Consider the following 71,716-nt stretch of genomic DNA (forward strand, 5'->3'; position numbering starts at 1 on the left):
CATGGTATTTTGGACTGATAGTAGAAGAAACTGAAGAAATCCTAGCACTTTGGGACCTGTCTTGGGTTGTTCACTTTACTGGCTGTTGTGTAGCATGTGCAGGACTTTGTGTGATGTGCAGGCAAAAGCTGGACAGAAGGAGCATGTGTCAGTGCATGTCTGCAAAAAAATAATTGTGTGAATGAAGTTTTTTGCAGTGCCAGCCAGGATGCGTAGGCGTTTGAACTCCAATGACCTTGAGTATTTGGATGAGTGATCCTCAGTGGCTTCTTTTTCTCTGCAGGTCAGCACCTATTTGCATGTGAAGGAGGAGAGAGGTAAAGGTGCAGCCTGTAGAAGCTCAACCATGGCACAACTTGCTAAGCAAATGACTACCAGAACTCAGTTTTCCCTGCTTCCCAGTACAGGGTGGGGCACCGCCACCCACCACACTTTGCCAAAGATCAGCTCCAGCTCCCTCTTGAGGAGCCTCACCAGAAAAGGAAAAGGAACAATAGAAGATGCCCAGCTGCTCACCTTGCAAGGGATCATGGAAGCAGGTCCAAGTGATGTGCAGCCTGTCCAGGAGAAGCACAGTAGCACCTGGCCCCCTAAGTGCAGCAGAAGGGCACAGACCTTGCACTCACATAGCCCACCAGGCAGACAGCCAATGGACTATGTGAAGAACCCATTGGCACGGGCTATTGATGCTGAATGTGACTCAGTTGGGAAAGGATCTGGGTGGTGCATGTTCGTGAGAGACAGCAGACGTCTCAATAGCTCCCAGGCACTCCCAGAGAGGATGGATGTGTGCCAGCATCTTTCTCTGGGTTCTGTCCTGAGCCTGGAGCTCCCTAAGGATCCTACTGCCTTGAGGAACATCCATGATACCATCAGCGTAGCACAGGAGGGACTAGCGGATAGACAGGAAGCCAGCCAGGCCAGTGGAGTGGCTCAGTGGAACAGCAGTGGAGCAAAGGTGCAGGAGAATGATACCAGCCTGCAAAAGAGAACACGAGGCGTGCAGCCAGCCATGTGCCAAAAGCCACTTGGGACAGGGGACGTTTACCATAAGTTTCCCAAGAAAGAGAGGGGCACCTGGTTTGAAGAGGTGAGTTGCAACCCAAGCTACAGCCGGCAGAAGGTGAATTGCGTCGCAACTGGCAAAGAGAACAGGCAGAGTCCCAAGAGCCGGAGCAGTTTCAGCGACGAGTGTCTGGATTTCAAGCAGAACCAGCTGTCCTGTGTCGGTGTGCTACATGAGCAGTTGGGCTGGGAATGGGACAGGCTAGCTGCCGCGCTGAGTACAACCGGCAGCACCAGTGAGGGGTTGCAGGAAAAGGAACCAACTGAGTGCACAGCCAAAGTCGGAGAATCATGTAGAGTGAAATTCAAGCCCTCCCCTGCTGCCCAGAGAAGCCATGTTGATGCAGCTTCTAGTACAGCCAAAGTGAAGGACCCTACGGCAAAGGTGATGCCAAATAAGGAAACCAGTCAGGGTGGGATAGAAGGAAGCTGTGAACGAAGCCCACCTTCACTGCACCGCATAGGATTCAAATCCCCCACTAAGGTGTCTCTGTTTCGACGTGAACTAGACTACCAGGAAGGCATGCCAGCGTCTTCAGAGCTAGATGTTTTAGTCCAGGCTCCAGGAGGAAATGCAGCCAAAGGTCCAAAGCTGCCAGGCAGGGCAGACGTTTGCCACCCTGCCCACGAGTTGTTTGAAGAAGAAGAGGAGGAGCTGCAGGCCATATGGAGTAACGTGGAGAAGCACAAGAGGAGTGCAGGTGTCCACCCTGGCCCAGAGAGAAAGGTGGACAAGGGACAAAGCCCAGGTGGTTCCGGTGGGGAAATCATCCTGGCAGCAGCAGATAATGTGCTGGTGGCTAAGATCAAGCTTCCCACCTCTGTCCAGCCGCCTCAGGGCTCAGAAGAGGGGAAAGGGTCCAGTAACGGACTTGGTAGGAAGAGCTGTTCAAAGAGCTGGGCATCTTTGCCTTCTTGCCCAGAGCCACCTGAGAAGACAGAGGCTGCACCCATGGGAACGGCTCCGAGCATCTGCCCAGGGGACCAGTTGAAGCTCCAGGAAGAGAGCAGAGAGACCAACAAGGTCAGAACCCTTGTCTGTCCGGGTATGTTCTGACGGCATTTTCCTGTCTGAAAACCAAATGTTTTAATTCCCATCCCCAGACTGTATGGACAAAGGGGCTCAGAGACAGGTGGTACAGACTGAGATTTCCCTCCCTTAAAGAGGGACGGGGGGGGGGGGAGGGGAAACACCAACTTTTATCATAATCTTAACCAAATGTCTTTCTAGCAAGACTCTATAATGCAGGTCTGTTGGAGCTTCCATGGCTACTGTCCTTTTAAATGTTCCTTTTTTTTTCCTTTTGGCTTAAAGCAGTTTCTGCTCCTCACCCAATTAATTACTTCCTGTTCACTTGAGACCTATGAACAATTACTTGGGCTGTAATGGGAAAAGTAGTAATTAAAGCCTCCTTCCACCAAACAAAAAGGAATGATTAGAAGGAGGAGTAGGAGGAGTTGGTTTTTATATGCTGACTTTCTCTACCACTTAAGGCAAAATCAAACAGACTTACAATCACCTTCCCTTCCCCTCCCCACAACAGACACCCTGTGAGGTAGGTGGGGCTGAGAAAGCTCTAACAGAGCTGTGACTTACCCAAGGCCACCCAGCTGGCTTCATGTGGAGGAGTGGGGAAACCAACCCAGTTCACCAGAGTAGCCTCCGCTACTCATGTGGAGGAGTGGGGAATCAAAACCGGTTCTCCAGATCAGAGTCCACCACTCCAAACCACCGCTGTTAACCACTACACCACGCTAGATTAAAGATCTACTCTGGAGTATAAAGGTAAAAAGGTTCCCTGTGCAAGCACTGGGTCATTCCTGACCTGTGGGGTGACGTCACATCCCGACGTTTTCTAAGCAGACTTTGTTTGCGGGGTGGTTTGCCAGTGCCTTCCCCAGTCATCTTCCCTTTACCCCCAGCAAGCTGGGTGCTCATTTTACCGACCTTGGAAGGCTGGAAGGCTGAGTCAACCTTGAGCTGGCTACCTGAAACCAACTTCCATTGGGATCGAACTCAGGTCGTGAGCAGAGCTTTTGACTGCAGTACTGCCGCTCACCACTCTGCACCACAGGGCTCTTGTGCTCTGGAGTATACAGGCCACTGAATTAAGCAGAAGCAGTCACAACTGAACCACGAAACAAGCAGGAGGTACCAAAATGTAAAGGGACAACTGCAGAGAGAAGTGGAACCTTTGCTGAAATAAGATTTACTTACTGTAGTGTCAAGTGAACATGATAGGAGGATCTTGCCGTGGGGGACAGACCCTGCTGGATTCGTATGGGGAATATCGCTCTATATAAAGTCCTGTAGGGTACCACCATTTCAATCCCACTTGCTGCTAATTATGGAAAAGGAAATGCTACAGCTGCACAGCAGAGTGCTCCTATGAAAGTAAATATTAGACGGTGGCAGCACACAAAGAAGTAGCTCTATTAGTTGTCAGTGGTAAGTGTAGCTGAACAAGCAGAACGAATTGTTTGTTCAAGCATCAGGTATATTTGTTGAATCACACCTGAACAAATGCAGATATTATTGAACTGGCCAGGGATTATGCAAAAGGAAATTCAATTGAAGCCCGGTGCACACTGGCAGTTTGAGGAGAAATTTCACTCTTCCTTGTTCAGTATGTATGGAGGGGGAGGTTCAGATAAATCTTCATAATTGGGTCTCTGTTGTGGGAGGTCAGCATTTATGCTTTCCCTGGGATGGCTTTTGTTTATTGCTGTCTGTCTTTTTTTCAGCTTCTACCCAGTAAACTGGAGCTTCAGATGATGGAAGGAACTCTGGAGAGGAAGCACCTCTTGCAGGCAGGAGGAAGAAAGGTATTGCCGGCGTTCTGTCTGAGGATGGGGAAAAGCTGATTATCTTTCACTCTACACTAATGGGGTCCCCACGGGTTAACATAGGATGATGGACATCCAGCACATATCATTAGAAAGCAATTTCGTTTGTGTTTTCCTCTAACAGGTTAGCAGCACCTAACAACATGTGTTGACTCACATAGGTGTGTTTGTCAACGTGTGGGGAAAATGGCTCAAGGCCTTTCCAGTAAAAAACAAACAAACCCAACCCACATATTTTATTCTTAACATTATGCAACTGCTAACTCCTATCTGGCAGCTGTGGCTTCATATCCCATTCCTGCATAATACATCTGCTTTGTTGCTTTTTTAAAACAAGGACACTCCTTTTCTGGAGAGTTAGAAAACCTCTCCAGCAGTGGTTGCCTATTTTTGGTTTCTAGGAGGAACGTGTTCCCCCGACCTCCTTTCCAACCGAAAGAGGGCTTTACACATGAGAAGCTTTATGAGCAGTGGAATCTTCTCAAAGCTTTTCAGATTTGATCTTTAATTCTGTTCTCCTAGGCAAATTGTCGTTCCTGGAACACATTCCATACAGTGCTGATGAGACAAACTTTGTGTTTCTATCAAGACAAGAAAGACGCTCTCAAGGTAAGTGTGTGCAGTGGGGCATCCACAAAAGGGTGGGGATAAGAAGTGGAAACTGGTATAGTGTAGGGAGACCTTTGCCAGACACTTAGGCCATTTATGCAGGGTCAGTTTTGAAGCTCGCTCAAAGCTCTTTTTTTAAATGCGACCTTTAAAATGGCTATTCACGGTCCCGACACAAAAGGAGAAATTTCACACACACCCCACTCGCCTGTTCCTTTGTTCCTTCCATAAGCCAACCGCCGTTTGCATAGCTAGCACACGGCTGTCATTTAGCATGGTTCCTTCAGGGGATTCTTCAGTGTGGGGGCGGAGCAAACACAAAAGGGGTTTTAAGTAATGCAAAGCAGGTATACGCCGGCTTCGCAGTCACTTCCTGAACAACGGTTCACTGTGGAAAAACTCAAAAAAATATGCAGGGCAATTCAGCCTGGAATGCGTTTCTTCCAAGCATAAATGGCCTTACTCTCTCTTTCTCCTGCTGCTTTTCTACGAAGTCAATTTCATTCATGCCTCCAGCATTTTATGTCCTCTATCTGATGGCTTCTTCAGCCATCACTGTTAGCACTGACAGGATCATTGAGCACACATGTACATAATGTTAATGATTTTTTTTTTTTTTGGCTTTAAAACGTATTTATCACATTCTGCACCAAAAGAGATCTCGAACCAGTGTACAAAATAGTAAATGCTGAAATCAATAAAAACAATCCAAAATCGCGTTAAAACCATTCCTAGCAATAATTGGCAAACCTTAAACCCCACAGAGCGTCAGCAGAAGAAAAGTTCAATCAACCCACACAGGCCTTTCTGAATAAAGCCAAGTTCCCTGGGTAGCAAAACGAGCAGTGAGGCAGCTAAGTGGGGGAAGTACATTCCAGAGGGTGGGGGGCAGCCATTGAGACAGGCCTGCCCTGAAAATGATATCGTACTCATCAGCAGTTTCTTTCTTCTAGCTTCAAAGCTCTTTCAGATCTCAATACTCATGACCCGCCTTTCCGTGTCATTAAAACTGGTACCTAGTTTCAGTCCTTTGGGGATGATAGCTTATCTCCTGGCCGCTGTTCCCTTGTTACAAGCCAGAGGGGGATGCAGTACAAGATAGATAGATAGATAGATAATTTATTTACGGCCCTTAGCCAGAGAAAACAAGATAAAACAGAAAACATGGGCTAATAAATTCTTACAAACAAAGAATTACAGTCCGAGTCTTATAACACTTAAAAAGAAAATTACAGCTGGGACACATCTGTCAATTGCGCTAAGAGGCTGTTCTATGGCATCGAATTTTCATTGCTGCCATGCAAAATTTCGCAACCTGAAGAGTGATTGAAGGATTATCCCCTTGTAGGAGCATCTCAATTCTTTCTCCTGCCCTGTCAGGTCCCATTCGCGATAAGAGGGGCTCAATAAACTTCGAACGGGGTAATGTATACAAATTGCAGTTCAGGAGGGCATGCTCAACAGTTTCTAAGTCCCCTGATTTGCAAGGGCAGAATCTCTCCTCCCAGGGTATCTTCTTAAATTTCCCCTCTAGCATAGCAGAAGGTAAGGCTGCACATCTGGCCAGGGTAAAGGCCCTTCTATAATTATTTATCTCTAAATAGTGGAGATAGGGTGCTGGTGCTAGGATGTATTTAGAATGGAGGGGTGCCATGAATAGAGGCGCCCTTGCTAAATCTGCTTGTCTCTCAATGTCTTTAATCCTTTGGGATATAATTAACTTAGCTTGTTCCCACCCTAACTGAAGTAGTGCTAGGGGTGTAAAACCCAAGTTATTTAATTTGTCTTCTATGGCTATCACCCATTTTGACCTAAAGGTGTCACAAAGGATCAGTGGGAGAAGACCATTAGGGTTAAAGTTAATTTTTAGCCAGAGATAAATTGAGGACAGGACAATCCTTGCCTCCACCTTCACCATGCCAGTTTTTAAACAGATCAAAGCATTTGGAACACATCTTGGCAATTTCAGGGCAGCTCTAAGGAACTTGGATTGCACACGCTCAATGGGAGTAAGACTAGAGGGTGGAGAATCAAGTTGTGTTCCATATAGCATTTGTGCTAGGGTTTTCGCCTGATAAAGTTTAAGTGCTGCTGGAATGTAAATGTGCCCCTTTGGTCCGGAGGAAATTGATTATTAATCGAGCTGATCTTTCCTCCAAATTGGCTACATGGGTATTATGGGCCAACTTGGAGCCAGATGCCTGGATTGTTGTTCCAAGATATTTATATGATGCAGTGCAAGGCAGATGAACTCTTGTTCTCCTGGAAATGCTTCTCTGTGCTGGCGAAGTAGTTTAGAAATAATTCTTTGCAAATTCCAGAGACATCATCGCTTGCTTTCCTTTGCACAGCAGAGCTCCATGGTAGCATTACCACTGAATCTCTGTAGAGCCATCTGCGCCCTGGAAACAGAGTACACCAAAAAGACCAACTGTTTCACACTGCAGTGAGTAACCCCAAGTTTCCTTTCTTACTGTGGCTTCAAAAATGAGGGGGGGGCAATTTGGGAGGACTCCTCACATACACATGAACACATACACATGAAACTGCTGAATACTGAATTAAACTATTGGTCCATCAAGATCTGTATTGCCTATTCAAACTGGCAGCGGCTCTCCAGGGTCTTAGGTTGAAGTCTTTCACATCACCTACTAATGGTCCTTTAAAAAAAAAAATTGGAGATGCTGGGGATTGAACCCTGGGAACTGCTGCATGCCACACTCCTCCCCCTTTTAATTTCTAAGACTGCTGGAGTATGAAGTTGGTGCTGGATTTTGTATCCGTCCCTCATCCAAATACTCTGTTTGTTGCCATCCTTTTCACATCCCCAGGTTGAAGGACGGCTCCAAGTATCTCCTTAGAGCTCTGACTGAACCACTCATGAAAGAGTGGGTTACCAAACTGCAGCAAAATTCAGGTAAGGCTGGATACTGTTCAGGAAGAAGTGGGAAGCACTGGTAGATCGGAGGGAGGGAGGAATGGCTGCCACTCAGGAACTATAGGTATCTGGAGGGCCAGGCAATAACTTTTATCATCAGCTATGTGTCCCATTGTGACTGAGACAAACCTGGAGTCCTGTAGGGTACTTGCTCATGGGAGGTACAAGGGAGGCCAAGAGTCAAATTGCAGATCAACAACAGATTCGCTGTCACCTGGCCTCAGTTCCTTATGTGCAAAATACAAATAATAATGACCTCTGTGCTTCTTCACACTTTCCAGTGTGACGAATGTACACCTAATTTTTTTTAAGTGTACACTTAAATATATATAGTGCAATTGAGAATAATAAGTGTTTGACGAACATTCTTGTCCGATGCATATACTTTCAAAGAGGCCGTAGCTCTGTTGACCATGCCTGCAGGGCCAAGTGTGTTACTGTGGAATGGTCCTATGTTATGTGCTTGAGAGGACTGCCCATATAAATCATTAAAATGTGTTCTGGGCACAAACACTATTAAGCAAATTGATGTTTCTTTTTTAAGAGCTGTTGCCCAGGGGCTGCTTTTAACCGCAACCTTTTCTGTGTTCAAAGGTTTACCTGAAGTGGATTATTTCCAGTCAGCTTCCCAGGCTGCCCAAAGGACAACCTCTGCTGTTAGGTAAGTGTTGTCAGCAATGCTAGGCAGAAGTTCCTGAGGGTGGGGATGGAATTTGGTGACTCCCCTGAGATCGACTTGTCCTGCTGAGCACTCTTGTTCATTGGCAAGCAGGGTTGTACTCGAGTAATTCAAGTAGACCATTTATGTAAATTAATTATATTCCAACATAGTCGGTAAAAACCAGATTCTGAAATCTTTGTGGGGTTTTTTTTTTTAATTTTACAATGTATATTTCTGTTCTCGGTCTTGAAAAAAGCCCATTCTTAGTACATCTAGAACACTGAGTTCCTGTTTGAGTGGACCGTGGTTTTCTTTCCAGTTCTCTCTTCTGGTGACAGCAAGTTCCTCCTCTTCCTTATGTGCACATCCCATTCATGTAATCTATGGAATTGTTCAGCCAAACGTAGGCCTCTAGCAAACCTGATCTCATTCAAAGCCCCAAGCTTGTGCGCTATACAAATCGGCATGCCTTGCCTTTGTGCGAGAGACTATCCAGGATTAAACCTTATGCTGGCTGGCAGCACAATCCTGTGGAAGTGGGGATTTTTGAACCCAGCTCTGTGTTTCTGCCATTTCCATTCTTTACAGTGTGATTCCTGGCCTTGGGCCCTCCCACTTTCTGGGCCTTCATCAGCCCCTTACAAGCAAGAGCCAAGAGGAGCCCAAGTCAAGTGTCAGGCTGAAACTGCCTTATGATACTCAGGATGACCCACTGGATTCTGCAGCGCCACCGGCAGGTGAGTGTGTCGTGTTCAGAGTTCACTTGAGCACTCTCTCTTTATCCTCAGACACCACCCCTTCAGCACCTCGGCTGCAGCCCAGAGTGGTAATGTGCTCCTGGCATCTATGTAAGTGAAGCGCCTTGTGAGGACTTTGTCTGGGAAGATGTTATTGCAGAGGTGACTTGGGAGCTAGTGAGCTTGAGCTAGGGTTGCCAACCTCCAGGTGGTATGAAGAAAACAAAAACAGCACAAATTTCCAATGCAATTAAATATATTAAGTGCAAAGAGATGTACAGTGAAAACAAATACAACAAACAATACACAAAATACAAAGGATCAAAAATTTAAGGTAAGTATTAAATGTTGTTGCTTATCAATGACTTGACAATTTCTTTTACAGAGTTCAAACTTCCAGGTAAGTGCAATTGTCCAAGAGTTTTGAGGACATATGAACAACTAGAACAGCTGGAAAAGATGAAGATGGACGTGTTGTCTAGATCGTTATTCACATTTCGCCAAGGCTTCATCAGCTGATCAATTTCTATGTACAATAAAGATTATTATTATAATACAAAAATATTAAAATTGCATTTTATTATCATAAATTCATACCATTATAAAAATATTGTTCTGTATCAAATACAATGTTATATACTACAATAATGACCTGGAACAGCAATAAGTTATGCCATCAATATTGATACAAAGTTTACTGTAAAAATACCAGGTGGTGGCTGGAGATCTCTTGAGATCTGTTGCGTTGCCGGGGAGGGGCGGGATAGAAATCAAAAAATAAATAAATAAACTGATCTCCAGGCGACAGGCCTTCATTCACTTGGAGAAAATAGCCAATTTGGAAGATGGACACTATGGCATGATACCCCATTGAAGCCCCTCCCCAAACCCCGCCCTCCTCAGGCTCCACTCCCAAAATCTCCAGGTATTTCCCAACCCAGAGCTGGCAATCCTGAGCCCATTCCAGGCCCTCATCCTTCTGCATCTTCGTTATCAGGGTCCTTGGCCTTACCTTGCTTACTGGGATGCTGAAGACCATCTCTTCATATGAGGGGGGATGGACATCTAGATTGTATTGTGGCTGTGGAGTGTCTCCATAACCCAAGGGAAAAAACAGCTTGATTGTACTACAGGGTACTTTCAAACAGACTTTTTGCCTTGATTTTGCTGCCAAAGTTCAGTGGGGTTTTTGTACCTTTCTCACACTGGTTGTTAAATCTGTTTTCCTTCTCTGTGTTCTCCTTTCCCCCCACCCTTGGTTTTCCACCTTTGACGTGTTTCTCTTCAGTGCAATATATTTGTTGACTGACTGTCCAGACTGTTCGCTTATATGGCATTGCCTCTGCAAACCTGAACTCTTCTTTTGACAACAAATAAGCTGGGTAAAGGGGCTTCTTTGCCTCTATAGGCTAGGGACTTTTGCAGTGCATTATTTTTAAGGGCTGGCCCTCCCTTCCCCTCTTTCTTTTAAATGCTGTCTGTAATCTCCCTGCCCACCTTGGTCTGAGGAGGATGAGGTAGCAAAGGAGGAAAAATCAGGGTAAGGTAGCAAGGTGTGTGAAAATGTTCCCAGTCAAGAAGCCATGTTTCTTCCAAATACAAACATGTGAATAACTCTGAAATATTCTCTTTGTGTATATATGTGTTTTCAACCTTCCCCTGATGCAGGCCCACAAATATATGGTACACAATGCATAGATATACCTTGCTGGGGTGGTCAAAACTTGGTGTTAGTGTCTTTTAAGCTAAATGCTAAAATTAGATTGGACTGTTTTAAAATGTCCACTAAAAGGCCACTGTCTAAACCAATAGACAGCAATACTCCAAAAAGATTTGGTGGGGTTGGGATCGCCCTTTGTAACACACCACACCGTGCCATAGTATAGAATATTTTATACAAAAGCCAAACTGTGCAACATATGCATAATTTTTGATTCAGAAACCTGTTTTTTTTTTTTAAAGGAAGGAATCCTAAAGCTGAGCCCATGTATCACATTTTTAACTTTTGTCACCTTTTAGGAAACAATCAGGGAGCTGCAGCCATTTATACAACAGAGCAGAGTCCAAAGCTGTGCTCCCCTGCTGAGTCTCCAAGGTCACAAGATCCCTTTATGTGTCAGGAAGATGACTATGGGCTTGTGGCAAGCAAGAGGAGATCCTATTCCTTCACCTCAGGTATACTCTACGCGTCTGTGAAGGAGAAGGAGTTGCTAGATAGGGGAACAGGAGGTCTACACCTAACTCAGAGCTTCTTGATCCCTTAATGTTGTTCTCTTTCAGCTTTAAAATTCATTTCCCTCTGATCAGGTGCCACTGACTTGTGTAGGACTAAATGTAGTCTATCGTTCTTTTGAGACAAACATGATGTCATAGTGCTAGTTTCAGTGCTGGGGTGGGGGGTGCTGTTTTCAAGGTTCTCCTCAAAGTCACAGGTGTATTGCTTCAAGTCACCACTAGATGACAGCAGCACCCTTAACCTCAGATTCACATCTCTGATGCTGAATATGGCTTCTGTGTATTTTCCTCTTCCAAGGTGTGCATTTGATCCTGCGTTCCAATAAAAAGAACTAGGCATGTGTATAGCAGTTCCAAAGTGGTATTTGCATGCATATTGCTTGAAATATATATCTTCAAAGGCAATTGTAGGAATCAGATCTGAGAAAAGCAACTTTGTGATGTCTGCTGTGAACACTTTATAGAGTGTTCTATGCTATTCCTCAGACATTAGACAAGGACAAGTATCTTGGAAATACCTGAATTTATTGCATAATTTCAGAAACAATAGGTACTGGGGATTAAATCTTCTTGGAAACGATGTTGTTGTTTGTCTTGGAAGTGTTTCCATCCCTCATCCTAGATGTGATTAGTGAAAGGAATTGCTTTCTTCAGTTTAGTAGATGGAACTTTTAAAATGTTCAGAAGCAAAGCAGTTTCTTCTCCTTATTCCTTTACACATTCCAAGAATGAGCTTTGGTTCTGGGGCAGATAAACCTCAGCTCAGTTGATGGCCTGGTTGAACCCCCTTTTCTGCCTTTATTTGGAGCAGGAATAGGTCTCCTGGAAGTAGAAGAACCAGTAAACCAAAAAAAATACCAACCAGCTTTGAGGCTAAACTGGAATGTGTCTCTTAGTAGGGAGAAATCCTTTTGCCGTTTGTTCTGCTAATGTGTTGCTGCTGCTGACTTCTGCCAAACATGTACTCTTTCTCTCTCTTTCAGCTACCTACCAGAAGATAAGCCCATTGTCGGTATCTAAAGAGCCTTTGGGGGTTGGCAGCAGCTACTCAGTCACGCTGTACATTGGAGAGCAGGCACCCGCTGTCCTGAGGCCTCGCTGCCATTCCTTCATGGCCACCCCTGGGGCCATCCGAGAGAGTCTAAGTGAGAGAAGCCAGGGCGTCTCACCTCGCCAGAAGAACAAATCTGTCTTCAGAAAGTTCTTTGGAAAGAAAGACTGAGATTCTGGCTCATTCCTTTCAACCTGGAAATGGGACGTGTGATTCCACACAAGCGCTAGGGCTGATTGCGACCAGTGGGCACTCTAGGGATTGCCCTTTCCTTGAGAGTACAGGAAGGGTGATGTAAGGGGAGAGAGGCTCTGGTTGATGAGACAATCCATTAGGCCTCAGGCATTTGCTTCACCTACTCAACTAGTAGTGAAGCTTGAGGGAACACTGTGCTGAGGTAGGGAACATCAACCCATGGGACCAGAGGCCTATAGAAAAGCTCCTCAGTCATTTTGCAGAAGGGTGGTATGATACAAGTTCCTAGGGCCTTTCTCCAAGTATGTCAGAGTCCAGTCTTTGTGGTACACACAAGCTAATGGAGGGCTTCAGGTAATACGATTCCAGGCACATATGTATTAATACTGTATTTGTATTCCAGGGGTGGGGAGTCATGTTGTTTCACTTCCTCCCTTACAAATATTGCATGATTTGTGATAGGATCAACAAAGAAATCGTTTCCTTAGGTCCAGGGATCTCAGAGTTGCCAAGTTTTTAAATTTGCTGTTGCTCCTGTGCCTATAACAGCATTGTGATCAGCCGACATTTGGCAAATGATAGTGCTTATCCTCATTCCATGTGCCATTTCCTGATTTTTGCAGATCGGGCTGCCATAAAAACAGAATTTTTCCTTGTCTGTTGGCAACACTGCTCAGCCGTGGACTCTCCTTATGCGCTCTGAGTCATTGTGTCCTGGAGAGATCAGCGCTGTACAAATGTAGAGTTAGCATATATCTGACCCAAAGAGAGCTGAAGGTTGGTGAAGGGACTGGGAGATAACAACTTTAGGACCCTAACAAAAACAATTTTGCCCCCACAAATGGAGCTTTCACTCTGATTAAAGGAACCTCATGTTCATTCTGCTTTTATTCCCGTTCTGCACTGTAATGCCAAATGCAGGTGCAAGTGTGGCTTCTTTAAGCTGCCGCTCTTGCAGAAACATTAACATCACATTAAAACACCAGTTGGCTTCCTGTGTGATTTCATTCAAAGTGCATTAGAATTAATTGAGTTACAAAGTGAAAGACCGTGACTCTCTTACTGAACCAATCCAAGGCACATTTACAGTCTAAAGAACAGAAATCCTGAGAAGAGAAAGTGCTTCATAGGGAAAATGAACACAGCAGGCTGCAAGCAGAGAGCTCAGAACATAATATCTGCTGTTACCTGAGGGCCAAACTCTGCTTAACCTTAGCAGAGCCTCGTCTTGAACCCCTATTTGTTGAAACAAAATAAGGATGAGGGAGAGGAATGGCAGCTATTTAACTCTTCCCATGCCCATTCATTCTTCCCTTCAAATACTGCTTCCACGTTCTCCTCTCGAAGGATTTTAAAGAGCCTGGGGGCATTTGCAGGGGAGAGGTAGCAGGCAGGCCCAACCCCCCCTTCTAGCCTGCCAACATGCCCCTGAACTCTCAGTAGTGTTTTGAGGCTTTTAAGGCTTGTGTTTGCCTCATACCATGAAGTTCTGCTCCAAGTCACCCCTGAAATGAGAAGAACGGAAAGATTTTCCCATTCTAGTATCTCTGCCCTCTGATTTCCCCTTGTGGCTGCCGTGTTTTTGTGATCAAGGAGCTTACCTATGCTGCACACTTTGTCCCTGAACATAGAGACCTGAAAGCCTCGTGGAGGGGGCGTGGGGAGAAGACCTGTCTTCTGAAAGATGGTAGTTGGTTTGATCTCAGCACTAGCTTTTCTCGCTGCTGCTTCGGTTTCGTTCTTCCACTCCTGTACTGCCTCCGTCGTGGGTATTGGCCCAGTTCAGGCGCCCGGTTTAACACTAACTGCAAAGTAAACACCTAAATGAGGGCCAGACCACTTACATGAGGGCCAAACTAGACATTACGGCAGCCACAGGTCCTACTTTCTTCTTGCTGGGTCTGACACATACCAGCACTGTCACTCTAGTGGTCTGTTTCACACAGGACAAAATTTCCAATATTTATTATTATTTATTTACAAAAGTTTTATGCCACCTTTCTGCCTGCTCAGGGCCACCAAGGTGGGAAGACTGTAACTCTCCTGTAGGAAATAGTGCAAATCTTGCATGTAGTTTGTTGTATGCTTGAACATTCCTGTATTTGGTAAAAATAGATTCCTCTGTACGCTGCAGCTGGTGTACTCCATGTGTATTCTACAACTGATACCGTATAGTTGCTAAGCAACTGAGCTAGGAAATAGAAAGCGACTACTTTGAATCTTGTCTCTATACTAAACACAGTAGGTGCCCTCATGGGTAATAGCGCTAGCCTACCTTACAGGACCGCTGGAACAAGATAATGTATCTGATGCACTTCAAAGTGCTATATAAATCCAACTGTCATTAGTTTTATCATTAAGTGTGCATGTTTCTCTTTCCTAATATATGAGAGGAATATAAATAGCAAGTCCTCCCAAGGATGTTGACAGGGGAGAAAAAACAGATTGTTTAAATTATCAGGTTTATTTTAGTTGGAGAGAGTAGAGCAATGCATGAAAGAGACATAATATGGCGGGGAAGCCTTTGATCAGCAAGTGCTGGATCACACCTGTCCAATCCATGCTGGTGGTGACAACTTCTTCGCTCAGCCTGGCAAGAGCGGAGGCTGCAGAAGGGTAATCGGCGCTGATGTTTACGCTGAAATTGGCACCGGTTTCCTGGAGAGCTGAAAGCAGCTCAGCCTTTTAGCGCTCAGGGGATTTTCATTCTTCCGCATATTAAAGACCCAACGAAGGCTGCTCAGCATGTTCCAGTCAGCAGATGGAAATATCTTTCTTTTGTCCGAAGGTGGCCGGGATGCAGTGTTGGTAAGACTTTTTGAGTATGTAAACATTGCCTTTTCTTCCTCGTTCCTCAACCCATCGCCTGTCCTCACACACACACACACACACACACACACGCAGGGTTAAGGGAAGGGGCTTTAAGGAGATGTAGCTTTGGGGCCTGCAGCTGCTCTTTTTCTTTCCTTCTGTGCAGTGCTGGTGGATTTCTTGGATGTTTCACTTCAGGTCTCTCTGAGTCAGGACTGGTTGCTTAGCTAAACAGAGTTCTGCACTGGAGTAACCCATTTCCCAAGACTCTTAAGTGAGAATTCCAAGAGTTCAGTGGAGCTGCCTGCCTTCTCCCATCTGGAAGGGTTTCCTGCAGTAACCAATTCATAACAGCAGTCAAGGCTGTATACGCTATGCAGACTGCTGATTAACGGCAAACTGACGGAAAATTTTATAACCGAGAAAGGTACCAGGCAAGGTTGCCCTCTTTCGCCTCTCTTGTTCAACTTGGCCATGGAAGTACTGGCTAACAAGATTAGACAAAACTCTATAATTAAAGGACTGAAATATGAGGATCGAGAATACAAAATCAGGAGTTATGCGGACGATGTATTATTATCGAAGGCTTTCACGGTCAGAGTTCATCGGTTCTTGTAGGTTATCCAGGCTGTGTGACCGTGGTGTTGGTATTTTCTTTCCTGACGTTTTGCCAGCAGCTGTGGCAGGCATCTTCAGAGAGTAACACTGAAGGACACTGTCTCTCAGTGTCAAAGTGTGTTGGAAGAGTAATATATATATAGTCAGAAGGGGGTTGGGTTTGAGCTGAGTCATTGTCCTGCAATGGCGAAACGTCAGCTGCTGATGAAACGTCAGGAAAGAAAATGCCAAGACCACGGTCACACAGCCCGGATAACCTACAAGAACCGATGTATTATTAATTTGCCAAGATCCGAAGACGTCGCTATCAGAGATCAAGCATCAAATCGATTTACTGAATTATTACTCTGGATACAAATTGAACAACAACAAAACTAGTATGATTCTCCATACGTTTGCTGAAGAGAAGGCAAATAACATCGACAAATGCAGGGATAGGAGAAAGAAAGTTGTTGCATTACTGTGAGATACCCAGAAGGTAAACCAGGAACCAAAATATGGGGGAGGGGGAGAAAGGACCTGGCCCCCACGGCCTTGCTAATCCCCATTCCCACGGCTCAGGGCTGGCTCTAATCCCGAGGCCTGCTTAGCAAGCAGGGCTCTCGAAAGGCGCCGGGGAACCCAGGCGAGCGTTGCTGGCGGCAGCCGGGAGCACTAGGACCTGGCGAGCAAATCCAGGAGGAGCAAATCCCCGGCAGGGACCCGGACAGAGCTCAGCCGCCGGGACCGGCAGCCCGCCCGGTGCGGTGCGGCGGCGGCGGCAGCGGGAGAGGCGGAGCAAGCCGGCGGCGGCACCCGTGCATTCAAGTCCCGCGGCAGCATGTGAGCGAGCGCGCTATTTGCGGCGGTCCGGGTTTCTGTCTCCTTAGCCATTTATGCATGGGAGGTTTTGCCTTGGATTTGCCTCTCTTTAGATGCATCCCCCCCCCCAATCCATATTCTCAAAACTCAACAATGAGCCCCCATGCAGAGATTTGAGAATTCGGGTGGGGAAAGTGTGCGTGTGTGTGTGTGTGTGTGTGTGTGTGTGTGAAGTGCCGTCAAGTCGCTTCCGACTCATGGCGACCCTATGAATGAAGGTCCTCCCAAATGTCCTATCTTTGACAGCCTTGCTCAGATCTCGCAGATTGAAGGCTGTGGCTTCCTTTATTGAGGAAGCTGTGGCTTCCTTTATGTGGGATCGTGGTTCCCAACCTCTTTTTGACCAGGGACCACTAGGACTTTTTTGTTCGGTGCAGGGACCCCAAGGTTCAAAATAAAAATTCCGGGAATTTGAAAATAAACTTTAATCATAACTGTTAAACATTAAACTCAGAATAATATTTGAATGTATATATTTTTATAATAGAGAACTTTTAATTGAAAATATTAATTTATTACGAGTTTCTAACTTTGTTTCGCGGACCTTAATTGAGTTCTCGCGGACCCCTGGGGGTCCACGGACCCCCGGTTGGGAACCAGTAGGCAAACCCAATGCAAAACCTTCCATGAATAAATGGCCCTTCTTTTGCTTTGAGCCCTCTGCCCATTGAGTTTACAGGTTGTTGTAAACAGGCGGGCGGGCGGCGGGGGCTTCGGAGTCCGGGAAAGTGGTGGGCTGGGCTGGGCGGGGGGCGTTGCTTTCCTTCGCGCAAGGGCGAGTCACGGTGGCGCAAAGGCGCGGCTTTCGCGGAGCGGGTTGGAGCGGCGTGGCGCGCGCCGAAAGCGGCGTCCTTTCCCCCAGAAGCCGTCCGCTGCAAGGGAAGGGAAGGCAGGCTCTGCTGGGTCGCCGCTGCACGTGCTTCGGGGCGCGTGCCAGAAGCAGCGCCGGATTGACGTGGAAGCTACGCAACCTATCGCTTCGGGCCCCGCTCTCTTGGGGGCCCCCAAACAATTTAAAGGGGGGGGGGGAAACTGAATATACATTTGCCAAATGCCAGTGTCTTTGCATTATTAATAGAAAAGAGCAAGAGTCCAGTAGCACCTTAAAGACTAACAAAAATATTTTCTGGCAGCTTTCGTGAGCCACAGCTCACTTCTTCAGTGAAGAAGGTGCTCCTGGACTCTTGCTCTTTTCTACTACTGCAGACAGACTAACACGGCGACCCACTGGGAATTATTTGCATTCTTAAGTTTGTTATGAATAAAAAATCATTTAAAGTTAGAGCTTAATAATTGTTTCACTATTAATACACTTCTTCATTGTATTTCAGTTCAACAATTACATTGATAAAAATACATATTTTGTTACGTGCAAATGGCTTTAGAGACCTGTTAGGTCCGTAAATTACCATTTAGCATACATTCCACACAAAAAACAGCGACAATTTGTTGTTGGCAAAGGACAGCTGGACATATGAAGGGCCCCATTACCTTTAATAGCTTAGGGCCTCATCAAACCTAAATCCGGCCCTGGCCAGAAGGCAGAGAGAGGGCAAAAACACAGGGCTTTGGCCTCCCTTATTCCCTGTTTCAGCCAGGATCAAACGCATGTTTGATCCTGGCTGAATCCGGGCTGAAACAGGGAATAAAGGAGGCTAAAGCGACCATGCTTTTTTGCCCTATGGATACTTAGGACCATGTAAGGGACTGATTGTTTGTCGACTTATGGCATTTCTATAAAGTTATGACCGCCAAAATGTCCTATCGTTAACAGCCTTGCTCAGGTCTTGCAAACTGAGGGCCCTGGCTTCCTCGATTGAGTCAATTCGCATCATGTGGGGTCTTCTCCTTTTCTTGCTGCCTTCAACTTTTCCCAGCCTTATTGTCTTTTCCAGTGGCTCCTGCCTTCTCATAATGTGCCCAAAGTACAATAGCCTCAGGACAATGATTAGCACATTACCTTTGATTCTTTGGCAGGACAATGACTCACCTCAAACCCAACCCCCTTCTGACTATATATATATTACTCTTCCAACATACTTTGACACTGAGAGACAGTGTCCTTCAGGGTTACTCCTCTGAAGATGCCTGCCACAGCTGCTTGCGAAACGTCAGGAAAGAAAATACCTAGACCACGGTCACACAGCCTGGATAACCTACAAGAACCGATACAATAGCCTCAGTTTAGTCGTTTTTGCTTCTAGGGAGGGTTCAGGCTTGATTTGATCTATAACCCACTTATTTGTCTGCTTGGTGGTCCACGGTATCCATAAAACTCCCCTCCAACGCCACATTTGAAATGAATCAACTTTCTTCCTGTCAGCTTTCTAAAATTGGCCAACATTCCCACTCATACTATAGTATGAGTTATCTTAATTGGTTGCCAGAAATACATCCCTTAGTTATCCTTCACCCCCTTTTTCCCCCCTTTTTGTCATCAAGTCACAAATGACTTAAGGCGTCCCTATAGGGTTTTTAAGGCGAGAGACATTCAGAGGTGATTTGCCGTTGCCTTTGCATAATGGCCCTGGTATTCGTTGGTGGTTCCAAGATCAGATGACATTTGGCTAACCTGTGCTATCTAGGTCAGGGCAGTTATCCCTTCACCCTCTGTGTAATACATGCGATCAGAGTGGATTTTCTGATCCTTTTAGATGCATGGTTTTGAGGGAAGTGAGGGCTTTTAGCTCCTACTTATTGTGAATACACAGATCCCAGGAGTGGTAGTAATTTATGGTTAATGATCACAGTTTCATCTTGTGCCTGTGAGGTGAGAGATTTGGCATTGGCTAAGGGGTAACAGCGCAAAGTGGCCCAGTTCTTCTGCCCTTCCTGAAAGGGTACACAAGGAATTATCTCATCTTTACTGTATTTGGGTAGAAGAAGCTTCAAAGTTGCCTTTAGACCTCAAATATGACTAGTTGGTGATGCTTAGGTTGAGCTGCCACAGTTTGATGGCCCCAATGCTGGGGAAATGTTTGCAAGAGTGAACATCTTCACTCAAACCAATTCCTGTCCTTGCCTATTAATTTGCTCTTCCCTCCCCATTTGTGTCCTTCTACCCATTACTCAGGTGATCAGTTCCCCTGAGGTAGGAAGCTTAGTTTTGTCTTGTTGTTTTCTCCCACTCCTAGCTTGTTACTTTTCCTGCTGTGCTCACACTACATCTTTGTAATCACAGTCTGTTACCTGTCCTTTTCACTTCTTTCCCAAGCACTGATTTCATTCTTTTTCTTTCTTTTTAACATTCTGGAAGAAAGTTACAGATCATATGCTAAGAACTCGCTGTGGGGGAGGGCTGCCTGATTTTAACTCATAAAAAGGTGGATTGGAATAACATAGTACAGGAATTACAGTGCTGGATGTAGGATGTCTGATGCAAGGACCAGAGACCTTGCAGGGAGTAAGGTACAAAGAAACTGTTGACCATGCATTCTCATTGTAAACTTTAAAACTGTAATGCGGACAAAACCGTCTACCTTTGCCTCTAACAGCCAGGCTTCCTGTGTTTTTAGTCTCTGCATGTTCCCAACATATCTTTTATTTTTACTGTAACAAGATTATTCTGGTGTGTCTGTGCTTGTGCTGGGAGTAGGTCAAGCAGGCTCAGAGAGGGCAGGGTTCATAGCATGTTCCAGAGGTGGCTGTATACGCAGTTCTGCAGCTCCTCAAGGACACAGTGTTGCTTGTAAATGTGCAGCTTTGCTGTGCGGTTGCTAGGGGCCGGGCCCCTATATTGAGAGATTGTCTTTTCAACAGAACCGCAGCAGGACACAACTGTAGCTGCCCCCTCCCTTTCAGTCTCCTGGTCCTTCTGTCCATCTTCTACCAGCTGAGGAAGCAGAACTCTTGTTTTGCCCACAGATTGCAGAAGGAGAAGGGGGTGAGAAGGAACTGAGAACAGTAGGTCAGTAAAAGCCAGATATGACCTTCAGGTTGCAGACCTGAAACCCCTAGTAAAAAGAAATCCAGCTACAAAGCCAGTTGGGGTGGGGGCACTATGCAACAGGCAAAACCATATTTTCTGGACTACAAAGAGCACAACCGAGAGAACAACCTTAACTCATCTGATAAAATTCTGCTACTGAAAGCTAAACAGTTCTAGTTAGTAATGTATCTCAATGAGAGATTGCTGGAAAACCATAAGTACTCTTCCGAGGATATATCAGGGAGACAATCGAAGCTATGGTGGCAGACTCAGTTTAAACCCACCTATTCCCAATCACATATAAAACGAGGCATGAGGGGACCCAATTTGAAGAGCAAAAAGGGGTGAAGGAGTGAGAGTGCTAATTACTTCCTATATCCCCAAAGCTTCCTCCATGGTCCAAGTCCTTTTTTCCTGAGCCAGGCTCTGGTACAGGAAATGAGATAGACTGGGGACAAATACCTGAGAAGAGTGGGGTAGTTTTGCTCTCTTCTTCCGTGTGTGTCAAAGTCCTGTATTTCGTCACTCCATCCTGGTTATTTGGTTGCAGGAGTAGTTGGTAGGAGATTAAAACAAGCTGTTAGTACCTATAATTTAAATTAACCATGCACGGCCTCTGCAGGTGGTTTGTATTAGAGTGGATTATTTATTGCACTGCCACTGTGCACCATTGCCTCAGTGAAATGGGGAAAAACACTTGAGAACCCCCTACACGCTTTCCTCTCCACGTTTAAATCAAAATTAAAGTATATATACTTATAAACAGCCCATCCAACTTTCTTATCACACAATGCATTAACATAATTGGGGTATGTTTTTTCAGTAAAGAAAAAAAATCTCTCAAAAACACCAAAAAAATGAAAATGCAAAGATGGGGGCTGGGGAAGAGGGAGAGACTCATGAAATCAATGTATGTATTACAAAGTAAGTAAATAGTACCTGATACTTTCAAATCTGGAACCATGGATAAAATGTAGAGAAAAACCATTCAAGAAAAATCCGGACATGAAACTCTATTGTTTGCAGAGATGCCTGCCTTACTCAGTATTGCTAGCCTTAGATTACTAATGCAGGCTTCCGTCCAGCCATCTAGGAAGTACAGGAAGTCTTGCCGCTTGTAAAGACGGCCTATGGCACATATAACATGCACATCACAAGCAGATTACAAGTTTTAGGAATACAGATGACCAAAGTGGGAGGTGTCAACAGGTCTGAAGAAAAAGGTTTTGTCCCTTTAATAGAAACTTAATGTGTGGAAATGGGCAGCTGAATGTTATCATGGCATGGAGGTAAACAACATCACCTGGTTAATAACATCTCATTAATCCTCTGTTACACCAAAGTGAGTGACAGGTGCAGGACGGCATCTTGCAGCCTGTTATATTTGCGCGCCTCTTGCTTGTGATTGGGCAGCCCAGATTTAAACAAACAAATACATCACTGCCCTTGATGTCTCGATTTGGCCCTGTGTGCTGTAAATAAATGTGATTGGCGGTAAGTTACAGTCAACATCAGTTATAGATCTGCTGTGTGACCTTGTCCACGACTCTGTTTATTTTACACAGTGAGGTTACTTTCTTGCTGTAGCAGCATGGGGACAGGCCGTGGTCGGACAAAGACCTTTGACAGCTGAGATCAGGAGGGTGTTGAGGCCATGCAGAAGAATAGGCTATGCCACTTCCACCTGTAGGTGGTGGGGGGAGCCACATATTTAATGCTCCCTCACATGAAAACTTCCTGCAAATTTAAAATTAGCACATCAAGAGAAAGGTTCCAGCATTCACATGCTGCAATAGTTTTCCATTTACAGCGAATTGTTAATGTAATGGGACTGTGAACGATATGATCTCTCCCCTGCAGACTGATGTGGTATAGTCATTGAAAGATATAATATAAAATTAATATGCCTAACTGGGTTCAATGTTTTGAATTGGGGAGAGGGGTTTAAAAGCCTAGTTGTGTGTGTGTTTAGGAGGTTTTTCTTTTTTGCTTCAGAGATCATGGAAGGAAAGCCAGACTCCCACAAAGAGGAAAGGTCTGTGCTTCCCTTTCCTAATCCTGCTGCCTTTTGGTGATTTTAGGCCTGGAGACTGGTAGAACTGGTGTTGAGCAATGTACCAATGCCAGGTATAACCATTAAATGAATGGATCTTTGAATAATGTGAGGCTTCTAATGTGCTGTAGTTGTGGTGCTTACATGCTTGTCATGGCATTCCTTGGTAACGTATATAAGTACAAGCAGGTGCCAGTCATTTTTGCGCCCTAGACAAGGCTAACTACTTGTGCCCCCCATTGGTAACCGATATTCAAAAACAGATGTCTTGAAGAAAAAATAAATAAAAGCACAACAGTTTTTAAAGAAGACGTTATAATTAATTATATTCCATAGCACTGTTGTGGTACTTATCTTAAAATAAAAAATATAAGTTTTTCAAGAAACTGATCTGTTTAAAAATGTTCTGCGCCCCTCTGAGGTCTGCGCCTTAGGCGACTGCCTAGCTCGCCTTAATGGTAGCAGCGGCCCGGAGTACAAGGCAGCTTCATGTGGTCAACATATCAATAAACCGTCCCTTGGGTCATAAATCATGCAATCAGCTACAAACATGAACCAAAGGGGAAAAATACGCGAGCTCTGCACATCATACCCTGGTAGTTCTATTCCTGTCTAATATTCACCACCCTGCCATGTATCTCTAGCCCTGTCACCTGCTCTCAGTCATGTGACTGGTTATGATTTGTGCTCAATTAGCTGTCTCGTGAATGAGACCAGTCAAGTGATCTTTCCCTGAGGAAGTCCCAGGCAGCTGAGGATGGATGTAGCAATTAGTGCCTGTTCCTTGGCTAATCTCTCCCAAACTTCTGATACTTTAATCTAAAATTGCAAAATGCTTGAACAATCCTGTGAGAATATAAGAAGCTCTCTGTGAGGTAAAATCGCTGCTGTTTCCCATTTTACAAAAAAGGAACTCAGGTTGAGAGCTCTTCCAATGGATAAATAGCTTGACTGGGATTGGAATGTATGGTCTGTAGTTACACAATGTACTGTTGTTGGGGAATACATAGATCACATACTATACTTCCCACTATAATGCCCACATACTATACTTCTTGGAAAGACATGCAGCACAAACACCTGCCCAGCAAAGCCAAAAAGCGTTTAAATTCCACGGTTCCCATTGTTCAGCTAACATTCACTACCTGCGGACTTTTTTTCTTCTGCAAAGAATGTACACTTTAACTGTCCAGTTTTACCATGTGGTTGCTGTGTTAGAAATCTATTAAAGTCAGTGGAATTACACTGGAGGTAAATTGGTTTATAATTTCAGCCATATTTATGAATATTTTAAGCACATGAAGCTGCCTTATACTGAATCAGAGTGTTGGTCCATCAAGCTCAGTATTTTCTACTCAGACTGGCAGAGGCTCTCCAGAATCTCAGACTGTCTATCACACCACTTACCACCTGGTCCTTTTTACTGGAGATGCTGGGGATTGAACCTGGGACCTTTTGCATGCCAAGCAGATGCTCTACCAGTGAGCCACAGCCATTCCCCATTTTCTCATATCTCTCCTCCTACACCTTTAATGTTCTATAGAATGAGCCAACATGGATGTTGCAGGGACAAGAATGGATTTACATATATTCCTCTAAAAATACATCTCAGTTGCAGTTTTCCTCCATGCATGGGAGGGCAATTTTCATAAATCATGCGGAGGATAAAATATATGGAGCAAGTCTATCATGTGTTTCTGCTGTCATGCTTTTGGCACACTGTTGTAGATGCTTGAAAAATCATTCTTGTATGGCATGCTTGGAGCTGAACCTGGTGCATGTCAGCATATGCACATGGTAGGTATGCTACAAGCTGAAGCCGCTGGAAATGAACAAGAATGGTTTATTCTACACAAATAATGTGTCATATGAATATGAACTTTTTGTGCTAAATGGAAGTGTGTGCATACATATATATTTTCAATTGTCACCCTTGTTGGCCACCGTGTGAGCAGACTGCTGGACTTGATGGACCTTGATCTGATCCAGCATGGCCTTTCTTATGTTCTTGTCTCTATCACCTCCTGGTAGATTTCAGTACAGTGTTCCAGCTTCCTATCACCTCTCCAATACATGAAACCATTGAATGCATTTAATTCCATAGCCCATTTTGCCATGTGTCTCATGTGATTACTTGATTCATGCCAGGGAATGATACAGTTTCCTTCCCTCTGCCTACAGAGTCTAAGTTCCACTGGTGTGAGTGATGCTCCTGCTAAAGGCAACCTGAGTTGTTTTAGTTCTCTGTATTCCAAAATCAAATTTGTTTGGTTCCTTAAATCCCTGCCTATCTCTTCCTGTTCTCTCAGAAGTCTGCTTGGATCAGATATTGATGGCAATATGCTGACCAGAAGGTGGAGCTAATTCACTTAGGAATCTAGTACCACTTTCTGAAATTCTCACAGTGATCTTGGAGAGTTTACGAATGCCTGGCCTCTTGTGATAAGGGCCAGGGGAAATCGCTAGCTGTTCCTGACAGCAAGAGGGTGGTTATGGTATATAGCTGAACACTGTGGGCTCTACCCTTCAGAGAGCAGAAGCATGTAAATACAAGACAGCTGATTAATACTGTGACATGTATAAAAAGCTTCTATTCTTGATGCATTAACAGATAAAACCCATCGCCAGCCGGCTCATCTCACAAAGCACCACAATGGACTTGATGAGCCTTCATTCAAGATTGTGGCTGTTATGCCAGTTCTAAATTGACTAGGAAACAAATCAGTGGGTTATAGATCAAATCAAGCCTGAACTGACCCTAGAAGCTAAAATGACTAAACTGAGGCTATTGTATTTTGGTCACGTCATGAGATGACAAGAGTCACTGGAAAAGACAGTCATGCTAGGAAAAGTTGAGGGCAGCAGGAAAAGAGGAAGACCCAACAAAAGGTGGATTGACTCAATAAAGGAAGCCACAGCCTTCAATTTGCAAGATCTGAGCAAGGCTGTCAAAGTTAGGACATTTTGAAGGACTTTCATTCATAGGGTCGCCATAAGTCGGAAGCGACTTGACGGCACTTAACACACACACACAAATTGACTAGGAAGCTGCACCCAAAAACTTGTATGTGCTTTGAATTTCAAGCAAATGCGTATAAGCACTTATAACTCTATGAGCAGCTTCATAGTGCTACTGTGCGAATGTGTTGGATTGGTTGGTTCAGGAAGCAAGCCACAACAAAAAGAACGTAAATTCCTGGAATATATTTGAGTAGTTTTGAGAAAGGCAGGCTAGAAATAATGTAAATCAATATATAAATTCTCCTGTGAAATCCCGAGTTGTCTTTCAATGTTGTGTTCATCTCCATTAGGCTATCTATTTAACCTCATGGTCCGTGGGAAACATTCAAACTAGTTGTGTGATAGATACCTTTTTATGAAGACCAGTAAAAATATTTCACAGAAATTATGACTGCAAGCCTTTGAATTTCCCTATTCTCATCATCAGGCTGGAGGGTGAGGCCCCAAAAGAAGGGAGAGAAAGATGTTTAATGACCTGATAGAAGATCCCAAAGGCTGCAGCTTGTTAGCGTCTTAAATGGAGACCAGAAAGTGTTGCGTGTATAATTAGACAATGTAGCATCAGCTGCAAAACAGATCTCAAAATGTTCCAGGGGCTTATGGGATAGAGAAGGAAAATCAAGGAGAGACTCGCTTTGAAAATGTAAAAGCCAGTGGTTCATCAGAACCCTCCAACAGCACTATTAGGAACATAGGGGTTCCTGTAAGGCCAAGGCCAATAGAAAAATGTGGTAATCCATATAGTCACAAAGCTGGAGAATAAGTTTAGATGATGCACTAAGTAGCAAGTCATTAGAAGCCAATCAAGTAGCATTACCTAGTAGTTGGTCAGCTAGATTTGAGTCCAGTAGCACCTTAGAGGCCAACAAGATTGGGGGGGGGGCGGTATAAGCTTTCGAGAATCAAAGCTCCCTTATTTGACAAAGGGAGCTTTGATTCTCGAAAGCTTATGCCCCCAAAATCTTGTTGGTGCTACTGGATTCGAATCTAGCTGTTCTACTGCAGACCAACATGGCTGCCCTCTGAAACTAGACATTGGGGGGATATGTAACCCCCTGCCGCCATAAGCAAAGCCCCATTAGAAAATTGTATTCCTTCAGCTGTAGAATCACTTGCTTGGATGGCTAAATACAGCATCCCCCAAAATGGACAACAAATGTTTGTCTTAACACAGACTGCTTCTGTTACATAGAAGCTCCACATCTTTTCCATTCTGAAGAAGCTCCATGTCTTCTCATTTTTCTATGTACTAAATGAATCAGAACAAGGTATGAATTGCACAAGTTCTTCATGCCTTATCAACGGCAGATGAAGCAAGGTGTGTACATAGTCTCTTGCATACTGGCCTCAAAGAGCCTTGTGCCCTGGCCAGGTTCCTAAAAGCTGTGGATTGTGGTGTGAAAGGTTTATCTTGCTGGGACTGAAATGGAAGGAAATACAGCAAATTACACAAAAGAATCTGTGATGGAACTAATACCTCGAAAAATTATGTTGGGAGGAAGAAGCTTGGGACAGTCCATTTCTGAACTACTCCTTCAAACTGTCTGAAAACCGTGGTAAGCATCTTTCAGTGACAGTTCCGAAGACAGGGAGGGACCCAGCACTGCCGTCAGTACTTTCCTGTTCATAAGCCCCACTGAATAAAATGGGACTTCTGAGTACACCTGCTCAGGATTGCTCCCTAAGTCTCCTCTGTGCCACTCTATTCAGGATTGAGATAAATGTTGGCTGATGTTCTAAAACAAAAACCTGGCTGACGGGAGAATTTTCAAGTCCCCCTTTTGGGGTCTAGTTATTGGAGTTTCCCTGACTGCTTCTTACCAAAGCAAAGCCAGAGAATGTGATAGGAAAGACAGACCTTTTACATGCAAGACACTCTTAAACAATACACCATGACGTATAACAGTGAACCATCCAGTTTATTAAACTTACAAGAGAAATATAAGGCAAAGAAAGAAGCAAATACTTGACTGAATATATAAAACAGAAGTTAACATACCCACACATGCAAGTTGACGTACAAACAGTTACAAAGGCCTCTGGGTCACTTCCAAAGAGAGAGACAGAGATGGCAACCACTTAATGGGTCTGTGGTCTCTTCGTGGAAGGATGACGGGCTGGCATCTTGGAGGCTCTTATAGGCTAAATCGTGAGAGAAAGAGTTTTACAACAGCCCTCCTTACAAGCTCTCCCGGAGATGAGCTTGCCATATCTTGCTTTGAAGTTTCTGTTCCCAGTATGTTACTTAGTTAACAGAGTCTCTGACAATTGTTTGTCTGTGAAGTCTGTGTACCTTAACAATTCCCCCCCACCCCAATCTAGTGGATAGATTGTTGCCGGTCCAAATGTCCGTTCTCTCCCTGAAAATGATTACAAGCACCCTAGTGTGCCTTTGGGTAACTAGCTCCTAGCTTGCAATTTCCTTTAAGATCAGAGGCCTTAATTTGAAGCTGGGGCCAACAAGGGGCTTTATGGGATTTCTAAGATGCAGGTTATAATAGATGGTTCTTCTTAGCCCAAACTATTCTGTTAATACTAAAAATAATAATTCTCACCACACTGGCCAGGTTGCAAAATTACCTGTCTATCTGCAGAGTCTGCCAGCCATCACCACAGGAAAGAAGCTTCCGTAACAGTAAAATGGTTTAAAAAAAAAATCTTGGCAGTAATTTTTTTGAACAACTTAATGATATAGACTGGCAGCCAGGGGGTAATCAGGGAAGACATCTGCTTCCTGCTGAAGTTGTCCTCTACTCAGTGTCGAGGGAAAAGATGATCTGGGACCCCAAAATGGGTGATAAGGAAGCTGAGGTACTTGAGCCAAATAGGTTGCCTATCCCTAGGGTTGCCAACCTCCAGGTATGAGCTGGAGATCTCCTGCTATTATAACTGATCTCCAGCCGATAGAGATCAGTTCACCCGGAGAAAATGGCTACTTTAGCAATTGGACTCTATGGCATTGAAGCTCCTCCCCAAACCCCACCCTCCTCAGGCTCTGCCCCAAAAATCTCCCGCTGATGGCAAAGAGGGACCTGGCAACCCTACCGATCCCTGGCCCCTACCAGCACCTTTCTCCCCTCCTTGAAAGAAGTGAACCTTTTACATTTGTTAGGTAACACATTAGGAATTAGAACTAGATGGACTTCTGAGAGTGATAAAACTTAGTTTATTTGTTAGGATGCAAAACACATCTTCTGAAGTGGCAAGCTGAGTAAAGAGATCCTAATACATTCTAACAATTAAGTAGAATAATACTGTTTCATATAGAGAGGCCCATCCTGGTCTTGCTCTGTTCTGAGCTATCCTGTAATTGAAGACAAGCAATGAGTAATGGCTGGAACACATATGGGCTCCCTGCCATTCAAGCACAGCAGACCGTCATAGAATCATAGAGTTGGGACCACCAGGGTCATCTAGTCCAACCCCTGCACAATGCAGGAATCTGCCCCACACCCCCAGTGACCCCTACTCCATGTCCAGAAGATGGCCAAGATGCCCTCCCTTTCATGAACTGCTTAGGTAATAGAATCAGCATTGCTGACAGATGGCCATCCAGCCTCTGCTTAAAAACCTTCAGGGAAGGAGAGCTTACCACCTCCCGAGGAACCCTGTTCCACTGAGGAACTGCTCTGTTAGAAAATTCTTCCTAATGTCTAGATGGAAACTCTTTTGATTTAATTTCAACCCATTGGTTCTGGTCCGACCTTCTGGGGCAACAGAAAACAACTCAGCACCATCCTCTGTATGATAGCCCTTCAAGAACTTAAAGATGGTTATCATATCCCCATTGTGTGAGCTCTACTGGCACAGCATGTCTTTTTGCACTGTCTCCTGCTGCTGCCACCTGCTCCCAACTGGTCCTGCATGATCCTGGCAGTTCAGGAGATTTCATAATCCGGGGGTGGAATATCTGGATCACTGCTGTATTTCCTTGCTTGGTGATCTTGGATTGCCTTCCGTATGGGAGCAGTAAATGTACCTATGAGAGCACAAGGGGTGGGTGGGGCTTTTAACAGCCGTTTTGTTTTCTGCTCTTCAAATTGCATTTTAATTGAATAGCAAGTTTTGTGTTGGGTTTTAATACCTACCTGCCCAAAGGTGGAACAGCCTCGAGGTGAGACGACTGGCTTAAATAATGATAGGTGAGGATGATTCTGTGGCACCTGCATCTCCATGCTGTGCCTGGGGCTTCCTTTTGGGGCTTGGATCCCAGCTAGTCCTTGGTCTCCATCTCATTTTATAGGTGAGATGCTTGGCTGAGGTCCAGCCCTCTCTCTCCCTTGAGAGCTCTGCTTCTGCTTGGGAAACTGGCTCAGGAAACTGGCGGTGGAATCTAATCTGGAGAACCGGGTTTGATTCCCCACTCCTCCACATGAGCAGTGGATGTTAATCTGGTGAACCGGGCCAGTTTCCCCACTCCTACACATGAAGCCAGCTGGGTGACCTTGGGCTAGTCACAGCTCTCTTCTAGCTCTCTCAGCCTCACCTACCTCACAGGTTGTCTGTAGTGGGGAGGGGAAGGGAAGGAGATTGTAAACTGGTTTGATTCTTCCTTAAGTGGTAGAGAAAGATGGCAAATAAAAACCAACTCTTCTCCTTCTCCTACCCTGACCTAAAGGACCTGTGCTCCTTGCAGCTACGTGTCACGTGCTCAGCAGGTCACTCTGGTTAATTCTTTGCCAGTACCACAGGGTGGGGCAACAAAGCCATCAATATCACATAGCAGTCAATATAGCCAGCCAGCCTAGTATCGGTACAAGGAGGGTGTGTGTGAGAGAGTGTTACCTATTGGTTAGCTCAGTGCATACCTCCAGTCACACTGAGAGCCAATGTTATTATTTGTTATCATTTTGATAACACAAGAGATCCACTTGCCATTGCTATTGCTGGAAGGACATTCCCCCCCCCCCCGCTTTCATCATCCATTTCATTGCCATCTTCTTCTTTTTCTCTCTGTACTGCACAGCAATCTTCTCTATCTCGTTCTCTCTCGGCATTGCTGCACCCTCTTTTCTCATACCACAGGTCTTGCTGCATCCTATAGTGCTTTATTCTATAATCTGATAAGTCTCTTTGTGCTCCGTATTTGTTATTCCCTTCAGTTTCTCTTATCCACCTACACACACACACATCCTGTCTCTAACCACGCTTGCCGAGTTTAGTAACAGAACATGATGCTTTCACTCTCCCAGATTGCTAATAGTCTCTTTAGCGTGGTATGGTTGCATTAGGCTGCAAAATCTGGCACCAGTGAAATGGTAATGATGCAGGCATTTGTCCATCATACTTCTAATGGATTTGGAAAGGGCGTAAATATTCCCATAAAGGTATAAAAAGAGTAGTAAGCAGTCTTAAGAAATCCCCCAGAGAACTGCAATTCACCTGCCAGCTTTACATTCTGCACCCATATGGTCTACGTAAATCTGCACAGAAGCATCTGTGTGATAGATGAACAGAATTTGTCTCTGCAACGGGTTGTGACAGCAGGATCATATTTAGCTATACCTGCTAAGGGCACTAGCATGTGTATATTGTCTTCAGGGTGTGCTTGTCTCCCCCAGCCCTTGTGCTCTCAGGGTGCAAGTTTGCTGAGGAGATCTGACAGAAAACAAGTCCCTTTGGATATTCTGCATCACATCTGGACATCAGTCCAAAGCAAAGATCTGTTACTCAGTAACCATTCCCCAGTGGTCTGGAGGAGTTAAATGGGATCATTAAGCTACTCATTACTGAGAAAAGTACTGCTTGTGTTGGCAATGATGAAGAAATTGGCAGAAGGGGGGAGAGCGGTGAGAAAGGGGGAACTGAGAGGAAATGTGTTGGGATGGATGGGAAGTACTAGAGGTCATGGGGATGGTTTGAGGCTCTGTTCTTGTATTGATATGGTTACAGTCTCACAAAGACGCAGTTTTTATTTTGTGTGGTGAATATTTTATTTGAATATGCCCTTATGTGGCGAGTAATGGAATAATGGCCCAGTTCTCATAATGTGAGGATAATTTTGAGACAACAAATTCTTATTTATTTAGAATATTTCTGTGCCACCTCTTCAGAGTTCTGCTTGAGGCAGCTTACAGTTAAAAACCACAGAATAAAACATAAGCTATTAAAAAGCATAATGCGCACAACAGGTATCACACATGAACACTCATGAAGCTGCCTTATCAGATCATTGATCCATTGTCCATTGTCCACTCGGACTGGCAGCAGCTGTCCAGGGTCTCGGGTAAAGGTCTTTCACATCACCTACTGCATGGTCCTTTTTAACTGGAGATGCTGGCGGTTTAACCTGAGACCTTCTGCATGCAAAGCAGGGGCTCTTCCACTGAGCTATAGCCCCTCCCAGAATCTTGGACAATGTGGGTGGTAGAACTGCCCCTCTATGAGAATTGGGACTGGGGAAGGATAGTTGAGCAACTTGAGGTATCCTCACCTACAAAAATGAGAATGCCAGGATGGGTGAGGAAAGACTCTCTATAACATTGGTGCATCTGACCAGAGATTGTTCTACCTTCAGCAGAGGGGCCAATGAGAAATGTTCCTCCCCCCCATCCCCGCCAAATGTAGATAAAGCTTCAAAAGAAGAATGTCTGTTGCAAACTTACTGTTAGGGTTGCCTTCTCCCTGGAGGAAAAAAAATGTTCTGTTCCTTTAATAGAGGTTTAATGGACTGGTATATAACTGGTGATGTTATTTCTCTCCGTGCCATAGACAGCTTCATCTGCCTATTTTTACACATCAAGCTCTTTTAAAGGGACAGGACATTTTCTTCAGGCCTGTTAGCAATTCTTGTTCTTGTGATGGTATGTGGTAAGTCGCTTTGGGGCTCTCTCAGACCAAAAGTGGAGTATTTAAAAAAATGAATATATACCTAGGAAATTTAGCTTTGGTCTGTCACTAGAATCCAGCGTTTTTCACTGCTCGTATGAGTGGACTGCTCAGATAGTGTTTTGCAGAACTGAGTTGGCACCTGAATAGGGGAGCTAACTTCACATGACTCAGAATGTAAGTAAATTGCTGGCCTCTGCATCTGTTATGGGCAGCAGTGGTTGAACAGAAATGGTTCAGATCTCAGTCATCTTGATACTGAAGGCTTCCAACCCTCTGAGCAGCACAGTCATGAGACACAACTAGGTTTAGAGTTGCCTCTTGCCAGCTCTGTATACAGGCCACATACTAGCTCCATGGTCTATATTAGGCTCCTCTGAGCCAGAGTATTGCAGTGCAATTGTGTGGAACGTGGATGACTGAGCAGCCCTATGGGAGCCCCCTCCCCAGGAGGGTTGAAGCCAGAGCAGTGCCTACGGAGGCAGCAGGTGAAGGGACAGGCCAGTGGACAGCACATCTGAGTATCACTGTCATAGACCATTTACTAAGTTATGATTAAACTGCTGGCCCAAGGAAGGAGAAAGAGCATGTGACCTGGACAACAGACATAGCGGATGAACCAATGTCTTTTGCATCCAGGTAAGTTACTATTAAGTTCTTTCTGTGATGCTCAGAGACTTCACTTACATAACATTTGATTCTGATCTATGCATTAGCCATAAACTACAGCATTACTTTGCCCTTCCATGTCATAGGGAAGCATTTCACCTGAAATATTGTCCCATCCTCCCTTCCACCAATGTAGCTGCCACCCAATGGCAGTATGTTTTGGGTGAGCACCATTCACACAGACATGATTGATAAAGCAACGGGGAACCTCTGGCCCGCGGGCCGTATCCGGCTTGCAAGATCATTTTGTCCGGCCCCCGGCCCGCCTGCCGAGGCTGGGAGCTCCACGGAGCTAGCTGTCGCTAGCCAGGCCCTCATCTCAGCACTTCGGGCTTCACTGGGAAGCCAAAGCGCTTTCTTTCTTTCTTTCTTTCTTTCTTTCTTTCTTTCTTTCTTTCTTTCTTTCTTTCTTTCTTTCTTTCTTTCTTTCTTTCTTTCTTTCTTTCTTTCTTTCTTTCTTTCTTTCTTTCTTTCTTTCTTTCTTTCTTTCTTTCTTGCAAATCTCCAGGTGGTGGCTGGAGATCTAGCAACCCTAGCCTCTTTCCCCCCCTCCCCCACACTGGGAGATCTATACCTGGTATAGCCCCCGAACACTGTTATAAATGTGAAAATGGCCCTTGGCAGGAAAAAGGTTCCCCACCCCTGCTTTATATGGTTCCTACCAATCATAGCATCATAGAATCACAGAGTTGGAAGGGGTCATACAGGCCATCTAGTCCAATCCCCTGCTTAATGCAGGATCAGCCTAGAGCATTTCTGACAAGTGCTTGTCCAGCCTCTGCTTAAAGACTGCCAGTGAGGGGGAGCTCACCACCTCCCTAGGCAGCTGATTCCACTGTCGAACAACAACTACTGAAAAAAAAAATCCTAATATCCTGCCAGTACCTTTCCGCCTGCAATTTAAACCTATTATTGCAAATCCTATCCTCTGCTGTCAACAGTAACAGCTCCCTGCCCTCTTCTACGTGACAGCCCTTCAAGTACTTAAAGAGGGCAATCATGCCCCCCCTCCTCAACCTCCTCTTCTCCAGACTAAACATGTCCAACTCCCTCAGCCTTTCCTCAAAGGACTTAGTCTCCAGCCTCCTGATCATCCTCGTTGCTCTCCTCTGCACCCGCTTGATTCTGTCCACATCCTTTTTTAAGTGAGGCCTCCAGAACTGCACACAACACTGACCAATGCAGTGTACAGTAGAACTATGACATCTTGTGATTTGGATGTTAGGCCTCTGTTGATACACCCCAAAATTGCATTAGCTTTTTTGTGTCGCTGCATCACACTGGCTGCTCATATTTAACCTATGGTCCACCCGTACCCCAAGATCTTGTTCACACACACTGCTACCCAGAAGTGTATCCCACAGCCAGCACACATGTCCCTCATTTTTGTTAGCCACATGTAGAACTCGGCACTTATCCTTGTTGAATTGCATCTTTTCACATCCACCCACTTTTCCAGTGTGTTCAAATCTCGTTGAATTCTATCTCTTCTGGTGTGTTCGCTGCTCCTTCCAATTTGGTGTCATCTGCAAATTTAAAGTCCACACCCTCATTGAGATCATTTATAAAAATATTGAAAAGTTCTGGGCCCAGAACCGAACCCTGTGGCAACCCACTGGACACCAGTCTCCTCAATCCTAATCTAACCATGCACTAACCTGACATTGATTACATGTTAATGTTTTTATACTGGCACCACTGCCTCTTTTTATTTTTACGGCCAAGTGAGTAATCCAGAAGATATGGCCTTGTTTCTGGCCTTCCTGGATGCCCTTTCCCCATTGGTTACTTGGGCTCATAAAGATTTGTTTTTCAGCAATTTATTAGCTGCAAAAAAGCCTTCCTCCTTTTGCTTCAGTTTCACAAGACAGCAGTAAAATAGTGTGTTAGTGTGTGTTGTCTCTCCCCACCCCCCATCAGCCTTTAAGTTAATGCTTTATAATCAATCCACTACCATTACTTAGGCTGAGACAGCTAGCTTCCGGCAGCAAGTTTTTGGAGAGCCGTTAAAGGGTTGCAATTATTTGCCTTGTTATCTGACCAAGGGAGCTTTGACATTTGAAAGCTCATATAGCAAAAATCTTGTAGGTCTCTGAGATGCTACTGGACTTGAATCTAGCTGTTCTATTGCAGACCAACATGGCTACCCTTTGATATTGCCTTATTATTATGTTTTTGTCACTATGGGGGGGGTGCCATTTCTGTAACCCAGTTTTTCTTTCCCATCCCATTCCATCCGGAAGCAAAGTAACACTTCTTTTAAGTCTTCTGCGTGCATCTTCCTGCGGAAAGCATGGGATGAATGTGGCCCAGTGCAATATAAGGTGTGGCTCGTGAAACACTTCTGTATAACATTCCAGCCTTTGCTACAATTTCAAATTTAAAAACAACCACCTAAGTCTCTAGTTGTCAGAGAAAATGCTGAGCATGTGATTGATAGCAGCATATCACAGAGCAGGGGTACAAATCATTCTGAGGGACATTTTTACTAAGATGGCCTGGCCATGTCAAGAAACTGGCCTTGTCCTAGCTTTTTCTTGGACTTTTCAAAACTTTAGTTCAGGCTTTGGGGCCAGTAAGTTACAGAAGGCCCCTCTGGGAACTAATGTCAAAGTGACTTGCAAGTTCAGAGAGAGAAATAAGAGTTGAGATGGATACAGGTGCAAATGAGACCACGGGAGCTTCAAGGCTGAGACCAAGAGGGAGTTCTGCACTTGCATTCCATTTCATTAGCACAAGGAATCCTGGATGAGGGTGAGTTGCTTGACTCTGGGCACGTACTAGCTGCAGAAGTATGTGGTCACGTTTCTTAGCCACACACCTGATTGGCCAAACAGGATCAAGCTAGCTGCGGGCAGTCTGGCGTAAAGGAAGATCGTTCATTCTAGCTTGTACCTTTGGGTCATGCTTTTGACTAGGTGGGGCCTTGCATGGCCGGAATATCTGCCTCTTGGATTTTGGACTTTGCAACTTTACCTGGACTCTGTGCTTCACTCTGGTCAGGTAACTTTTGGATCAGTGGGCCAAAAAGCCAGTATACGTATTTTAGGTTAAGTGTTTAGATTTTATTGTTTTCTTCTTTCTTTGCACTGCTCTTATTTTTATAACCTTTTGCACATTTCTTTTAGTAAACCTTATTAATTATACTTCTGTGGTCTCATTTGGGTTTTGGGGCTTCAGTGTAAACCCAGTATCTTTGCCTATTTTGGCTGCATCTACCAAAGAAATTGTTTTTGGATCTCGGCTTTCAAGCATCCTACCTTGCAGGGCTGACTTCTTGATAATACACGGCTGAAGGGTTAGCCAGAGGGGCTGGTGGTGGCTTGTTACGCTGGGCAGTGAGGATTCACTCCCCAGTCTTGTGTGTTTTGTTTTGCCCTGACCTGTCACTACCCCTTGACAGGCCATATCACTATATTTACCATGGCAAGCATTTTTCTCAGGGTAGATTTACAGAGTCCTTGTGTTCCCCATGTGGCTTCTTGACAGATGCATTCTGGGCATTCCATGATCTGTTGGTACCTGTAAGTTTTCCCAGTGGTTCCCTGAGGCTGTTTCAAGATGGCCAAATGGAGTAGGACAGAAGGGTTGAGCCAGTTTGGCCCCCACACGTCTGGGAATTAAGTTATGTGCACAGAACTCCTGGAGCATGTCTGATCAACCGCACTGGAGCAGACACAGGGGCCACAGAAGGACATTGTAATATATGACTTGACCTTAGTGTTTTCTTTTTTATTTATTTTATTTTGTCTACATGTAGAAAAAAGGCCATGCTTCTTGGTTGCTCCTACTGGATCAATTTAGAAAAAAGACTAAGGCAGCATGATAGATGTTTATAAAATTATGCGTGGAATAGAGAAAGCAGATAGAGAGAACATTTGCTTCCTCTACAATAGTACTAGAATTTGTGGGCACCCAGTGAAGCTAATTCAGGTCAGACAAAAGGAATGTACTTCTTTATTCATCAGGTAATTTACATTGTGGAATTCACTGCACCTGGACATAGTGACGGCCATGAGCATCAAAGGGGATTGGAAAACTGTTATGACTAAAGGGAACCCCCACTTTCAGAGACAGCTGTGCTAGAAAGCAACATCAGGAGAAGGAAGGTCTTTGCAGCTCTGCTCTGTTTGGTGGACCTCTGGGGCAACTGGCTGGCCACTGCGTTAAAGAGGATGCTGGACTAGATGAACCACTGGTCTGATCCAGCGCTGCTGCTCTTTTGTTCTTAACCTACTAGCAGAAGTGTTGCCTTGCTCAGTTGTTTTGTTACCCGTGCATGCTTAGAGATCAGCACCCCTTGCAGATAATTGTGCTGTTATGCTAGCTAAACATCTGTAGCTACTGCACAGTTAAAGCAAGTCGCTGAGCTTGTGCAAAGTTGCTCAGGAAGCACTCTGCCTGTCCAGTGTCACATTCAAATTGAACCTAATTATTCTGTTTTCTAACTGAAGTAGAGATAACGCAGAGATAATGCGGAGTTATCAGCCCTCCATGGTTGCAGGCTGGAAAACAGCAAGCCCAGTTAGTAGATGGGTGGATCCTTTCTCATAGCGTACTTGGTAGTTAAAGCACCAGCTTCCAAACTGTGTGTGTGCTGCTGTGCTACATCAGGACTCAGGTCAAGAAGATAGGCCTTTTATCCATGGTGTCGTGTCCCAGGGCCAGAGGTGGTCAGGAGCAGACCAAGGTCAAAGCCAGGTGATCTACAGAGTCCAGATCAAAGTAACAAAACGTAGTCCAAGAGAAGAGTCAGGGTTCAGAAACAGATAAAGTCACAGTGGGCACAGAGTGGTAACACAAGCTGTTCCCATATCCACCTGGATGCAAGCTTCTGCTTAAATAAGCCTAGGAGGAACCAGCTGTTGCTGGTTCCTCTGACTCAGCACTTTTTCTAGAGGAGGCTCATTATCCTCATTGCTGTCAGCTGTCAGCGCTCTTGGTTGTGCTTGTAACCTAGCAATCCTCCTACGCTCAAGTAGGAATGATTTGCATTTTCAACATCACTGCTCTAGAGACTGTGGAGGGCTGCTGTCGGACGCAGGTGAGTCCCCTGCCTGGATGGTTGTAGGCACGGGGAACATTCATCCATCCATTCCTGCTCTGTCTGCTGCGGTTCTTCCCTTCCACTGTCTGCTTCTTCCAGGTTGTCTTTCTCCTAGGAAGCCTCAGCAGGCTGACTCATGACAAATGGCTGTTTCCCTCCAGGTCTCTCCCCCCCCCCCCCCGACTACTTTGAGGCTTTGTTTTGATTATGCATGCATTTTCCGACCGTCAGAGGTCACCTTGCTCTCCGCTCACGTTTCCGTGAGTTTTGCCCCAAAATAGTTGGGGGGGGGGAGTGACCGCGAGGGAAACAGCCATGTATAAAAGGCCATAATTCCATTGGACTAGCAGTGTCAGTCTGTGGCAGTAATATAAAATAGAAGGTCGGTGGCACCTCCAATACTAACAAAGTCTTCTGTTTTTTTCAGCTGAAGAAATTGACACCTTTTCAGATTCTTGGGGACATTTGACAGTGCAGTCCTAAACAGATTAGAGGAGCCTTCTAAGCCCATTGACTTCAACAGACTACAAATAATGTCTCTCTGCTTAAGACTGCACTGTAACAGCTGATTTTAGGGGTCACAGTGTAGTGTGATCCTGAGGACTGAGTTATATTATTCATCATCAGTGTTGCCTAAGCACTCTCATAGATAGGTGGTGTGACACTGATGCACCTACTTGAGAGGAACAGTGGTTTAGAGCTGCTAACTTGAAAGTATGTAAAATGCCTTGAATGCTCTAAATTGTCGTATAAATGCTAAAGTTGGTATCTCGGTACACAGCATCGCACTCTGCTAGCAAGGGAAAGAATTGAATTTCTTATCAACAATATGTTATTGTTTGTATGTTGAAGAGTTGGTTTTTATACCCCGCTTTTCTCTACCTTTAAGGAGTCTCAAAGCTGCTTACAATAGCCTTCCCCTTTCCACAACAAACACCTTGTGAGGTAGGTGGGACCGAGAGAGTTCACTATGACTAGCCCAAGGTCACCCAGCAGGCTTCATGTGGAGGAGTGGGGAATCTAGTCTGGTTCTCCAGATTAGAGACCGCTGCTCTTAACCACTACACCATGCTGGCTCTCACTGCTAAATGCAATTTTTTCCTCTTCTACTACTAAACCCTAATTGTCTCTCACTCCCCCTCTCATGAGACACTGTTCATTACAGGAAGCTGTATCTTTTTTCCTGTCCCGTCTTTTGCAATTCCGGCTACTTTTTTTTTTGCATTTCAGGTCTTAGTCACTTTCTGCAGACAGAACTGGTCTTTGTGTTGTGCAATAAGTAATCCTATTTCAGGCATTTCCTATTCCTTGGAAGTTAGCATTGAGTAAAACTTTGAACCTTTTGAGGGTTTTTTTTTAAATGTAATTGAGTGATGTTATTACTGCAAACACATTTGACACAACTGCTTATTTTATTGTATTTATTTATGGATCTGTGTCATTTATTGCCTGAGTTTTTATTTTAAGCAGCCTTTGAGGCCACATTCTTGTTTCTGGATTTGGTGGAGTCTCAAGATGCAAGTGTGATTCTTTCCATTTTGTGTCCCAAAAAATCCCCTTACACATGAGAGGTAATGTCTAATGTTATATTTGGATTTGAGGTCATATCATATGTATCCTTCCATCACAATTCATTTGGGGGGATGAGCAGTGACACACATTACTCGCAAGGATATGCTTGCAAATGTCGAAGGCTGAGTAAGGATTATTTTCGTCAGCTTGACCTTAATCCATTTATTACAGTTCATTTTAATTTCCGGGTTTTAAAGACCCTGCTAGAGGCTGCCACTTGTAGAATGAGGTTTAAAGAGTAATTTGGACTTTTTTCCTAAATCTGTTACCTTTGACGCAAGTCCTGTTGACTTTCAACAGGATTCACTTTCAAGGCTGTGTGTTTAGGATGGCAACTATGGCCAATTTGCCTCCTGGCATTTTCATTTGAAGGGACGTTGCTGCAAGAATCCTGAATCAGTTGGCTATTATTACGGCTGAGAGATTGAATGAATTAGTCCCAAATTCTGGCATCAGATTATTTCCTTAGATTGGGGAGATGCTAAATACATCAGATTGTCTTATGAGCTCTACTTTCATTTCGTACTTCTGAATTTTTGTTTTAATCCACGGTGTGATTATTTCACAGGGTATCCCTGTTGGTCTATAGTAGAACAGTTCGATTCAAGCCCAGTAGCACCTTAGAGACCAACAAGATTTTCAGGGTATAAGCTTTTGAGAGTCAAACCTCCCTTTGTTGGTCTCTAAAGTGCTACTTTAAGGGCCCCGTGGCGCAGAGTGGTAAGCTGCAGTACTGCAGTCCAAGCTCTGCTCACGACCTGAGTTCGATCCCAACGGAAGCTGGTTTCAGGTAGCCGGCTCAAGGTTGACTCAGCCTTCCAAGGTCGGTAAAATGAGCACCCAGCTTGCTGGGGGTAAAGGGAAGATGACTGGGGAAGGCACTGGCAAACCACCCCGTAAACACAGTCTGCCTAGTAAGTGTCAGGATGTGACATCACCCCATGGGTCAGGAATGACCTGGTGCTTGCACAGGGGACCTTTACCTTTTTTAAGGTATTACTGGACTTGAATCTAACTTTGAGGTTATTTATGGTTGTATTCCCCCTGCCTTTTACAAACCAATAAAACATAATGCACTCTTTCCCACAGTTTCAAGGGATAATTACTTGAAAAAAATTAATTACAACTTGGAGATTCCGCAGCTTGCTTAATATTGGATTGGATCTACTGGAATGTTTCTGCAGACAGAATTATTTTCAGATGCAGAGTGCAAATCTGCTCCCCCCCCCCCCCATGCTTCTCCTTGAACTGGACTGTAGAAGGACGGGGAAGATTAGAAAGTAGCATTTCACAAGTAGAAATCATTCCATCTGAGGAAGTGCTCTGGTGATTCCAAGTGCAAGTATTGGCAATGGCGTGTATTGGGGCTGTGGCTCAGTGGTAGAGCCTCTGCTTTGCATGCAGAAGGTCCCAGGTTCAATCCCTGGCATCTCCAGTTAAAGGGACTAGGCAAGTAGGTGATGTGAAAGACCCCTGCCTGAGACCCTGGAGAGCCGCTGCCGGTCTGAGTAGACAATGCTGACTTTGATGGCCCAAGGGTCTGATTCAGTATAAGGCAGCTTCATGTGTTCATGCGTATACTCAATGTTACTAACTGTGTGGAACACTGCATTTTTAGGAGCAGAAAATATTTCTGCACTACATCTCTGTTGGTAACAGAATTCCTAAAGCTCTAGCCTTGACTTTGAATAGGTGACAACTGCCATAGAACAAAACAAGATCAGGGGACAGAAGCAAGTAATGCAACTAGTTCTAATTAACAGTAAGATATTGCAGCTTTCACACTGGCAGATCTTAAGAGGTCAAGCAGTGAAGGTTGGGGTGGATGGGAAGTCAGGGTGGCAGCAGATGAACTGCCTGCCATTCATACGGGACCACACAACGCCACCCTTGCATATGGGTGTGCAAACATAAAATAGATAATTGCAGAATGGTTCCTATTTAAGCTGGCATGACTTCCTTGGCCGTTCCCTCCTTGCTGAGCTTCCAGCATTTTTGTCCAAAAATACACGCAAAATTCTAGGCTGCCACTGACTGTCTACACTGTTAACCACAAAAGAAGCTTTGCCCATGAGTGAGAGAAGAATTGATATGCCAGGAAGCTGGAAGTATATGGGCGTGCACAGCTTGGAAAGGGAAGAGTTTTTTTGAGCTTAGAGGAGAAATGCAGAGATTTGCTGCTGTTGAGTACATTATTATTGCTTCTAGGGTGTCCTATCTTGTGATAACAGATTTGCCAGATATTAATAAATAAATAATGGTAATACAAATTAAGTCAATCCCTGACAGAAGACAAGTGTTCATGGCAGTGTTCATACACATGTGTATGTTCCAAAGACAGGTGTATAATATAATGCAGTTAATTATATTAACAGCTTCTTTGAAAAGGAAAACTAGAGGCACTAAAGAAATGGTTAACCTAAGAAAAAAGAGTGGGGGAGCTGCAGTTTAACTGTGCCTGGAAGCCCAATTTTTTTATTTGTTGGTGAAAGAAGAAGGTGCCTTCTGTATTTGCTCAGGGTGCAGGCTGTGGCAGGGCTGACCTCTGGCCTTGGAATCCAGTTTTAGTACTGAGTCCACATTTCAATTGAAATTACTTACTTAAACTCACATTGCAAAGGCCATAGGGTTGTTTTTTTTTGGGGGGGGGTTGTTAGTTTGAAGAGCCTTTGCTCAAAATAATCCCTGACATCAGTCAAGAACGAAGAGAGAAAATAACCACTTTCACTCAATACAGAAGCCAGCTTGTTTCCCAACAGCCGTTTCAAAGGTGCTGCCAATGCCATGCAAATCTCTGCAAAGATAAATAAATCCTGGCATCACCTCCTGCCAGTCCAACAGCCCTGGGGACAGCCCTGTGGGTGATGAAACAAGAAGCAGGGAAGAGGTCTTTGTGTCTGACAGGAGGCTCCAGAACCATTTTAAGATTCAACCCCATGCTTGGCTTGTGTTCGCACTTTGTAGTCCTGAGTGGATCCTGAGTGGCGGAAGTAGCCCCCCTGTGACCTGCGCCAGGGAGGAATCTGGAGCACTTTGAAGGGGAAGCAAAGCAGCGCCAGACAGATCAATGAGAGGAGAGATTGTGCCAAAGAAAAAAACAAAACAAAAAGATGCTGGGAAGGAGAGGAGCGCCCAGAGGACTTCAAGACTCCAATGAAGGCTGTGGAGGGGAGGGGCTGTGGCTCAGTGGTAGAGCATCTGCTTGGCATGCAGAAGATCCCAGGTTCAATCTCTGGCATCTCCAGTTAAAGGGACTAGGCAAGTAGGTGATGTGAAAGACCTTTCTCTGCCTGAGACCCTGGAGAGTCGCTGTGGGTCTTAGACAATACTGACTGTGATGGGCCAAGGGTCTGATTCATGTGTTCCAAGGCTGCAACATTAGTCTGCGCATGGGGCTTGCTTCCAGGAAGCCATTTAGGATTTGAGGGGCAGGGCGGCGTGGAGATGAACAGCGCAGTCCCAGGCTTTTGACTCGGAAGAGGAGAAAGCCCCGAGCTCAAGGGAACTTGGTTCTCAGGTGTGTGTGCAGCCTTCCTCTCAGGTAGGGTTGCCAACCTCCAGGTTCTTATAAACCTCTAGGTTACTATAAGACGTCCAAAAGGTACTTCACATCATGCAGAAGTACCTTTTGGACGTCTTATAGTTACCTGATTTATACTTACCCTATGAGGGATATGAAAATGATTGTGTATGACTATACACTCTTTAGAAGCAATTCTCTGAAGGACTGAAGAAGGATTCTACACTATTGTGAATTTGAAACGGCCGTATCCTATTGAAGATTAGGGCTTCTTATTCATCTGAAAATTGAACTTGAACATACATACTTGGTACTCTGCTGAGACCTTTGAAAGATTTTTTTCTTCTTTATTGTATATTTTGTACATACTATGTGTTGGTTATAGTGTGGTTACTTGTATTTGTACATTGTATGTTTATAGGAATCTCAGTAGCTTATATAAAAATTGCACCTTGTTTGTAAAAAAAATTCGCTCCTATACTGTTTTCCTAACCTTTGGGATTAGTATAGAGGTGCCTGTTTCTCCCCCAACCTCTAGGTTCTAGCTGGAGCCCTCTGGCTATTCCAACTGACCTCCAGCCAATAGAGATCAGTTCCCCTGGAGAAAAATGGCCGCTTTGGCCATTGGACTCTATGGCATTGAGGTCCCTCCCCTTCCCAAACCCCACCCTCCTCAAGCTCCGCCCCAAAAACCTCCCACCGGTGGTGGCGAGGGACCTGGCCACCCTACCTTCAGGCCGGCTCAGTCCTGGACAGTGCGGGGAGCGCTCCCGCGCACCTGCAGACCTTAAAGACCAACAAGATTTTGGGGGTATAAGCTTTCAAGTGTCAAAGCTGCCTTCATGGGGTATCTTTTTGAACTTTGGAATTTGGTAATCAAGATTGTATTAGTGAAGGTATATAGATACCCCTCTGTATTTTGTATTTTCTTTTCTTTTTTGTTTGTTTGTTTGTTCTTCTATGTTATATTTGTAATTTTTTCTTCTTTTTATGCTAATTTCATTGTATCTATTTTTGTTTATTTTCTGATTTAAAAAAATCAATAAAAATTTTTTTAAAGCTGCTTTCATCAGATACCTCCTACTTTTCAGTGGCAACTATTCTAGCACTCAAGTTCAAAGTCATCTGAACCAAATTCAACTGGCATGCATGCAGGCACGGACCAGATCCTGCAAGTAGACTGGACGATTCTACATAGGTGCAGTTTTCCATGGGTAGGCAGTTCACATGCTGTGGCTACTGACTTCTTCCCAATGCGTGCCCAGCCCCACAAATCCCATGCAAGTGACATCAGACTTGACATGCGGACTTCTCCGACACCCGAGCAACGAAGGCGCCCGCAACGCTCGCCGCTCGCCTGCCAAGCGCGGGCGGGAAAGGCCGAGAGGCGGCGACTGGCTGGCGAAGCCCACGCGGGGGGCGCGACGGGCAGTGGGCGGGTCCCTGGGGCTGCGGGGCGGGGCCACGGGGGGCGGGCTCGGCCCCCCGGCTTGGCCATAGCCTGCGCCACGAGGCAGCCGCCCAAAGGGAGCGGGGCGCGCGGCGGGGACGGCGGCACGGGAGCCCGGCGGAGCAGGTGGGTGGCGCCGCAGGGTTCCTTCCGCCGGCGTGGCGAGGGAGCCACGCGCTCCGCCCGGAGAGGGACCCAGGGGACGCCGGGCAGGCGGGTCGGCGACCCCGGGGGAAGCGCGCCACGGTTCCCGCGCGCGGGAAGGCTTGGCGGGGCAGGAGGAGGCGGGATCCCTTCTTGGCGCCTGGAGTTCTGCGCCATTGACGTGCACATCCCCATCCGAATCCTCCAAACTCTGCATGGGGGGCTTCTCTCGCAGTGGGTCGCCGTGTTAGTCTGTCTGCAGTAGTGGAAAAGGGCAAGAGTCCGGTAGCGCCTTCAAGACGAACAAAGATATTTTCTGGCAGGGTAGGCGCTATCTGAAGAAGTGAGCTGTGGCTCACGAAAGACTACACACCCTGCCAGCAAATATTTTTCTTAAGTCTGTCTGCAGTAGTAGAACAAGGCAAGAGTCCAGTAGCACCGTCAAGACTAAGTAAGATATTTGCTGGCAGGGTGTGTAGTCTTGAAGGTGCTGCTGGACTCTTGCCCTTTTCTACTACTGCAGACAGACTTAAGAAAAATGTTTGCTGGCAGGGTGTGAACTTTCGCGAGCCACAGCTCACTTCTTCAGATAGTAGAAAAGGGCAAGAGTCCAGTAGCACCTTCAAGACTAAGAAAGATATTTGCTGGCAGGGTGTGAGCTTTCGTGAGCCACAGCTCACTTCAGATACAGCTAGAGTATGAAGACAGATGGACTTAAAGACAGATGGATTCACGTTCTAGCTGTATCTGAAGAAGTGAGTTGTGGCTCACAAAAGCTCCTACCCTGCCAGAAAATGTTTTGTTCGTCTTGAAGGTGCTACTGGACTCTTGCCCTTTTCTACTACTGCAGACAGACTAACAGAGCGGTGGCTCACGAAAGCTCACACCCTGCCAGCAGATATTTTTGTTAGTCTTGAAGGTGCTGCTGGACTCTTGCTCTTTTCTACTACAGGGGGGGTTATCGTTGAGTTTGGAGGACTCGGGTGGGGGAAACGTGCATGTCGAGAGCGGCGAGCCCTCCCGCGCGTCAAGGCCCGCTGGGCCCCTTTCCCCCGGGGCCGGTTGCGCCTGGGGCGGTGGGCGCCGGAGCGGGGCTGACCGACGCGCCAGGCCGCCCCCTCGTGGCCGCGCCGGGCGTCGCTGGAGAGGCGGCGGTCGGGGCCACCCCGGAGGAGAGGAGCGGAGGCGGCGCAGCGCCAAACTCTGTTTCGCCCGGGCAGTTTCCATTTCTGAATTTACGACTTGACGCCTGGGGAGGCCGGAGTGTGACTGCTGGCGGGAAGCCCGCTGGGAGAGGCGGGGGAGCGGGCCTTTCCCTTTCTTTTTTAAGCGCTTCTGTGACAGTAGAGAGGAATCACGCACCTTCACGACTAACAAAACTTCTGGCAGGGTGTGAGCTTTCCTGAGCCGCAGCTCACTTCTTCAGGTCTCTGATGAAGTGAGCTGTGGCTCACGAAAGCTCACACCCTGCCAGGGATCTGATGAAGTGCTACTGGACTCTCGCTCTTTCAAGTGCTGCTGGACTCTCGCTCTTTTCTACTAGTGTGTGTGTTAAGTGCGGTCAAGTCGCTTCCGACTCATGGCGACCCTATGAATGAAAGTCCTCCAAAAATGTCCTATCTTTGACAGCCTTGCTCAGATCTTGCAAATTGAAGGCCGTGGCTTCCTTTATTGGGTCCATCCACCTCTTGTTGGGTCTTCCTCTTTTCCTGCTGCTTTTCTTCCACTTTTCCTACTAGTAGAGAGGTGCTATTTACACATCCCAGATAATGCACTTTTTTTAAAAAAAGAATTTTTTATTGGTTTTTTTATATCACAATGATTTGCACCGTTCAATAACATTGTTATATGATATAAACATTATTTTTCTTAACCAGATAATTAATTAATGCTAATATTTAATTGACTTCCCCTCTCCCCTTCTCAATCTATTTGATAACTTAGTTATCCCCCTTTGCATTTAAATTCTAATTCATTATAATATATTTCTTATATCAATCTAATTACAATTCTTTTAATCTAAATCAATATCCTTAGACCCTGGAGAGCCACTGCCAGTCTGAATGGACAATACTGACTGTGATGGACCAAGGGTCTGATTCAGTATAAGGCAGCTTCATCTGTTCATGTCTTCATTACTCAGGTGTAGGAAATAGCCTGAAATCCACATGTAAAATATAATTTCACTTGCATGGGATTTGTGGGGCTGTGCACGTATTGGGAAGAAGTAAGTAACCAGAGCATGTGAACTGCCTACCCATAGAAAACTGTACCTATGTAGAATCGTCCAGTCTACTTACAGGATTTGGTCCATACATACATGCCAGTTGAATTTTGTTCAGATGACTTTGAACTTGAGTGTTAGAATAGTTGCCACTGAAAAGTATGAGGTATCTGATGAAGGCAGCTTTGACACTTGAAAGCTTATACCCCAAAACTCTTGTTGGTCTTTAAGGTGCTACTGGACTCTGATCTAGTGCTGAAAAAGTATTGTGTCTGAAGCAGTGTTTTATGAACTATCTACCTGTGGTGTTAAATTGATGGTCACAAATTCACACATGCAAGTTGTAACTTGATTTTGCAGTTGTCACATAAAGTTTCATTCCGTTTTCTCAGGAAAATAGTAACCTGCAGAGCTTGCTTAAACGCTGTAGCTGACATTCATTAGGACATTCGCTCTCTCATTTCAAAGCTGTCCTCTATATCAGCTTCTTCAACAGAGCCTTTCTTTTATATGCATGAGGAGAAATCTCAGAGGGTAATTTTATTTTATTTACATTATTTATAGTCTGTCTTTCTCACTGAAACTCAAGGTGGATTCCACAGTGTAAATCAATATAGTCAACAAAATGGAATTAGGATTGCAGAAATCTGAGAAAGCAGTAATCTGAAACAGTTGAAACAAAGCTTAAGTATTAACATAACATGTTCAATGTAGAAATTACATAGTAGGATCATACGTACCTCAAGAGACACAATAGTGCATTTCATAGTTCCCATCCTTTTCATATACGGTATATGTCTGATGAAGTGAGCTTTGACTCATGAAAATTTATACTCGGAAAATGTTGTTGGTCTTGAAGATGCTATTGGGCTTGAATGTTGTGTTACACCAAAACCAAAATAAGTTGTGTGGCACCTTACACCTTAATTACTAGTAGACATACCATAAATAAATAACACCTGCTTTCCTACTACAACTGATCCTCTAGTTTCCAGTTCAGCGCTATTATTAGCTCTTGAGTTTTCTCCTTTTTTAGGTGAATATTTTCTATATCCTCACCAAACTTCGTGCTAAATATAGCAAAACAGAACAGGAAAAAAAGTCTTTTATTGGAATAGAACAGTTATTTAGCTAGTGTTTCTGCAGTTGCTTATAAATCTCTGGGCAGCCTGGTTTTGGAAGTATTCCAGTATTGAAACTCAAGTAGGTAAAAGAGTGAAGGGTAACCAATGGAAGTTTAACAGGTGTGTCCTGTCTCCTCTCTCCGTACTAGGCTGGCTTTGGGAATTTTATTTTACTCTCAGTTATAACCCTTCTAGAGTGACACTACTATTTTTCCATGGCTTGACAACTCATAGTTCCAAAGTGATGTAATGGCTGTTGAAAAGATTTATTTATTTCATTTGTACCCCACCTTTCTCCCCAGTGGGGATCAGAAGTGGCTTACAGCATTCTCCTCACCTCTATTTTATCCTCGCAACAACCCTGGGAGGGAAGTTAGGCTGAGAGAGTGTGACTGGCCCAAGGTCAGCAAGCTTCCGTGGCACAAGTGGGGATTTGAACCTGGGTCTCCCAGATGCTGGTCCAGCACTTAACTACTATTCAGTGAAAGGATACGCTCAGTGGCAAATCTCCCATTTTTGAGGAAAGGTTTTTGTTTTTTTAATATATATATTTTATTTAATTTTATAGGGTACAGAAATAAAAAAGGGGAAAATGGGGAAAAAATGGACTGAGTCCAAATTTTGTCAAAAGGTTTTTTTTTTTAGGAAGCTCTTCAGTCTCACACAATAAAAACAGACGTGCATGCCATTCTGCTGGCAGCTCAGTCAACAACATCTGGGTATCCTTTTCATCATAAGAACCCTGGAAACGCACGCTACGGGGAAGTGTAGTTGACTCCAGCTACCCAGTGCATGTTTCTGTATCGGGTATACCTGACGTGTGAAAGTGCAGTTGCTTATAATATTATGGGACAGGCACTAATTTGTTTTGCATTTACTACAGTAGTGTGTGAAGTGGCTCTGAGACTGGGGCAACCACTTCTCTTTTCTCTTGAGTCGTGCCTTTTGGAGCGGCGGCCAGCAGCTCTGTGCCAGGCATGAGTTTTCCGCTGCCAGAGCTCTGCCACTCTCTCCTCCTACTCATTATTTGCCACACAATAGTTTTGCCACTAGTGTGCCAAGCAGGCACCGGGCAGGCTTGCAAACAGCAGGCACAGAAGATGTGGGGGCTGGGGACCGAGAAAGAACAAGATGTTACCGAGAGATTGGGATCCATGAGTCACAGGTTCCCTGGAACAAGTATTTCCATGTGCTGACTGTTTAGTTCTCTGATAGTTTCTTTGCAGTCTGGACCTGATTAACTACAGGGGAGGGAACTAGTTGTGCATGAGAAACCTGAGATCCAAAATGAAATTGCGTCTTCGTAATCTGTAATCATATTGTGACTCAGTTAAACGAGGGAATCACTGAACCCAGGGAATCCTAGGAATTTGTCATTACTATTGTTTCCTAGGGGCCATACGTAATATAGAAATAGTTCTGTCCTCTAAGCAGCAATTTTTAAATGTTTAACCTCATTTTTATTTCTCACCGTCTACCTCATGCATCTCCAGCTCCTCCAAACAGTAAGGCATACTTTCCCCTGGAGTAGCACTGAATTTGCACCATTGCGCCCATCCCAGTACATTGTATCCCAGAGGGGAGGGAGAAGGAGGATCATAAGATAGCCATAAAATTGGAGGAGGCAGTCCCACCTTAAAAATGGGTCCTTTTAAGAGGGAACATGTTCAATGTTCTGGCTTTACTGGAGTAGCATGTTAGCATCCTCAGATCCTTGTTCAGCCATGGACAGTTTTGGGTTGGTCAGTGTTTTTGAGCCCCATTTTCCCAACTTTAAAAAGGGTAGAATACAGTGGCATCTGTACCCTTGAAGGATAATATAGGGATTATTAGTATTTCTATCTAAAAAAGGTATGTTTTTACTTGAGGGGGTTGTGCATGAGAGCTGTTACATTCAGAAACATGATTAAAATGATTATTAATGATATGCTTGGAATACCTCTAAGTCCAAAGAGGGTTTTTTAAAACTGAATTTTATTACCCATGCAGTTCCTGCAAATTTATAAGATTTGGTTTGATATATAAAAATTATAGACATGGTGGTGTATGCCAAATATTGGAAAGGGCTAAAAAAGTAAGGCTGAAAATCCTTACTAAGCAAGAATTATTTTATAATATAAAATCATGGGGTTTTAGCACAGGCTTTGACAAATTTTCTTTGGCTCCAGAAACCAGCTCAGAAATTTAGGAACCAGACAGGAAGGATGGTGCTGCTGCAGTCGTCTTGTTTGGGGGCTTCCTAGAGGCACCTGGTTGGCCGCTGTGTAAACAGATTGCTGGACTTGATGGACTTTGGTCTGATCCAACAGGGCTTTTCTTATGTTCTTAAGCCTTCAGGGTTATGTATGATGATATTTTCTAATTATTGTTGCCACAAAATATACTAAGTCCTCCAATGAAATGTCCATGGATACTTGGGATTTGTCAAGGCCTTTGTTAAAAATTGTGAAATTGACTGCTCACCAAAGATTAAACCTGAATAGGAAAAAACAACAACCCCACAAGTGTCTGGTGGTTAATCTCTATTTGAATTATTTTCATTGTAACAGTATGAATATTAAATGGCTGTATTTAGCCCAATCATCTGTGAATGTATGTTTTATTATTTTGTTTTTATATTTGTATGTGTTGTCATAGTGACACACACATACATACCCAAAGGTAAAGGTCCCCTGTGCAAGCACCGGGTCATTCCTGACCCATGGGGTGACATCACATTCCCACGTTTACGAGGCAGACTTTGTTTTTTATGGGGTGGTTTGCCAGTGCCTTCCCCAGTCATCTTCCCTTTACCCCCAGCAAGCTGGGTCCTCATTTGACCGACATCGGAAGGATGGAAGGCTGAGTCAACCTTGAGCCGGCTACCTGAGACCAACTTACGTCGGGATCGAACTCAGGTCGTGAGCAGAGCTTGGACTACAGTACTGCAGTTTACCACACTGCGCCACGGGGCTCCTACATACATACCTACATATGGAGAAATAATAATCTGATTTTCAATGGAGAAAACAATAATTATTAAGCTCCTGGGACTTTAGAAGTGCAATATAGGGTGGATAACGTTTCTGCTTGAAAAAGCATATCAAGAAACCTTTGTTGACCCTTGACTTCCAATGGGCAAAGAGGTTGAAGCAAACTTTGATAGTCTGATAACATTTTGAGGATGTCTGCTCCAGATCCCTTGCTGCAAATTATTTACCTCTGAATATATTTTAACATGAATATTTGTACTTAAAATCAAAGCAATTGAAAAGTTGGTTTGCATCACCTCATCTTTTTTCAAGGCCCAAGGGGACCCAAAGCAGCTTACAGAAATGCCAAAATACAGTTTAAATGAACACTCGAAACCTGCAAAAGACCATTTAACTAAACAAACAAAAAATACATGAAAGAACACATGGTTTTTAAACAGAAAGTCACTTTGAGCAGAGCAGCCAGAGAAAATCTCAGTACTTCCTCCTTCCCTCTCTCCCTCCCTCCAGCTGTAGAATTCATCAGAGGTTGGGCTGATGACCATGGCCTAGTCATGCAATATGGCTCCCTCCTGGACCTGTGCTACATTTAGAGATGGGATAAAGAAGTAGATGTATGTGTGTTGCGACAGCACCTTAAATAACCCTCTTCATGTGCTGCACCATATACTAGCTTGCAAGATGTAGTATCCCTACTCGGATTTGCGTGGGGAATGATAATTTGATACATTGGCAGATGTCCCTAGAGTGCTGAGTGTAATTAGCGTTTTATCTAGTTCCTGACTTACCCTGGCCTGCTTCCTTGCTGAGTCTCATACAGTAAGTCTGAGGACAGCTCAGAGCCTTCTGCATGCAGCTAATTGTTCTTTTTGTTAGTCTCACCTACATGACCAGTTGCAGAGGAAGAACATGCAGACTGTAGGCCAAAAAAAGGCCCTTTGAATGGGAAGAATTAGGATCCATAACATGTCTAGCTCACTGATCTCTTGTCAGTGCTTCATTATAAAAATGAAGGATACAAGGTCTTAGTTCTGGCATGAATTCCCTTACCCCCTGTACCAAGTATATGGAGCATGTTGCATTCACTCAGTTATAACGTAAAACAGGCACTGACAAAGTGTGTGTAAATTTACCCTTATCATTGTATTTAGTCAGCGTTGGGTCCAATTCTTAGCCTGAGATTATCTGCCATATATCCCCATACCTGAACAGGGCCCTAGCCCAGGCAGTTCCAGAACACAAGAGCACCCATGCTGGAGCAGACCAATAGCTCGTCTAGTTCAGTATCCTGTTCCCAGCAGTAGCTGGTGGGATGCTGTGTGTTGCTTGGCAACAGCATCAGGCACAAGACAGCCGGTGACCCAGATGCCTCAAGTGGGGCAGGTGCAAGGGTTTGTGGCTACCCTGGATGAGAGGAGGAAGTTGCATAGTTGATGAGCTGATGGTTGCATAGAATCAGGGCTGCCTTTTTGCCTCTCTGGTGCTGAGCTGCTCCCTGTTTCCTGGCTCAGCAAGTTAGCGGTAAACCATATTAAGGCAGTGGAGGCTCAGAGGAGTGGCATCCTCTTGTACTTGGCATGTGGCATCCTTGCCAGAGCTAGATATTCTTTTGGATCTTTATATTTCGACATCCTCTTCCAATTAAGTCTGGGCTGCTGCACCCAATCCGGAATCCTCTCGGCAAAAAAGATCTTCATCGCTGTAGGGATCCTGTGCTGCAGATACTCTTAATTAATGGCACCTAGCCAGCTTTTAGGCTGGACCTGGATGGCCCAGGCTAGCCTGATCATGTCAGATCTCAGAAGCTAAGCAGGATTGGCCTTGGTTAGTATTTGGATGGGAGGCTTCCGAAGGTTGCTATGCAGAGGAAGGCAATGGCAGGCCACCTCTGTTAGTCTCTTGCCTTGAAAACTCTACTGGATTGTCAAAGGTCAGCTGTGACTTGACGGCACTTTGCATTCACACACAGCCAGCTTTTAAGATCACACCTACACTCAGAAAGTTTCTGGGAGGAGCCAGTTTCTGAGGATGGACTCAATAGCAAGTTCTTGTTCCAGCAAGCTGTCCTTCCTTTTGGAATTACTGAAAGGAGAGATGGTCCATAATGTTGAAACTAAGCAAGAGAGGAAGTTGATCATGGTCAACATTGATAACTAGGCCAAGGATTTGTCTAGTCAGAGGAGTTTTGAGAATAGTCTTGTGATGCTTTTTTCCCAATGTTTATGAGACCTGGCAACTCTGCCTTCCCAGCAGCTTCTTCTTGTTCTGGCTCTGGGATCTGATTACTTTAGAGATGAGAGAGTCGTCACCATCTCTTTCATCAGAAACCAAGACTAGGTTTGTCCGAATTTTTATTATATCCAATTAATGAGTTGTCTATCCTTCTTTGAAAATTTATGAAAGCCGTCTTTGGAAATGTACTCCACTGAAGTTTCATTTCCTGATAAGCATCTGTAATAAGTTTTACTGCTGTTGGTTGTCAGAGCTTATCATGGGGGGGGGAGTTATTTACAAAAGGAGGTGACACATGGTCACCAGAGTGTGTGTTTGTGTGGGTTAACTGTCAGGCTATTGCAAGCGTTGGCTGTGGAAGTCTCTTAAAGCTGGCTTTCCTCCCCATCCACAATGCAGTGCCCTGTCCTGCTTTGATACTGAGTGGGGGGAAAAACACTGGCAGAGCTTTCCCAGTTAGTTTGTTTGTGCTGAATGAATATCCAAATCACTTATGCTCACGGACAACCCAAGAGCACTTTGTACAAGTACTTGAATCTTAGCCATACTTCAATTTCATTTTGCTTCCCCTTTTTAAAAACAAAACCGAGTTTGTTTTTTCAATAGAAACAGGATTGTAATGATTAGCTATTCAGCTATTGGTCTTTGCTTGTGCGCTGTTTAAAGAGCTGTCAGGCTCCACTTCAGAGGTGGCTGAGTTATCAGCAAATGGAAGACAGATGTCTGACTGCACAGCTGGAAATGTATATTTTTATGCATATCTTCTAGTCTTTCTGGATAAGGACACAACCTTACTCTATAGTCCCAGGGGCTCACAGCTTTCAGCCAGGTATTTCTGGACGAGTATATCATATGGTTTTCCAGCTCTGGAGTCCTCACATAATGGTACTTATCTTTAACCACCAATGCCATTCATAGAGGTAGTTGAATTGAAACCATATGAGAGCAAAAGAGAAAGAAGGATTTATGTATGTCAGTTGAACCCTTAGTTGTTTTTATTTGTCATTATAACTCTGTTGCTACTACTAGTGATAAGTCTTTGAAGTGTGTTTACAATACAGATGTTTAAATTTGTTGCCCCCTCCCCCAGAACTTTGGTAAACAAGTTCTTGTGAGGAATTCTGTAATCAATAGCACTTTTATAAAGATACAAACTCTGAAGGTTGTTTGGCAGAAGGTATCACAGGGAAACAGCTCAAATTTGTAATGTGCAAGCCACATCTCCTTTGCAAATGTAAAACAGTTTTACATTATTTTAGCCCTCATGTGTTCCTCTGTAAATCCTGGCATTGTGCATTTGTGATGGTGGTAAGGATTTTGTCATGTACCACAGAACTACAATTCCACAGATTTCCTGAGTTGTGAACCCTGACAGTGAAATCAGTTTTAAGTCTGCAGTGCAGAAATACTCTTAGAGATGCCTTTCCTAAGGATCATCCCAGAATTATGGGTGGTTAAAAGAAGTTTTAACCCTGATCTGGATGGCCCAGGCTAGCCTGATCTCGTCAGATCTCAGAAGCTAAGCAGGGTCAGCCCTGGTTAGTATTTGGATGGGAGACCACCAAGGAAGTCCAGGGTTGCTGTGCAGAGGAAGGCTCTGGCAAACCACCTCTGTTAGTCTCTTGCCATGAAAACCCCAAAAGGGGTCGCCATAAGTCGGCTGCGACTTGAAGGCACTTTACACACACACACAAACACACACACACACACACGCACACACAAAAGAAGTTTGCATGCAACTGGAAAGTAGAAAACAGCTTTCACACTGTCAGTTGTACAAAATACTTTCCAATCATCTTGTCATAAATTGGCAGTGCAGGCCTGTCATATTCCTGGGTGGTTAATTTCACCAGTGTAGCATATCTTGATGATCCTGTTGAGACCAAATCTTTTTCTTAGCCTTCCTCTGAGGATTGGCAGATTCTTCCAGCTTGTGGAACTAAGCAAGGTGTGACAACAATTTCTGTGTATCCAGCCAGGTGACTCTAGGAGACACCTGATTCAGCAGTAGGCTGTCCCTGCCTCTTGTCACGTTCACATTCACCACACCCTCAGTGCTTCGGCTCTGCGGCCTGCTGAAGACTTGCATGTGCAGTATTTGCTGGGTCACATGCAGATAGATGATGACACCCAACTCTTGCTTTTCTAACAGTCTTGCAGATAATGAATACAAAGAAAGAAAAGATCCAGGCAAATGGGGCTTAGGTGAGGAGGTACGCCACTTTGGTGTATCGGTTAGATCAGGCCTGGGAAGATCCAGATTCAAATGCATACTCACCATTTAAAAATTTACTGAATGACCTTGAGCCAACCAACTTCCACAGGGTGGTTGTGATGATAAAAAAGAGGGAGATCTATGTATGTTTCTCAGGATTTTGAAGAGTGGGATAAAAAAAATGACTGAGGTAAGTAGTGCACATGGTGCCTCTTTGATTCTCCAGTTGTGGTGTGCTGCTAGTGCCTCTGGGTTTAATTTACTTTTGATGAGAGAGCTCTGAAGGCTTATGGCATTTTATAGTATTTGCTTTGTTTACAAATATACAAGCAGAGCATAAGGGGTGGCAAAGAGGCAGTTCTGCAGGGCACCTGATTTCTAGTGAGAGATCCTATATCCTATGTGGATGTCCCTGTCAGCCAACTCACAGTTCTCAGGGTGTTTTTCTCTCTCTCTGAGTTGAAAAGCTGTTCTTTTTCACAAACCTCTACTAGGCAGGTGTCTGAGGCCTCACCCCTGAAGGTGAATTGCCCATTGAGGGAAACATCCCCTACTGTTAAATAATAACTGTCGGTCATAGGTCCGGCTTCCACGCGGATACACTTTCATCAAAATCACTGGGAGAAACCTATTCCCAATAATAAGATGGCAAACTTGCCATATGGTGAAATTGGCTTCGCCTGAAGTAATTACAGGATTTTATGAGAAGACAAGTCACTAGAAAAGACAATAACGCTAGGAAAAGTTGAAGGCAGCAGGAACAGAAAAAGACCCAACGTGAGATGGATTGGTTCAATAAAGGAAGCCACGGCCTTTAGTTTGCAAGACCTAAGCAAGGCTGTTAAGGATAGGACATTTTGGAGGTCATTAATTCATAGGGTTACCATAAGTTGGAAGTGACTTGACAGCACTTAACACACACACAATGACAGGATCATACCTTTGGGACAAACATTAGGGAGGAAGGAGTGAATTTACCATCTCTTTATAATAGTCCCCTCCTGCTACCTCCAAAACAAAAGGTCCCACTTCCTGATTCACAGAGTTCCTTTAGCAGGAAGGGAATTCTGTTTGGAAACTGCAAGAAGAGGATGCATGTCAATATCATCAAATATTTTAAAGCACAGGAAGCTGCCAATGACCAGCAACTAATTTTAACATTATTTAATTAGTTGGATGATAATTGTGCTGCATAAACACAGATATGGAGGGGGATTCCAGTTACATTTCCTGTTCTACCTTTCAAAAAAAGGAGGGTATTCCTTGAACATTCTTCAGTATTATTCCATAATTATTCCTACATGAAATAAATCAGCAGTTGATGTATTCAGATTGTCAGCTTCCTGAATAGTTCCATAATTCTACCTATACCTGGGACTACACATCTGAAAAACCACCCCCCTCTGTTCAACCTACTTTCAAACTGAGGTCTTCACAACAGTTCCTTTTTTTGGTTTTGCCTGCTTATGTGGCATGTTCTGCCTCCATCTGTTCGCAGAATTTTCAGTTACTTCCCTGTACTGAAGAATGGCAAACATTCCTCTAACCACTACACCACAGTGCATAGTAATTTGCATGATTTGTTTCAGATCCTCCATTAACTTGGCAAGAAGGGTCTGTACAGGTTTCTAAGCCTGCTTCAGTGAACTCTGCCTTTTACAGACAAATCCTGCTGCGTTCAAGGCTCTCAGTCCTATTTACAGACTGGGTATTTAGCACTGATTGCTGCGTCTATCTGCTGCAATTCCAGTTTTATGAGCTATTAGTAAATATTGATTTGCCTCTCTTTTTTTTACATTTTGAATAGCATCTGAACAGTTGGCATACTGGAAGCTGTGCAAGACCGCTATTCATGTCAAGAAGGTACAATCAGATTATCTCTGCTGCGCCTTCCACCAAAATCCTTGGTAAGCTGGATGGCTGCGGAAAGACTCTGAGCAGTTCAAGTTAATGTTTGGAACGATCGTTTCTTTGCAGATACCATGCATGTTTCTTTCGTCCTGAATACATCTGCATCTGGAAACCTTTAGGAAACTACAGGGTCATGTGATGAAAACTCTTGTTGAAGGAAGCATTAAAATGTGCTTGCAGCATTTGCTAAGAACTGAATGTATTTTTGATTTTATTTACTAATCTGATGGGGTTTGGGTAGGTATAGTATCTCTTTTTCTTGATCGATAGCACATTCAGTCAGTGTGAAGGTGGGTCTTCAGCAAGACAGAACTGGAACAGCAGATGGTAGTGCGTATGTACCCTTCCTTCTTCACTTGCATCGCTGTGACTTTCTGTCATTACTAGGAGAGCTTGTTCCTCATTTCCTTTATGACCCAGCTTAAGGCTCTTTAGCTTGGAAAGGAGGTGGTTAAATTGTGGAACTCCCTGCCCCAGGATGTGGTGATGACTGCCAACGTGGAAGGCTTTAAGAGGGGAGTGGACATGTTCATGGAGAAGAGGGCTATTCATGGCTACTAGTAAAAATGGATACTAGTCATGATGCTAGTCTCCAGAATCAGAGGAGCATGCCTGTTATATGAGGTGCTGTGAAACACAGGCAGGATAATGCTGCTGCAGTTGTCTTGTTTGCGGGCTCCCTAGAGGCACCTGGTTGGCCACTGTGTGAACAGACTGCTGGACTTGATGGACTTTTGGTCTGATCCAGCAGGGCTTATGTTCTTATGTTCTCTTTATCAGTTGTTCCTAGCCGCCAAATTCCTGACCATTCGATTCCCCCAATCTCTCTTTACCTGTTCCTCTACCACTGTTCCTCTCCACCCTCATCATATGCCAATTCATGGCATCTTCTGTATCCCTCTCTTGGTTGTCTGTAGTAACAATGTGCTCTCTGAAATCAATCCTCCCATATTCTGAAAAGTGCCTTGCTTACCACTGAGCATGAGAAGCATCACTAGGATATTGGTCCCCAACATTTCTCTTGACAAAGCTCCTTTGCTCAGAACTATCTGAGCCTACCTTTATCTATCAAGGGGTGGTGAAAGAAGCATGGGGGTACACTCGGCCAGGATGTACTGTGCTCCCCCAGCCTTCATCACTGAATTGTCATTCAAGCACAATGGCTGTTACCGCACTAGGTATTCCCAGCAATGTATTAAGAGTTTGAAAATGTTATAAAAAATACTGTTCGCTCCTTGTTTGGCCCCTTTAGCTGTGAAGACGTCTTCTAACCATTTTTTAGCCGTGGCATCCAAAAACCCTTTTAAAGCAATGTTTTTTATAACATTTCCAAACTCTTGATACATCGCTGGGAATACCTAGTGCGGTAACAGCCAATTGTTTGTGTTGCGGGAAAGTCAAAACTTCGCTGATAAAATCACCAGCCTAGGTGATTTTAATTCCCCTGTCCCGTATCTGGACCCTGGAATTCAATCCTCCTTTAAGGTAGTCGTGGCCGAGGCTGGGATCTGGGTTGGATCCTTGCAAACAGCGAAACCACACCTGTAAAAGCTTTTGACTTGCAAACAGCGAAACCACACCTGTAAAAGCTTTTGACTTTATTCAAATGAGTTGGTGCAGTAAACATGACAAAAGCTAACTCCTAATACATACATGAAGATAAGCATAAGTAAAGTCTCAGGAGGTTCCATGGCTTCCGTCTGTGTGTGTGCGCACATGCGTGAGTGAGGGCTGTCTCCTCTGCCTGTCTTATAGTAATGGGCTTCTCTCCCCCCACCCTTTGCCATTTGGTCCAGGATGTTAACTCTCGGGCCAGATCTTTTTGTTGTGCAAAGGGATCTCCCTCACATTCAACAGGATGTTTACTCAAATTTTATTATTTGACCAAAAGCTCGGTGTAACCTTTGATCTGTTTAGATTGATTCATGTGAGGATGTCTATCTCTTGACAATCAAGGGGTGGTGAAAGAAGCTCAGCCAGGATGTACTGAGGTCCCCCAGCCTTTGTCACTGAATGGTCATTCAAGCGCATTTTTGGTGTTTCGGGAATTTCAGACAGTGGCATTATTTCCCAATATTTCCATCTGTTCCTATTTGTCTCTAGTCTCCGGTCAGATATGTTGCTCTGACCTATTCCACTTCAGGGTTACACCATTATAAAGTTTTGTGTTATCTATCACTTTGTCTGATAGGAAGCTGATAGGAAGAAAATAGATTCCTTTGAAATGTGGTGTTGGAGGAGAGTGTTACGGATTCCATGGACTGCCAAAAAAACAAATCAGTGGGTTATAGATCAAATCAAGCCTGAACTGACCCTAGAAGCTAAAATGACTAAACTGAGGCTATCGTATTTTGGTCACGTCATGAGACGATAAGAGTCACTGGAAAAGGCAGTCATGCTAGGAAAAGTTGAGGGCAGCAGGAAAAGAGGAAGACCCAACAAGAGATGGATTGATTCAATAAAGGAAGCCACAGCCTTCAATTTGCAAGATCCGAGCAAGGCTGTCAAAGACAGGACATTTTGGAGGACCTTCATTCATAGGGTCGCCATGAGTCGGAAGCGACTTGACGGCACTTAACACACACACACACACACACATCACTTTGTCCATTCCTTTACTTTTCTTAGGACTCTTCTGCTGTATGTATGTAGCAGAGCATATCTGTTTAGTTTGACTGGAGAAGTAGAGGTGGTGAGGCAAAGACTGAGGATGATAATCAGATATTTTCAGCTCACTCAAAGCCATGGGGAGGGGCAGTAATCTTTTACACTGCTTGTGTATGAAAATTACCCTTCCATGTAGGTCTTGCCCCTGTGGCTGAAAGAAGCTTTCACCAAGACAAAATCCAGCCCTACTAAATCTTTCCACTATCTAAACACACACAAAACGTGTTCTGTGGTGCTTCTTATGCCAGCCAGAGAGCCATCAATTAGGTAGGGCTCAGCTAGCAGACTTTTTATCTCTTCTCAGCTGGTAAACATGCATGCAAATTCCTGCAACACAAAGGCTTCAGAGATGCTGCTGGGGGAGCTGAATGGCAGCCTGCCCTGAGGAAGGAGAGTCTGACTTTCTCTAGTGCCCAGAGAACAGGTTTAAAGATGCCCGTTGTGTTTCCCATCTATGCCATTCAGGAGGTTTCGGCCAACTGTTACCTGAACGGGAGATTACCCGAGAATTCTGTACACACTATTTTGAACTACTTGGAAGAAGGGGGCAGTATTGGATACCAGTGTAATGAGAAAACAAACATTACATGTGGAAACACAATTTACTGCAGGATGATGAATAGCCTTTCACTGCCCTGACCTGGATAGCCCAGGCTAGCCTAATCTGGCCAGATCTCAGAAGCTAAGCAGGGTCTACCCTGGCAAGTTTTTGGATAGGAGACCTCCAAGGAATACCAGGGTCTTGGCACAGAGGCAGGCAATGGCAAACCACCTCTGAACGTCTCTTGCCTTGAAAACCCCACCAGGGGTCGCCATAAATCAGATGTGATAATAATGGCAATTATTAATAATAATAATAATAATCACCTTCCCTGACCTGAATGGCCCAGGCTAGCCTGATCTCATTATATCTTGGCAGCTAAGCAGGGCTGGACCCAGGTAGTACTTTAATCGGAGACCACCAAGGAAGTCCAAGGTTGCTACGCAGAGACAGACAATGGCAAACCACCTCTGTCGGTCTCTTGCCTTGAAAACCCTACGGGGTCGTCATAAGTCAGTTGCCACTTGGTTGCACTTTCCACCACCAAGAATCACCTCTATATCATCAGGTATGGAAGCATTTGCAAGTTGGAAGAAAGTGGGTACTTTTTCTTGCTTTCACCCCACCCATTTCAAGCTACCAGTGTGCCACAAATGCCTCAATCTGGCTGTGCAGGTGTGCAGGCCAGTAGCATTTGTGAACTTACTTGGTGATATCGCTTCCATAAGGAGCCCCAGTTTTTATACCCCAGAAACCCTAGTGAGGTAGGTAAGGCTAAGAGACAGCAGCTGGCCCAAGGTCATTCACTAAGCTTCATGGGTTTCCCTGTTCCTCGGCTGCAACTCTTACCATTGCCATGGCTGGACTTTGACAGCAGCAGGGAGGTGGGAAGTGCATGCTATTCTTAATAGGGATGGAGGCATTATTTTGTACTGCTTGTTAGGCAATTCCGTGCACAGAGTAAAATTATGTATATGTGCATATATTTACTTAATTTGCATTATTTATTTAGAGACTTTTTAGTTTTCTAGAAAGGGATGGTAGAGGGCAATGAAGTTGGAGAACAAGAATGAGAACATCTGGACAGTAAGGAATAAAGGGTTAGAGGAAACATAAGAAGCATGTAGAATAGAAAAGGCCAAAGCTGTGTAGACTCATTGTTATATATTATTTACAAAGCATATTGTTCTCACAGAGTGTCTGTTGTGGGGAGGAGAAGATGATTGCAAGCTGGTTTGATTCTTCCTTAAGTGGTAGAGAAAGTCGGCATATAAAAACCAACTCTTCTTCTTATATGGAATCAATACTGTGTGAAGTTGGAGAGGTATTTTCCCTAGGTTGGGTAGTATTCTAGCCCCCCCCCCCACTTTCAAAAGCTGACTTGGCTAACTCGCTTGAGTCTGTCAAGCTAGGTGCTGTACTTTAAGCTTTTCTCAGTGCATGTGAGATTGTGTAGGATGAACTTTGGGGTTTGGGATTGACTGGACTGGGAATTGCACTGTGTAGCCTTAAGCCTTGCAGCTCTGGGAGAACTGCAGGGAGGACAAAGGGGTTTTAGTAACTGGGCAACATCATTTTCCTATTTAGAATTTCCAGAGGCATTCTGGATGCTATTTGGTATCACTCTTTTAGCATTCCCTCATGTTGCTTTATGATGGTTCTGTGTGTTCTGGTTTTTTTTTTTACCAGTGTTTTGTATCTCTTCTTAACACAACACATAATTAAATTGTGGAACTCCCTGCCCCAGGATGTGGTGACGACTGCCAACTTGGAGGGCTTTAAGAGGGGAGTGGACATGTTCCTGGAGGATAGGGCTATCCATGGCTGCTAGTCAACATCAGTACTAGTCATGATGCATAACTATTTTCTCAGAGGAGAAAATCAGAGGAGCATGCCTGTTATATGAGGTGCCGTGGAACACAGGCAGGACAATGCTGCTGCAGTTGTCTTGTTTGTGGGCTTCCTAGAGGCACCTGGTTGGCCACTGTGTAAACACACTGCTGGACTTGATGGGACTTGGTCTAATCCAGCATGGTCTTTCTTATGTTCTTATGGGTCTTGACTGCTGATTGACGTGGACATATTCCCCTCCCTAGGTCTAATGCTGTGTGAATGAATAGCTGGGCAACTTAATCTGAAATAGACCTAATATTTTAATATTCCAAGGATAGAATGAAGAGGGTAGAGAGAGAGCCCCAAATCCCACCATTTATGTTGACTGACTTTGTGCCAGATATAAGTATTGGTCAAACCAAGTGTCAGTTGGCCAGGCATGGTCACAGCTGTGCTATCTTCTAGTCCCTGGGTATCTTTTTTTTAAAAATCAAAGTGGTTGACATTCAACACATGAAATGTTTTGGTTCTGCATTTTGGCTTTGGCTGGATTCCCTATACATTGGAACAAGCTACAAGTCTTGTTTAGACTCCTAAGTTGAGAAGACCAGATGTCTCCTAAATATAGCTGAATGGAGCAGATGGGCAATGAAAATAGCTAAGTGGGGAGCTGTGCTCCAATGAAAATGAAGGGGAGATGTTTGTATGTATGGCAGATACCCAGTCACTTGGCACCAAAGTTTCTTTACTTCAAAGTTCAAAACTACTTTCATGCTGTTTTATCCCCAAAATATGTTATCAGCCAGCTTTGGGTAGCTGTTCCTGGTAGGGCTGTCAATTCGGTTTGGCCCAAACTGAAAATCAGCCGAATTTCCCCTGATTCGGTGGCTTTTAGTTCGGGAGGAACCGAACTCAAAACTGGCGGGCAACCGGGGGGGCGAATTCAGCGAGTTCGGGAGTTTGTGAATAAATTCGGCAAATTCGGCCGTCAGTAAGCAGCATAACCACCAGTAAGCAGCATTCTCCTCCCCCGGCCAATCGGTGGGCAAGCTGGGTCTTCTTCTGGCCAATCAGTCAGGATTGAGTACTGGAGGAATCAGCTGATGTGCGGCCAGGCCAGGGAGAGAGAGAGAGAGAGCGAAATCCTTGTGTGTGTGTGTGGGGGTGCTTGTGCACATTCGCTCCTTTCTGTGGCTGCAGGGGGCGTATTTATTGGGGTACAGACACAAAACTTTCACTGGAGCTTCAGATGAAGCTTCTTAAGGTACCCCCCCAAGTTTTGTAAACATTGGGTCAGGGGGTCCCGAGATATGGGCTCCCCCCTTTTTCTTTCCATGGCTCAAGGGGGTCATTTTTTGGGGTACAGATCCCAAACTTTGAGCGGAGTTTCAGACCAGTGTTCTTAAGATACCCCCCAAGTTTTGTAAACATTGGGTCAGGGGGTCTCGAGATATGGGCTCTCCCCCTTTTCCCTCTCCCCCTTTTTCCATTTATGTGGCTGCAGGGGGCGCTTTTTTGGGGATATAGCCCCCAAACTTTTAGCATAGCTTCAGTCAATTATTCTTAAGATACTACCCAAGTTTTGTAAAGATGGGTTCAGTGGGGGCAGAAATATCGCCTCCCCCCTTTTCTCTTTCCATGGCTGCAGGGGGCGCATTTTTGGGGGTGCAGATCCCAAACTTTGAGCGGCGTTTCAGACCAGTGTTCTTAAGATACCCCCCACGTTTTGTGAACATTGGGTCAGGGGGTCCCGAGATATGGGCTTTCCCCTTTCCCCTTTTCCCTATTGGGATGAATGGATCAGCCGATCCTGTGCATCTCCAGAGCAAAACGTTCCGTGCCTAATTGGAATCATCTTGGATTACAAGTCCTCTTCAGCCCCTCTTGATGGAACAGAAGACAGCCACAGTAAGACCCCTTTGGGGGCTTTAATCTATAATTTTTCTCCTGTGTATATGTGTGTGTGGGGGGGAAAGCAGAGTCTCTGTGTGTGTGGGGAGGGAGCAGTTTCTGTGGGTGGGGGGGGAAGCCAAAGAGGGCTTTCGTCGGTTCTGCCTGGGGTGTGTGTTCCCCCTCGAGTCTCTCGCTTCCTGGTTTGAGGGGGGAGGTTTCAGTTGTGTGTTGCAAAGGTGTTGTTTAACAAGGTTGTGTTGTTTTGCAGTTGTTTTGCAAATTTCTCAGCTGTTGTCGGGGCTGGGAGCTTTGTGCGTGGGCGGCAAGTTCTGCTGAGAGATGCACATTAAGGGTGGGGGGACCCCTTTCAGGGCCCATATCTCAGCCCCCCCTGACCCAATCTTTACAAAACTTGGGGAGTCTTTCAATAAACGTCCTTTGAAGCTCTGCCGAAAGTTTGGGACCTCTAACCCCAAAAATGCCCCCCCCCAGAGCCGCGGAAAGGCGCGATTGTGTTTTTAATGGCTTTATTCGGCCGAATTTTTTTCCGAACTTTGAATTCCCGCCGAATTGAACGGATCCGAAGTGGGGGAGTTCGGACTTCGGCACGTACCGAACCCACAAGGGCCAAATTCGGCCGAATCCGAACTGTACCGAATTTTTATTTTTTTTGACAGCCCTAGTTCCTGGTGAATAAATTTCTGAACCACTCTAGGAGTATATATGTACAGCAGATAGTATGCCAATGATCTGGAGAACCGGGTTTGATTCCCCACTCCTCCACATGAGCGGCAGACGCTAATCTTGTGAACTGGATTTGTTTCCCCACTCCTACACACAAAACCAGCTGGGTGACCTTGGGCAAGTTACAGCTCTGTTAGAGCTCTCTCGGCCCCACCCACCTCACAGGGTGTCTATTGTGGGGAAGGGAAGGTGATTGTAAGCCGGTTTGATTCTGCCTTAAGTGGTAAAAACCAACTCTTCTCCTCCTCCTCCTTTTATGAATCAACTGGAGTAAGTAAAAATTACCCCACAGTACTAAAGCAATCAGAACTAGTGATACACAGAACTTAACAAACAGCTGCATTCAGACTTTTCCTTATTGGAAAGGTAACATTGGAAAAACGTCTGTGGATTAAAGAATAGAACATTGGGCAGAGGGGACCTGGATTCAGATCTTTGCTCAGCCAAGAAGCTCACTGGGTGTCTGTAACAATATCTTCAGCCTAATCTTGTTGTGATAAATGCCCTGCACGCCACCTCAGCTCCTTGGAGGAAGGGCTGAACAAATTAGTTTTCAGTATCTGCGATTAGCCGCTAATTGCCTACTGTTCTGTGTGGTCACATGCTTGCTGAAAAGGCTGTTATTTGATTAACTGACATTTGTTTGTAACCATAACATTTAAGTAAAGTGCTGCTGTACAGGTCATACATGAGAGCCAGTGTAGTGTAATGGCTAGAGTATTGGACTAGGATCTGCGGGACCAAGATTCGAATCCCCACTGTGCCAACGAATCTTGCTGGGTAACCCTGGGCCACTCACAGACTTTCAGCCTAACCTACCTCACAGGGCTGTCATGATGATACAATGGAAGACAGGAGGATGATGTAAGTTGCTTTGGGTCCCCATTGGGGAGAAAGGCGGGGTATAAATGAGATGAATAAATAAATAAACTGGCAGGAGGGGCTGTGGCTCAGTGGTAGAGCCTCTGCTTGGCATGCAGAAGGTCCCAGGTTCAATCCCTGGCATTTCCAGTTAAAGGGACTAGGCAAGTAGGTGATGTGAAAGATCTCTGCCTGAGACCCTGGAGAGCCGCTGCCGGTCTGAGTAGACAATACTGACTTTGATAGACCGAAGGTCTGATTCAGTATAAGGCAGCTTCATGTGTTCAGGCTTTCTTTCAAAGTAATGTGTAAGTCCTGCTACTATAACAGCCTCAACATACACATGAGGATATATTTCTGCAGAACATGCAGGTAATGTCGCATGTCATGGCTGCTACTATTTAGTTAATGTTTATTTATTGCAAGTGTTTTGGGTGCCCTGACATTTCATGTAGTAATTTTAGGGCTTAAAGTACCTTTTTCACAGCACTGTATGCAGAAGGGACCAGCACTCATGGGAACCACGTTTTTTTTTTCAGTCGACATTTCCCACAATCAAGATTCTATAGTCTTTTGAATTTTCATATAGAGGTAGGAAATTATGCTTTCCCCTATTGTTTCACTTCCTAATTTGTCCATGGGAATTCTTGCTGCAAATTCCCCACATCTGGTGTTCTAAGGGCTGTGTGTGCATCTCCAACCATTCTCCAACGTGACCTGATAATGGCTTTTCCAAATGAATGGTTTTATGACATGACTTGCACCGCCACTCAGTCTGTTGGTACTCTGCCATCTGTATCAAGTTCTTCAACAAGTAATATCTTATTAAGACTCCCCCTCCCAATGACACATAACAGTGGGATATCTTTTCGGTTCTCTAGAACTCTTTATCAGGCCAGTTGTTACAAAATAAAAAAGAGGGTGGGGGGAGATCCTTCAGGTCATTTTAAGACTTGTCAAGCCAGCATATGGTGGATCTTCTGACAGGCAAAGAAATATCAGGTTCCAAGTTGCTGAAGGCCAGAGGCCACAAAAGCAAGAGATAATGAAACCAATTAAACTCCTTTAGTGCCTTTTTGGAAGAACAGAAATTGCTTGGAGGTCATTGTAAACTCAGGAGATAAATTTACGATGTTGCAAAGTATATGTAGTCAATTGAAGCCAAATTAGGAAATTTGTACCTCATGTTGAATTTTTTAACTTATCAACAAGTAAAACATCTTACAAAACAAACAAAAGCGAATAGGCCTTGAAGAAATGTTCTGTATGGTCCATACACATCACATGCAAGATGGCACATGTGACCCTTTGCCTTCTACTCCAGGGCTGTTCAGACCCTGAAGCAAAGCTATGGGTTCAGGTCTAGCAATGAACAGACAGTCCTAGGCAAGGACCTTTTAAAAAATGAAGTAAAACTATTGAAACGACTTATGTATTCGCAGCTAGCCTCATTCACCCCATGTTAGATAGGCTAAACCTAAGAGTTGCACTGCATGAGGAGGGGGCTCTGATGATGAGGGAGGGTAGAACTGTGCTCTCAGTGCATGTACATGCTTCTTGAGCAGTAGAGCCCCCATGATGATGGAAAGTAGAATTCTTCTCGCTGACAAGTCAAACTCTTCCTTTCCCCATTCCTTTCTCCCTCCTTTGAAGGTCTGGTGACGTCATGATCTTGTAGACCCTTCTCTGCTCTTTCTTCACCTCTCTAATCCTTCCCCAGCGTGGTGTAGTGGTTAAGAGCGGTGGTTTGGAGAGATGGACTCTTATCTGGAGAACCGGGTTTGATTCCCCACTCCTCTACATGAGTGGCGGAGGCTAATCTGGTGAACCGGGTTGGTTTCCCCACTCCTCCACATGAAACCAGCAGGGTTACCTTGGGCCAGTCACTGCTCTGTTAGAGCTCTCTCAGCCTCACCTACCTCGCAGGGTGTCTGTTGTGGGGAGGAAAAGGGAAGGTTATTGTAAGCCAATTTGATTCTTCCTTAAGTGGTAGAGAAAGTTGGCATATAAAAACCAACTCTTCTTCTTCTTCTTCCCCCTTAGACTCCAAAATGTGGGTGCACCCAGTTCTTGCTGGTTACTAGACGGGAAAAGCAGACATACTAACATTTCATAGAGCACATTCTATTAGCAACCATGCAGTCTATATTCCGTAACTGACACACTCACCAGCCTCTTTCAAGCCCTTCTTTGTTTTCTTCCATTCTGGCCCTAGCGTTCTGTTAGGGCCATGGAGAATTCTAGGACATGGCATATATCCAAGGAGCTTTTGTTCTTCACATATGGCTTCTTCATTGTTTTCAACTTTGCCCTTCCCCAAAACAGCCAGAAGGAAATGCAGCCAAAACAGCCAGAAGGAACCTGTGATTTGTAATTGGATTTCTGAGCATTGCCCATGGTACCTTTGAAAAACTATAACTGGACAGTATTTTTTCAGAAACCTTCTTGCTGCATAACTTTGCAGTTGTAACCAATGAAATGTTTTTTAATCCACTGTCCTCCCCATGTTTGGGGCTCAGTGAGGGTTCTGTATAATTTACATGAGTTATAGAAGTTTTTCCAGACACGTTTGTGTTCCAGATTTGCTCAGTCTCCATAATTTAAACAACCAAAAGTCCTGTGGCATCTTAAAGACTAAAATTTATTGAGGCTTAAGGCTTAATGGACGGGAGCCTCCATTGTCAGATGCATGAAGTGCTGTTATCTTCAATTGGCAGACATGGGTACTAAGAAAAAAAGTGTCAACCGCGAGGCCAAAAAATCATGAAATGGAAAAAGACTTTTGCTTTCCCTGTTTACAGACTTCTTTTCCTCTGTACCCATGTGTATATATGCCTGTCTACTTAAGATAACACTTCATGCATCTCACGAGGTGGGCTGTCGTCCATGAATGCTTTTGTCAACAATTGGATAACATAGCTGCTCCTCTGAAATACGTTATTTGAATAGCTAAGGAGCTCAGAAAATAACAAAGGAAAGTCTCCGAAACTTTTAAATATACATTTAATAAAGCACAGACACCCAACCTTCATCAGACAAACGTGGCCAACAGAAGGGTGAGTTCATGGAGATCTGGCTCATAACCTGAGCTAGTTCTCACGCGCAATGCTGTTGTCTGCTTTCCAGCTCAGGAGACAAGGTGTAAATCCACACTAAGGTCCATATGTACTATAGTGTACTCTAGAGTAACACTCTCTTTCAATCTCTTTTACTTACGGCATAAGTTCTTGCCAAGAAAAACAATTAAAGTACCAAATATCTTAATTCTGTAACAGCTCAAATTTAAGGCTGGGGCCACAAACCAGAATCTCTGTCTGAGAGCCGTAAAATACAGAATACTCTATGGCCTTTTCCGTTATTACATTTTACCAAACGTATAGGGAGAGCATGCTATACACAATCCTTCTGATATGCATGGTCACCATTTTGTCTGAAAGAGGCAACACATGCCTTTTTTTTTACCTCAGTGCACATGTACCAGAACCCTGGTTTTCTAGGCTTCTAGCATGTATGGCCATAATTACTGAATTATTTCAGTCCATCAACACAAAAACGTTCCTTCTCCTTCGTTGGCCTTGTTCCTTTTCCCTTTTTTCATCTCCCTCCCTAACTGTATTCTCTCTGTCATTGTAAATCCACGTAGTTCACATGCTCTTCCACACTCTCATTTCCCTGCTCTTGGCTTGCTTGTATTTCTCATTTTCTGTCGTGGGTCACAAAGATCTAAGCACTTAGATCAGTGGTTCTCAACCTTTTTCAAGTTGCGACCCCCTTTTACAATTGCCAAGTAACCTGCGACCCTCGTCACATTTGCATAAATTTGCATAAATGACATTTTCAATAGGATAAAGAAAACACATTTGTTTTTTTGGCAGTCCAGGGTATCCATATATATAATTACTTTAAATTTTAAAGTTTAAAACAAACAAGCAAACGGTACTACCACCTGTTGCGCAGCGGCTGTGACTGTGTGACGCGGCAACCTTTCCTGGCACGGAGGAAAGAGTGCCTCTGAGCATGCACTGCGTTCCTTGTCCTCCCCTCTCTCCCCAAAAACTCTTCCAAGCAGGCCAGGGCTCTCGCGAGGAAACCCCCTCTCTTGTGACTGGGACATTGCTTGTGCACAGAACTGCAGTTATCCCTCAAAGCGGAGCTCCGTTTAATCACCTCACGAGAGCGAAGGGCCAGGAAAGAGCCAAGGGGCCCTTATCCCGCTCAGACTTTTTGTGCCTTTTTCTCCCCTCCGCCAGTCACCGCTCCTTCTGCGCCTCACCGAACCTGTGTGCTCGAGGGGGAAATCCTGAACTGCGCATGCACCTCGACTCTCTCCCCCTTGGCCTTGCCAGAGCGGAACTGATGACTCAAGGCAGAGCGGAACTGATGACTCAGGGCAGAAAAGCGAAGCCACACTACAGACATGCGCACTTGGATTCCAGGCTGAAGCTCCCGCCCCACCCGAGCGCGGCTAAAAGTAAAAACAACGTGGCTGTAGCGGCCTCAAGGGGGACCGCCCTCTTCTCCTCCGAGACCTGAACTGGCTGAGCCAGGGGAGCTTCCTCGGCCTCCCACACATCCTGCTGCATCATCCGCCCAGCGCAGGTGCGACCGCGCCCAGGGCTGGCCCGCCCGCCTCTCAGCTGGGAAGCGGGGCTACAGCTGGTGTGCGGCGGCACGTCGCCGCGTCTCTGCAGCCCGGCTCCTTCTGGCTGTCGGCCAGTTCCTCACCTCTCTGCTTGGGGTCTTCCCTGCCCTCACGGATGGATCAGGGTTACAGAGTGTCTGGGTTAGTCCTGGACAGCCCAGGATGGGGGATGTCCCAGGACAGTGGCGGCGACCCCCCAGAAAACACTTCGCGACCCCCTTGGGGGTCCCGACCCCTAGGTTGAGAACCACTGACTTAGATGCTTGTGTGAAGACTGCACACAAGACCTCATTAGGTCCACATCTAATGCATCACTGGGCAAAAACGCATGGTCGCTTTATCCTCCTTTAATCCCTGTTTTAGCTAGGATCGTAGGCACATTAGGCAAAATGCATTCGTTTCGCCTAATGTGCGTTTGATCTCGGCTGAATCCTGGCTGAAACAGGGATTGAAGGAGGATAAAGCGACCATGTGTTTTTGCCCGCTGTGTTTCTATGAATTCCCAACAGGTCCCAGTATGAGCAGTAGCAACATTGTTAAGAGTGTGTTTGTTAAGGCTGTGTTTGGATAGAAGAAATGTACAGACCTCAGGATCCCAACAGAAGGCCCTGCTCAAGGCCTGCTTCTTTGATGAAGAAGCAGGTATCATCCTTTATCCTCACTTTATCTTCACACCCACAGTTACTTTTTTTGCTACCATTCTCCCTCTCTTCAGTTATTTTCTTCTTACCCCTGCCTTGTTCGTGCCTTCTTCACACGGCATGTAATTAATGTCTGAAACTCGCTGCCGAGGGATGTAGTGACGGCAGTTAGTTTAGAAGGCTTTTTAAAGGGCATTAGACAAATCCATGGAGGATATCCTAATCAGTTACTATTTGCCCTGAAAACTAAATGGAATTTCCAACTTCAGAGGCAGTGCACATGAGACAATCACTGTGTGTGTGTGTGTGTGTGTGTGTGTGTGTGTGTGTGTGTGTGTGTGTGTGTGAGTGAGGGT

At 44.8% G+C, this 71,716-nt stretch overlaps 1 protein-coding gene and 1 non-coding gene across 3 annotated transcripts; both read left to right on the top strand.

The window, feature by feature from the left end:
* Positions 1–1,969: 1,969 nt before the first annotated feature.
* On the top strand, positions 1,970–12,409 carry LOC130481138 (uncharacterized). Of its 2 annotated transcripts, none has more exons than XM_056853837.1 (9): positions 1,970–2,089; positions 3,811–3,891; positions 4,435–4,521; positions 6,873–6,967; positions 7,353–7,438; positions 8,054–8,120; positions 8,709–8,857; positions 10,877–11,032; positions 12,076–12,409. In XM_056853837.1, the coding sequence occupies exons 1-9, from the start codon at positions 2,018–2,020 to the stop codon at positions 12,312–12,314; spliced, it is 1,032 nt and encodes a 343-aa protein (XP_056709815.1). In that variant the 5' UTR covers positions 1,970–2,017; the 3' UTR covers positions 12,315–12,409. The 2 variants fall into 2 exon arrangements, with proteins under 2 accessions (XP_056709815.1, XP_056709816.1); XM_056853838.1 differs by having other exon boundaries at positions 6,876–6,967.
* A 28,700-nt stretch (positions 12,410–41,109) lies between these two features.
* TRNAA-UGC (transfer RNA alanine (anticodon UGC)) lies at positions 41,110–41,181 on the top strand. The gene has a single exon. It is a non-coding gene; the product is annotated as a tRNA-Ala (tRNA).
* The last annotated feature ends 30,535 nt before the right edge of the window (positions 41,182–71,716 follow it).

The sequence above is a fragment of the Euleptes europaea genome, chromosome 7, assembly GCF_029931775.1.
Source record: "Euleptes europaea isolate rEulEur1 chromosome 7, rEulEur1.hap1, whole genome shotgun sequence".
Lineage (NCBI taxonomy): Eukaryota > Metazoa > Chordata > Lepidosauria > Squamata > Sphaerodactylidae > Euleptes > Euleptes europaea.

Bases quoted from the DNA above. Each gene is read 5' to 3' on its own strand.
- LOC130481138 (XM_056853837.1), top strand. From the start codon at position 2,018: ATGGGAACGGCTCCGAGCATCTGCCCAGGGGACCAGTTGAAGCTCCAG. The intron at 3,892-4,434 runs GTATTGCCGGCG...CTGTTCTCCTAG, and splicing joins TGCAGGCAGGAGGAAGAAAG to GCAAATTGTCGTTCCTGGAA. The intron at 7,439-8,053 runs GTAAGGCTGGAT...CTGTGTTCAAAG, and splicing joins CAAACTGCAGCAAAATTCAG to GTTTACCTGAAGTGGATTAT.